Here is a 50,766-nt window from a genome sequence, read left to right on the forward strand (position 1 = left end):
AATGGAGCAGCTAATATGTGTATCCAAGTAAACACACACAAAAATACATATAAATAGATTAGCAAGACAAATAACTTTTCAGAAGCCTTCCCATTTTGCTGGTTTTAAACTCTGAAAACCTAAACAAACAAACAAACAAACAAACAAAAAATATATATGTATATATTTTTTTTTCCTCTTTTTTTTTTTTCTCCCATGTAGTTGGGGAGGAGTGTAGAACAAGAAACTTTGGAGAAAGCAGACCTGCTTACATTTTTTAGGTCTTTCCTTTTTCTTTCCCATTTCTGGCTCCTGAAATGACTCTGCCCTGATGGGCTGTGTGATTAAAATCACATTGGAGAGTATGCTGTACACTAGCATGGGCCAGGACAGATGGAGGGCATATGCATGGATGTTCCCCGCCCCTCTTCTTTTCTGGTTAAACTTCAGAAGCTCATGCTTCACTTTGGAAACTAGATTTGGGTGTGGACTATTCTGTGTGCTGCTTGACCATGGAGAGGACTCAGTGATGAGGCTTAAAGCACCTTGGGTAATACCCTCATGATGCTGTTGGGGGGACTGTTAGAGACGGTGGAGTACCATGGGGAAAAATGAACAGCTGTTAAGAATAAATAAATCTTATCAGGTCACTCTTCAGCTTAAAATCCCTCCGTCTTGTTGGTGTTCCCGGATAAAGTCCAACATCCTTGCCATAGCTCTCAGACTCTCCCATGACCTGACTGCCTACCTCTTTGGCCACATGTGAAATGCCTCTCCTTTACTTTCATCGCCCAGCCATACTGGCCTGTGGTAATTCCTCAGACGTGACTGCTCTCCCACCTGAGGGGCTTTTGTGCAACTGGTTCCTTCCTTGTGAAACGGTTTTCTTCCCCAGCTTTCACCCAGCCAATTCCAACATGTTCTTCACTGACCCCTCAAACATGGTTAGTGCCCCCAGTTTTACAGCCTCTAGCTTCCTTTACTGAGTGAATAAATGATTTAGAAAAGATTGTCCTTTCTCAAAACTCATCACCCTTCCAACAGCTTGCTCATTGTGTCTTCTTCAGACCATAAGCTCCTGGAGGGCAGACACCAAGCCTGTCTCATTCATCCCAGAAACCACCATGCCTATCCCCTTGCCAGATGGTCACTAGACTCAAGAGATATCTGTTCAGTGAATACATGTCTCAAAGCTTTTAAAGATAATTCTCTGAGCCAACTGGGTGGTGCTACCAGAAACACGAGAACCAAATGGGCTCTTCCTGCTTTGTCGCTCCCAAATCCAGCTGGGAAATCAGCAGGTTTGAATGGCAGGCATTATAGATGGGGATTTGGGGTGAGGAATCTCAGCCAGGAAGCCAGGCCAGGACTCTCACTGTGAAATAGGAACATTTTCAAGGGAAGTGACCCTCTGCTGGAACTCCTCAGTTCCACGGTGGTCATTAACTTTGAATTATTATGCAGTGTGAATAATTCGCCTGTGGAAAAAATTTAGCACCAACAGGAGTGCTACTTTTTTTCATTAAAATCCTGAAATCCTGACTAATCTCAGCTGGACTCAGTCCAGACTGCACCATTTCTGAAACATTAAAATAGAACCCGTAGCCACACCAGCAAAGACAGCCCGTAACAAAGAAAGGAAATTAGTTCTTTAAGGAAGGATCAATGGGAACCTGGGGAATCTAGAACCCCCAAAATGATGACTTGAGGAAATAATTTGACTTCAATTAAATTACTAAATAATACTAAGTTATTATTTAATGTAATGAAATATCTATAGATGGGTTTGCTGTCATTCTGGGAATGTACCATTTGGTGAATCTTCTCTAAATCATTTTACTCACTCAGTTGCCATTTGAATACCCACTACATTACTACCAGAGAGGGCCATAATCAAAGTGAAATAACTGTTTCTATCCACAAAGATCTTAATGTCTATTCAGAGACACAGACCTGGGAAAAATAAGTGAAACAAAGTGCTAAGGAACGGCAATATATTTATAACTTCCAAATTCCAAATGATACAACCAGCCCCTATAAGGCATACTCTGAAAACTCAGGTGCAACCTCCAGTTCTATATTGTGTGTGCCTCTGGCCCAGGGGTTCTGTTTCCCACATAACCTCATATTTCAGTGCTGTATACGACTGTCTTCTTCTCCAAATTAGCAAGAAAAAATGCAAAAGAGCCATCACTCAACTAATTATAGCAAACTTAGTGGCTACTGTGTTTCCCCGAAAATAAGACCTAGCCGGACAATCAGCTCTAATGCATCTTTTGGAGCAAAATTAATATAAGATCCAGCCTTACTTTACTATATTTTACTTATATAAGACCAGGTCTTATATTAATTTTTGCTTCAAAAGACGCATTAGAGCTGATTATCCGGCTAGGTCTTATTTTTGGGGAAATGGTATTTTTTTTCTGTCTTACCTTGAAACTCAGTATTCTTAGTACTCTCAGAGCTCTTAGCAAATTATCAAACACTTTAACAAACATTTAAGTTTATGGTTTGCCTGACACCATTTCATGTTGATTTTCTGCTCACAGACGATAATCTTAGTGCATGTGTTTCAATGATTATACATAAAATTTCAATTTGATCTTTGCAACATGAGGCATTTAATTTAGTTTATCTAAAATTAAGTTACAGCTAGATTACTGATAATGGCACTTTAATGGTAAATTTATGAAGTATTCATTTAGTTGCATAATTCTATCCATATGACAAAGACTGGGGCAGGGGTCTGCACATGGTTTAAAGGGAATCATAAGATGGTGTGAGATTAATAGAGAGAAATGCTGTCTCTTTTTTTTTGGCTCAGTGTGAGCCTGGGAAGATGCAGGCCTACCTTTTTCTGTTAGCAGTAATCCTGCCACCAACCATAGCCCAACATCAAAGATAACTTGAAGAAGAGAGCTGAATTCCAATGTCAGTTTGAGCATCTGTATCAACCCCTACCTGAGGCAACTCTACGCCTGGCCTTGCACGTAAGTGAGCCTAAGATTCTTTTTCATGTTCAAGTCCATGAGTTAGATTGGATGTGACCTGGAAACCAAAAAGACCAAATTGATATATTCTCACAAAAGGAACAAGATAGGAAGGAAGCTACAGACAGGACAAGTATGAGCCACTCTGCATTTATTTGGTGTTCAACACACTTTGCTTCCCAGAGAGAAAACAGACAGTCTGAGATATCTCATTTTAATAAATCCCCTGCTTCTGGCTTTATATCCTGAATTTCTATGCCCGTTAATCAAGGTTTGGTACCATCACATAGTGGTTAAAATTTTTCCCTGAGATCATCAAGGCTGTGCCACAAATATCTTGCCCTGCCATAATTCAGAAGAAAACATAGGAAACTTGAAGTCTTTTGGTGGTGCAAGAGGCAGACAACTTAGGTAGAATTCCTGAGAAAAAAGTGTCGAGTCAGCCAGGCCACTGAATAGAATTTCCCTGGCTGTGGACTATTACCTCTTCAACATCTCCAAACATTCTAGAAGGGAAATTAATCTTATTGCATATAAAGAAAGACACTTTGTCACAGTGCTGTGTGCAAAGCATCTCGGCTTCTGCTAACTACCAGAGCCATCCTGATGCCTCAGTTTCCAGTAAAATGCAGAGCAGGTGAGGTATGGACAGCCTTTCCCCAGCAACATACAGAAAAGAGAAAAACCCAGACGTGGATGATGAGGGGAAAAAATGGTTATCACATTATGTACTTAGTCAGCCCTACAGTGTTTTTCAAAATGGTTTGAAATCAAAACAGCTTCTGATCCTCCACGAGTGGGAATGGGCAGAGACTTACTGGATTATCACCTCATATCCCAGCCAAATCAAGTCACAAAGCTTACGTACGGCAAATTGACATCTACACAGTTTTCCAGTCTTGGTGCACTGAGAGTCACCTCTGAAGGGAATGCAAATTCCAACAGCCCTCCAGAGTGCTAGGCCAGATGGTCATTCTTGCGTTTTAATGTTACTCTTCCACCCACCCATCCCCCGCAGAAGGAAACGGGCAAAATGGAATGACTGTGTTCCCCACTGAGGACTTCCCTTTTAAAAAACAAACAAGCAGAAGTTTCCCTAATCTGACCCATATTCAATAGTGGAAGAAGGCAGCTGGTTCTGGGGCAGAGAGAGTGGGAAAGGAAGTGGGGGTCGGGCACACACACACTCAGGGCTGCCATGCTGGATGGAGAGTGTGCCACCTCTGAAGACGGAAAAGTGAAAGGAAGGCTGAGCATTCGTGGGTTGTGGCACTTCCAGAGACATCGTTCCACGGACGCAAGGCTCCCAGTTGCCTTTCTTAGGTTTTCTTGAGGTAGGTCTGACAGGCTTTCTCCATGTCTTTCAAGAAGTTAGGAACTCCATTCTGCAAAACAAAGGAGACTGTCACTTCTGTGTCCTCACAGCAGTCAGTCCTGATTCTTTGGGATGTGACTGTGGTAAACAGATGACTTGTGGGGTAATAAAAAACAATAGGGCCTTGCACTGGATTTCAAAGGAATGATGCCACCGGTAAAGACAAAAGGTAAGATCCAGGGCGTAGGTGAGACTAGATGACAGAGACCACTACTGCAAGACACTGCCTGTACTTTGGCTTTTGCTAGTAAAAAGTTAAGATATTTTTGAGACACCATTTTTTGAAAAGAAAGAAAACAACACAGGAGATGGAATTGGGCTGGGTTGTCCATTTCTTCCAAAGAAATGAGAGCAAGGACTTGCTTTACAGAATGAGAAAATGGGAAGGACTGGGGGGCAAGACATTGGATATATTATTGTTAACCTCAAGTTGAGCATTGTGCAAAACGTTCCCCAATCATTGTCTTATTTACTCCCACTCTATGAAGCAGATAATACCCACCTCCATTTTTAAAAGGGAAAAACTCGGTGGCTTCCATAGATTACATAGTCAAAGCAGAGCCAGGATTCAAATTTGCATGGGTTTGACCCAAAGCCTATGTGCCTTTTCACTCTCCCAGGGAATCCCAGCCAGGAAGTAAAACTTGCACAAAGCAGGCTGAATGGTCCCCCACCCCCACCTCCAAGACAGGCTCTTAAGCAGTCTCTAGTGATTTGGGCTACCACTGTAGTTCCCTTTCCTTACAGAACCACGAAACAAAACCACAGTCACAAGACCAGAGGCTTTCCCCAGGCTTGGAGACGTCTGTCTCCCAGGCCAGGTCAGCCGTCTTACTCCTCCATAAGTAGATACAGGGCCCAAAGGAACCATTGTTCCTACAAGGAGCCGGCTATTGTCCGGAGGTTCCAGAGAATGAGCCTGGCGGGGTTTCAGGGCACTAGCAGGGAGGGGCTGGCATTCCAGAAAAGGAGTCTTTGTCTTTTGTCCCAGACTCTTCCTGGGTATTGGCAACCCCAGTCCTACCATGGTCACTCAACCAAGCTGCTTCATAAAAGAGCCTCATTAGGCGTGAGACAGGGTGTCTCTTCAGCCTGACAGCCCCAAGGGCTAAGTCAACATTTGTCAAACACACTTCCCCCTCCTGCCTCCTGGGATCTCACCTTGGCAGCCCAGTTAATGAGCCAGGACGGAATTTGGCCACCCGGGTTATCGAAGTAATACATGAAAACTAGAGGGGGAAAGAAAGAACAATTCAAAAAGAGAAAGAAAACATGTTAGAAAGATACAGCAACAAGCCCTGCAAACCTTCTACCTTCAGATTCAGACCCAGAAAAGGAGGGAGGTTAACAGGGAATTCAGATGGACTTTCCTTCTCTACCCTGTCTTTCAAGATACGTGTATATAAACATTTTTGAAAACATAGCCACAGTTACGTTTTTCAGCTCTTTATTAAACACCTGGCAAGTGCTAGACACTTGGATATAGTGTCTCATTTAATTATTTATCTCATTCATTATCCTAACAATCCTAAAGAGTTGGTGAAATTAAACCCCCGTTTATAAATGATAAAACGGAGACTCAGAAAAGTTAGGTGACTTGTCAAAGTGACAGATCAGAACTATGGTCCAGATTTTGCCTCAGACACAAGGCCATTCATTCAAGTAGGGCAGGTGGCCGCATGCCTGGCTCTCTGCCCCCGGCCTGTCTTGTGTTTTCGCTGGGCGGGAGCTGTGTCCCTGAGATAGTCCTGCCAGCTCTTCACCCCCCCACCCCAGACCTGGAGGCAAACGAGCCAGCTATGTATCCACAGGACCAGCCTGAAGTCATTTCTAAAGCCTTCTGGTTCGTTTTGATGTTCTGATTTCATCGGGACAATGCATGAGTCAGTCAAAGAAGGGGTGAGATTTAAACATCCACTTTGCACTCCTGCCTACGTGAGACGAATGGAGTCTCTCCCCAGGTGTTCATCCCTAGGTTGTTTTGCACCCCCATCCATTCCCTGACCTCAGGGAACAAGCTTCGTGCATTTACATGCCTCACAATCAGCATGGCCTTCACATGGGCAGCCCTAGCCACTGCACCAACAGGAGCCCTGGCTTTACCTTTGCTCCCCTTCTTGCCATTGCTCTCGATCGCCAGGCTCTGCTTGTACCCCTTCACCCGGATCACGCCTGGCTTCTCGGAAAACTGTGGCAGGGAGATGCTCTGTGCCAGGACCACATAGATCTTCCGTCCTTCCACGTCCAGCTCTCGCCGCTGCCGGATGTAGACATACTGCACCGCCAGTCAAGGCATGACATCAATGCCAGCATTTCAGATGGGCAGAAGGAAAGGCCCACAAGCCTGAAGCAAAGGGAGGGACTGCTGTTCCTGCCACTGGCATTTCTTCCCACGTGTACTGTTACTTCAGTTACCTGCCTTGTCTCTCTACCTGCACTACAAGGTGATGCTTCATACCACCTGATATGAAGACCATTTGAGAGCGGGCATTACCCACCTGTGAATGATGCCTTGCTGCTTCTAATTATGTGGGGAAACCACTCCTCCTTTCTCTAAGAAGATGCTGGGAGACATCAGAGGATTGACCACCTATTAGCTGTGTGATCCTGGGTTAGTTACTCAACATTTCTGAGACTCAGTTTCCCTATGTAGGAAGAGGGAGTAACATAGTCCAGCAGGTAGGCTTGGTGGAGGAATTAGAGAAAGACTGAAGCAGAATAAGGACTCGATAAACAATGGGGTCATTCCACTTTGTCTTGCCCTCCCCCGAAGCTCTAATTACTGACTTCTACACACACAGGACGGTCACGCAATGTTACTTACAACTGGAGACCAAAGGAAGACACATCAATACCTGAATATTTAGTAGACAGAGGTCCTCCCTGGGTTAACCTGGTTCACCAAGAAAAACACAGCCATTGCATCTCAGTAAACACAGAACAACCACCATGTCTATGCCACTATTTGAGGAAGACAATCCTAATAATCAGTCACCCCCTCCCGAGCCCTTACCATGAAATAAGCACTGTGGGCTTTACTTATAGCATCAGTTTTGATCCTGACAAAGTCCCTGTGAGTTCAGTATAAGTATCCCCATCTTCAAGGTGGCAAAACTACATCAGAAAAGTAAAGAAACTTGCCCACAGTCCCATAGCCCAACTGATGTGATGAAACCTGAATTTGAACCCAGATCTGACTTCGAAACCTAGTTGGACTTCCATAGCTGGACAAGGTTCTACTCTTTGTCCATTATACTTTCAAATGACAGAATTTTAGATTTCTTACTAGAAAGGAATTAAAAGCCTAAGACAATAAAAAACATCACTGTAAGTATAACATGATTACACTTACTGTAACAGCAACAACCACAGCCCCATGCCCCCTCAGAGTCTTGATAACACCCATGGTTGTCCCACCCTTCACTCAGGCACCCTGCAGGATGCTCTATTGCCCCCACTCTCTAAGTAATGTGGAGTAAAGTTTTTAAAGTTTTGGGGAAGAAATTATGTTGCTTTGGCTCTGGTTTTCCTCTCCCCCACCTCACAGCAAATACTGTCCCACTTTCTCCCACAACGTACTCAGCTCATGTGATAGACATTACCTGACACTCCACTGAGGAAAAAAAAAAAATCACTTGATATAGTGATTAAAATTTGTCAGAGGTCTTTGAAGGATTAGAAGTCCCAGCATGCCACATAACCTATGACCGGAGAACCACTAGTTCACTGAGACCCAGAGACATGAAACGTTTTTCCCAAGGTCACACAGCAAACCAGAAAATGGGCACACACTCAACCCGGGATCTTTCCTCCAAAACCAATGTTCTTTACCACTGCACTATTCTCGGTTCTCAAATATTTAACCACCCTTATTGGAGAGACATATACACATATATAAAGACGAAGAATCTCATTATGGGATTGCATGGCATTGGAAAGCCAGTGCAATAGAAGTTTAAGGACCCCCAAGTGTCCACTCCTGAGAATACCTCCTAGCAGCGTCGCTGTGAGGTCAGAGAGGTGGCATCATGCCCTGGGCAAGATTCCCATCTCTGGAGACAGCTGGACCTGTGTCCCATACCTGCCTCCTAGCTCTGTGAACCTGAGCCAAGTTGGGAACTTCCTTATCTGAAATGGGCATGATGGTCCCTACCTTCCTCCCTTGTACAGTTGTTGGCAGGATCAGAGAAAACCATATCAAATCTCAGGGATGAAGCAGTTCACAAGTTGTTCAAATACACACTATGTGTGAGGAAACTATCTAGCAGTATGTGGGATTTGTGCCAATAGATAAACCCTATAGAGTTTTGGGTGGGGGGTGGGAGATGAAGTTAAGGGGGATCAAATATATGGTGATGGAAGGAGAACTGACTCTGGGTGATGAACACATAATGGGATTTATAGATGATGTAATACAGAATTGTATACCTGAAATCTATGTAATTTTACTAACAATTGTCACCCCAATAAATTTAATAAAAAAAAAACAAAACAAAAACACAAAAAACCCTATAGAGTTTATAATCTAGTTGGCAGCCAGGGCAGACACATATACTGAGACACATACAATGCACACAAAACACATCCACACGTTTATTCTCTTTCTAGAGAATAATTATTTAGGAACATACAGACTTATAGAATCTTAGAGCTAGAAAAGATCACCTAATTCAGTGGTTTCCGAAATTTATTTTTCAATCCACGAGACCCTTTGCTAAAAGGATCTTACATGGAAATTCAGTGTGTACAACCCACCACTGCTGTGATTGAAGAGAACAGTGAAGGAATCGAAACATCGCCTAACAGACACCCTACCCCCACCCCGCCCTCCCAACCTAGTCCTAAGCAGTCTTCTTAGAACCTTGGAGTGCCAACTAAAATTCCCCACATTCCATTCAACTGCTTCATATCATAAAAGAGGAAATTGAGAAGAAGCATATATCCGGTGTCCAGAGCCAGTAGTCAGTGAGGGGTCTCTGTGGGGCCCACAAAATGGGAGGAGGGGGATGAGCGATCTGGAATTATGGGGGCCTGAGTTCCAGTACTCATTCTGCCACTAACCACCAGGAAGGCTGCCACTGTCATTTTACCTCTCTATAGATTGAGGGAGTGTATTCAACATTCTTTATAAACAGTGTTTTCCAGATCCCCAGTTCTGTGGCCCAATAATTTCAAGCCCTACAGAAACGTCTCAGGAAAGTATGAGCTGCCCTCCAATGACCACAATCACATGCTCCACATGGTCAGGCCCAGAAATCACACCCTGAGAGGTCTCCTTAAGCCCCACAAGAGGCAATAGCTTTAGCAGATGCTTCTGCAAGAATCAAAGACAGTGTTGTCCACACCTGAGGGACATACCACCTTGGGTGATGGTCACGGGGACAGCAACACTTAGAAAGTTGAGCAACGGTGCATCTTGGGAAAGGATACATCCCTGTTGGACATGGGAAAAGGGTATTTCACTTCCCAGTAGACCACGGTCTTGCCGTCGCATTCTTTTTCATAGAGTTCTAAGGAGAACAAAAGAAGTTAATGCATTTGGAAGCCTCTTTTGCTTCAGTTAACAAGAAGCCTAGGTATGATGCCCTGGTAGGGTATGATAAGCCACTAACACGTAGGGCACAGAATTCGGAAAAAAAATCAGGTAGATTCATTACTGCTGAAAGCTTGTCGCCTAGGGGCACAGTCCAGTAGATATAAAAACCCGGTAAAAATAACATAACCCAACAAAATTTGTTCATCTCATACGGTAGCAGAAACAAGATTCTCCGATAGAATGCAATGAAACACAATCAGGCATCCAAAAATAAATTCCCAGGTTTTAAAAATCCGAGTGACCACCAGATGTCGCTAGAGTACCAATAGTTTTGCTCTTGAAACCTTTCTTCCCCTTTTCAAGTTCAGGACATTACAGAGAGCCCTGGACTGCGTCATGCAGCCTCGTGTATTTAGCTGGGACATGAAGGTTCCAGAGAGGGCAGTGTCCTTCCTGTACAGCCAGAAAGTGGCATAACCGCAGTTTCTTGCTTCTCTCCCATGTTTCTTATACTATACCACAGCTACAGTGACCAGATTTCCTTAATATTCCACCATGCTATTGTGTGCACATAGCAGCCATTTCTTGGAGGGAGGCAGCAAAAGAATTTGATGACATGTGCATCCTCTGACCCCATGCTGTACAGTGAGTTTCTACATAACCATTTAGAGAAGAAGGCAAGCCAAGGCTGCTGAAGTAACCAAGAAAGTCCCTTGAGGAGATACTGATGGGGGAAATGTATTATTAATTCAGCTTTCAAAACAAAATTTATTAGAAGTAGACTGTGGATTAAAGAGCTTACCAGCCCAATGGGGCCACAAGAGGCTGACGACAGCACTTGAAAGGGAAGGAGAGGACATGCTCAGCACCGACTCTCCTCTTGGACTAGCATCTGAATTCTTCTTCAGGGCGTCACCCTCCCCCTCCTTCTCGATTGTGTGGTTTAAGCAGAACTGACCCAGCATTGGTTTCAGGACTGGGAAAGTGAACAAGACATGGCCTGGGATGGTGCATCTGGCCAGGGGCTTAGCTTGCCGCTCTAGCAGGGTTAGGCTGAAAAGTGCTTTAGTAAAGGCTCACAAGTAGCTCACAGACTATCCAGGAGGACCAGAGTTAGGGTTAGAACCTCAGGATTGTTCCAGAGAAGCCAGTCTGCTGCTGCCACTGGACCAGACACCACAGCGTGCGCTGCTTATGCCGGGTACCAAATATCAGAAGCTCTGCAACTCTTTCCCCCAAAGCCAGATGCTTAGCTGTGACCGTTATCAGAACATGGATTCTGCATGCTGCCTGTTTCCTCCTGTTGCTCTTTCCCAAACTGAAGCCACATGTGCATCTTATGGGCAACTTCTATATCACATGAGAGAACCATGGCTGCTAGGGAGACTAGGACAGAGAACGTCTGGTTTCACCTTTGGATAAGTGAGCATCATAATTCCCCCCAGATAGGAAAGGTATTTGAAAACACTGGGAGGCCCAAAACTATGACAAATGTCCACAGGAAGTAAGCACATTGTGCATGCTGAGGTGATAAGAGCTAACCCTGGGACTCTGGCTGCTACCAGTAGGAAACTGGAGTTCTTGGTCTGATTCCTCTGGGGCTATTTACGTGGTTAGAATAGAAGCCTGGATCTTCTGGTAGCCATCTTTGCCATGACACAGGAATCTGCCTGAGAACTAGGTCAACACAGAAGAAAACAGAGTCAAGAGATGGAGAAATTATTTAAGGATTGGATGCAGCCATCCTAGAGGCTAGAAACCCATGGCGTTTCCAATACCATGAATCAATAAATGTTTTCCTTTTCTTACACTGGTGTTTGTTAGCTTTTTGTCACTTGCAACCAAGAGTCCTCAGTACAGCAAGGGTCTTTCAGAGTTTATTTGCCCCTTGGCAACTCCACGGTTCTATTCCACTGTGACGGAGATGGCAGAGGCCACTCCCATGATCCTCTACTTAATGCCTTTCAGAACTCTCCACAACTTAACAGAGTAAAATCTAAGAACCGCAGGCTGGTGGCCAGTCTAGGCCCTTGGGGATCTGAACCTTCCACCCACCCTAGCTCCAGATTCTGCTACCAAATGGCTCACAGTTTTGAACATATCATGCTGTTTCATGTTTGCCTGACTTTATTCATGCTGTTCCCTGGGCCTGGCATGCCCTGATTGATACCACTCACCCCTTACCCCCTCACATACATGTTGTATTCTTGTTTATGAATCTTTGATTCAACATCCAAAACAAAGCTCGGGCACCACCTCCTCCAAGAAGCCTTCCATGACACTTAGGTATACAGAATGACAACCAACTTATGTAGCCCTCAGAGCAAAACTGGAGAATGGATCTAAGAGTCTGCAAGGAGCAAATCCTAGGGACAGCAAAGACACATTTCAGCCCAGCACTTAAGACTTTGATGCCAAGATTTAAAAAGAAACATCATATAGAAATTAAAACTGTTGCTTTATACTGGCTAGAATAAATAACAACAGATTCAACTTTCCAACTGATTTGTTTTTAATAGCAGGTGTTAACTCACCTTTAACATGTTGGTCCCACTGTTTTCTGTAGTCTAAGTCCATATAGACGTCTGCGAGTAGAGCTGGCGGGGTGTCCTCCAGAACCCCAAACACTTTATACTCATAAAGTCCAGTCTGCTGTAAAAACAGAACAGGCAGAAACAACCTGTTGATTCTCAAGTTGAGAGACAGCTGGATGACACAGCATAGGAAAAACAGCTGAGGATGTTGTGTATGCAACACCATCTACTGAGCCACCTCCCTGTGGTCTTGGTGACACAATGGTGGAAGAGCCGATGAGGCCCCTGCTGTCATGGGCCGTAAATTCAGCTAGAGACATTGGTAGTAATAGCTATAAACAGCATCCAGTAATTTTAGTGGGCTACAGGAAGGGTTAATGTGATAACAGTGCCTGATTTGGTGGAGGGGGGTTCTACCATGTTTCGCTGAAAATAAGACCTAGCCAATCAGCTCTGAAGAGTCTTTTGGAGCAAAAATTAAGACCGGGTCTTACATAAATTATGTAAGATCCATTCTTATATTATAGTAAAATAAGACTGGGTCTTATATTCATTTTTGCTCCAAAAGACGCATTAGAGACGATTGTCCGGCTAGGTCTTATTTTCGGGGAAACACGGTATATAATGTAGTGATCAGGAAATGCCTCTCTGATGGGGTAACATTTACCAGAACATCTTATTCTAAATATTAGAAGGAACCATTCATGGAAAGATGAGGAAAGTCCATTCCTAGTAGAGGAAGGCCCTCGGGTTGATGGACTGGCATGCTCAAAGAACAAAAAGGCAGGGCATCTGGAGAACTGTCGATGGGGGAGCGTGGTAGGAGCTGAGGTAAGAGAGGTAGCAGGGGCTGGGCCCCAAAGGGATTTGTAGACCAGGGTCAGGGTTAAATATTTTGTTCTAACTGCTATGGAAAACCAATGAATGACTTTAAACAGGGAAGAACTTTAAACAGGGCACGGCTTTAAAAGGATGATTCTTGCTGCTTGGTAGAAAGCAGATCTTAAGGGAGCAAGGAGGGGGTTTAGAAGACCAGTACAGAAGTGCAGGTAAAAGATGACGGTGATTTGAACAGAGAGGTCACGGGAGTGATGGAGAAAAGTCAGTGATTTAGGGATATGTTTTGGAAGTAATGTCCATAAGAATTGCTGACAGATTAGCTGTGGGGAAAGAGAAAGCAAAGAATTGCAGATAACTCTTAGAACCTTTGCTTGAACAACCAGGAAAGTGGGTTAGAAAAAACGTGGGCAGGAGATCATTTGTGGGCTGTGGGGTAATCAAGAGTTTTACTTTTGAGTTTGAGATGCTTATTAAACATCCCAGTGGGAGTGTCATACATAGGCAGCAAGCACTCAGGGTACAGGTTACTAATATTTTAGATACTCACGGGGCATAATGAAACCCAACACGTTGTTTTCTCAATCCCAAGACAGAATTTTTCAGCAATCGATTCTTTTTTAGATAAAGGACTGGAAAGGGGAAGGAACACCATTTTCAGATCATATTAGCCCCTTTTATTCAGAAAAAAAAAAAAAAAAAAAAGGCCATTTCTAGATTCCAAAGTACAAGAGCGTTCCCTTGTTTTCATGTCAAGTCATATCATATCCTCATCTGCGACAGTTCAAGGCTGGATGGAGTTGGCTGCTCTACACATTTTCACTCTCTGTTCAAAGGCAACTTCAAGTTCCTGACCCTCATGTTGCCGAAAGGTTCTATTGTTGAGATTAAACCAATAGCTCTTACATTTAAGTGCAAAAGCAAATGAACAGAGTCTTTGGATGGGCTTGAACTTCCAGGTGCTAACACACTGTTACTGGGTAGTCGTGCGTGGATGAAGACATCCTCTTAATCATCAGGCCAGAAAAGTATGGGAAGGCAAGCCTCACCGTGGTGAATGTTTCTAGAGATCACGAAACTGCAAAGGTCTCCTGGCTCAGGTGGCATAACCCAGGGATAAATACTTGGCAGTTTACAGATCTCAGATACCCGTGAAAGTACCTGGCGAGAAATGGAAGGTAATTATTGAAATGGAATTCACAAGGGTTTTCCAGCTCTGGAAGTATGTGGCTTTATACCAAGGGTCTCCAATCATCACATGACAAACTGGTAGATCTGAACCTCTTAAGTGCTGTGCCATGGATGCCCCAATTGGGGGTGGGGGCAGACCTTGGGAGAAACACCTCCCTCGCCCTCATGTCTCCCCCCTCACGTGCATATATGGAAAACACAGTAAGGGTTTATACCTGCACACACTGACACCCAAACAAGTTTTAATCCACTTTGGGAGACAGACAATGAGCTCTTTGTTCAGGAACGTGGGGGCCCGATTGTCCATACATACTGAGCAAAAAGCGACAATTGTGTCTTGCGATAAGTATCTCCCCAACTTTACATGAGTTCGCTTTGGTTATCTGGATAAAGTAAGACAAACGGTTTCCTTAAACTGGTTCCCTGCCCCCTCCTGAGAGCAGTTACAGGTCTAGTGACCTCAGTCCTATACATATCACAGAAAAGAAAACAGAAGCCCTCTAGGAAGGGAAAAATAGACCGATGTGATTTACGTGAATACAGAAGAATGCACTATTGTGACAACTTCCTTTAAACACTCCCTTTGTGGCAGAACTGAGAAAAGCCAGAACTCCCAAGGAGCAAACTGCTGGGTAACACCTTTCCTAGTCTATCGATAAAATGTTCTTTTCTAGCACTGAACAGCCCCGCCCAAATTCTTGGATCAAAGCACTTGTTCACCCATTACTTCTTTTTTAAAAAAGGACCTTAGCGAAGATGCCCTCATTTTTATTTTGCTTTTTAAAACATACAATGAATTTTTATATTATAGAAATAATTCAGTATAGGAAAACTGGAAAAGGCCAAAAAGAATAAAGAAAATAAAAATGGCATGTAACCCTATAATCCACAAATATCTATTAGTAATAGTTGCCATATTCCTTTTAGGTAAATAAATACTTCCCTATGTTACAAAATGGGAATAACATGGTATAAACAGCTTGTATTCTTATGTTCAACAATATTATATTGAAGCTATGGAGAGATCACACCTAATTTAATCATTCCCGTAAGTTATTTCTGTTTCCAAATATTTTTACAAATATAAATATTGCTGGAATAATCTAGTATTTCATATGGACCACTTTGGTCCATAATTGTAATTTTTTTCATTAGGAAAACTTCCTTAGAGATAAATTGTACGGTAAAGGGTATTAACATTTTAAGGTTCTTTATACTTTTTACAAAGCTTTAAGAAAGTTCATACCAATTTATACTCTCACCAATAGCAAAAGAGCAAGTATCTCATGAGGATTGAGTGCCATTGTTCATACAAACAAACAGTTTGATAGGAAAACTCATAAATCTTAGCTTAATTTGGGCAAAGTTTTATTCTTGATTGAGCTCCTTAAAATTTGAGATATAAACTGTCACATTTGTTGCAGATCTGTTTCTCAGCTTAACAACATTTCAATAAACGACTCAGAAGTCTCTTGGCTTTTCCTAATGTTCCTCTAGAAAACCACAGCTAAGAATGGCTCCATTTCTTGATCACGTGTGAAACATGCTGCATTCTTTTCTAATGTTCCATTTATAGGACATTTAACTTTCTACACTTCAGACAGGAAAAGAATTTATTCAATGATAGAGATTCTGTATCTTGTGTAGTATACAATTACAAGAAGAAACAAAAGATTTGGTAGGGCATAAAATTCCTTCTTTCTTGCTAAGAGAATCCCTCTGGTTCTGTGCACAGTTAATAACTTTCCTGGTCTCCTATGCAGATGAGGTCGCCAAATGACACCTCTTTCCTGTTTTTCATATGGATGTTTGGAGCTGCAGTCAGTGTTTTGTGATGAAAAAGTAACAAACATGCGAAATACTGGCATTCCTGATCAGCTAAACCAATGCCAGCAACTGTTGATCTCTGAAGTACTTGTTAGGTGAGAAAAATAAACCCGTTTGCTTAAGTCATTGTTAACCCAGTATTTGGTTACTTGCAGCTGAAAGCAATCCTAATTGATACAAGTGACCCTTCCTGACAATAAATTTCACTTGAGTCCTGTGATCCCGGAAAACAGTGAAGGTTAAGAAATGCTGCGGCACTCTGTGTTCCAGAAAAAAGCTTATGGTAAAGAACCTCCATTCCCCACTTGACTTAGATAAGATTCACAGATGCCCCCCATGTTTGCCTGTGACAAGGCCAGACACAGACCCTCTAAATTCCTTTTCATTGCCTCATAAATGATTTGCTGAACTGCTTACCCACTGACCAATCAGAACAAAATACTTGTTAACCAAACTGCTTTCGCTTCTCTCCTTTGTCCAGGCCCCTAAACGTTGGCCCACCCTCAGCCTGAGCCAGCATAGAGCCCTCCTGAGAATAGAGTGGCCTTAGGGTAAAACAGTCTCTGATCTACTATCCAAGCATGCCACCTTTCATCCCACTTCCCCACATGTGGTATCTGGTCTTGCTTACTCCTCCCTGTAAAAGAAAATCTCTTTTTGCCTAACTCTTGAGACACTCACAGATCTTATGGTCAGTGTTCTCATTGCAATGATCCCTCCCCCGTCTTTGCAATAATGCTTCGGAATAAAAGTCTCTCCTTACTAAATCCAGTTTTGTTTTTCATTTGACATTGCTCTGAAGTAGAAGAGGAGAGAGAGAGAGAGAGAGAGAGAGAGAGAGAGAGAGAGAGAGAGAGAGAGAGAGAGAGAGAGAGAGAGAGAGAAGTACTCATAAGACTTAGGAATATTTACAGGGAAATATGATTACGTATGTGTAAATTCATTACGACAGTACAGAAGTACATAAACATTACTAAAATGCATTAGCAAGGAAGAGACTAGGTAACGGACACTGTTAATGAACAATAAATAGAAGTCTATTTAATTTTGTGCAGAGATGCCTAAAACTCCACACACTCGGTTATAAGAAGTGCTACCACCTTCCACTGAGGAACTCAGAAAAAAATTATAAACTTGCTGGGACCTGCTACATCCTGGGCCCTGAGAAGAAATTAGGCATGGGCTGGCTTTTTGACTTGGAACGTGCTTCATTTGGTGACCTGTCAGCCGCAGTCACTGCAACAGCCAAGTACTCTTCTATTTGAAGTTTTCCAATCACTTTAACCTACTATAAAGGCTTTCAATAATACCAGTAATTGTCTCTCTCAGCACAGGGTAGTTTCCAGGCTTAGACTCATTCATGATCTCATCTAAACTTGAATACAGCCCTGCGTGATGTAGATAGGGACATGATTGCGACTGTCATCTTTACACGAAGAAATGAAGCTCAGAGAGGCTAAACCCCTGGCCTGAGTCTTAGTTAGTACTGGGACAGCCAGAAAGAGGGGGACACCAGCCCCTTCTACTTCCCACAATGTCTCCTTATTTAGCTCTCCTCTGTCCGCATGTTTTCTCCAAACCATTATTCCGAACCACAAGTTAATGAGTAAGGTAAAGAAGACACATCACATCAGATCTTAGAGCCAGAAAGGGACCCTTTATGTCAAAAGATGTCAGTGACTTGCCAAGAGTCAGCAGATGACACTGTTGGCGGCAAAGCCTGGATGGGAACCTGTTCCTTCAGATTCACAAGACAGCGCTCCTGCCACGACCACCCAGGATGGACCTCCCACTGAGACGTTGCCCTGAAGCCCCAATCTGGTGTATTTGTCCAACAGGCCTCCAACTACAGGATGAGGTATTTTTTAGATGCTGCTTCTGAGAGTTCCACATAAAGGGAGAAAGCATGAATACTCTCACTTTCAAAGGACTAGGGCTGTGCTCTTTCCTTGTGTTGTTCCAAAGAGTTGTCTCAAAAACCTTGTAGCCAGAATATACAGCCTGGGGGTTACAGCAAGGGCTCAGAGTCACAGCCGGGATACAATCTACCCACGAGCCTTGCTTTCCTCCGAGGCAAAGTGGGTCTAATGAGTTTCTACCTACGGGAATGATTGTGAGGATTAAATTAGATAATCCATCTAAAGTTCTTACTGTGGTGCTAGAGCGTGGTAAAGTACTTAGTACATATTAGATACTGTTTTCATCCACGAGGTCGATATGATGATTTCCTTTTTCCAGGTTGAAGGACTCAGGATTCAGAACTGTAACATAATGCACGTTTTCAGGGAAACTAACATCTATGGATTCCTTGCTCTAAGTCAGGCCCTGTGCTTGGCGATTAATACTCTCAATAATTCTGTGATGTGAGCATCATATTATCTCCACTTTTATAAACGAAGAAATGGAGGGGGGTGGAGGTGTGGCTCAGCAACTTGCTACTGAAATTGCTAGTTTTTGAGATGTTCTGTTATTCTGGATACCTTGTTCTACACATCAAGCTATCAGGTTGGTGCAAAAGTAATTGTGGTTTAAAAGGCTAAAAATAATTGCAAAAACCGCAATTACTTTTGCACCAACCTAATATTATACTACTTTTTAGCAATGGCTATTCAAATGTATGAAAGAAAATGGTTCGATTTCTTCAGTTTCATTCACAGAGTTAAAATATTTTGAGAAACATAAGTGCCAGTTATGGTACATTTATTTATCCTAAGCATAATAAATTCTGGAAGAACTAACATGTTTACACGTGAGAAATACCAAAATGTCGTAACGTTTTCATTTGACATTGCAGTTCCCACAGAGCAGCAATCCCTGGTGGACCCCCAAGCCCCCGACCCACCCCACACTTGACCTCACTCATTCTCTTCAATTTACGGTGTTTATGTGCATTTATAGCACTAACTACAAGACAGCCTGGTGAGTCACATTTCTCTCATCCTGTAAATGCCACCCTGAGTGTGCACGGAATTTTCTCTGCCTCTCACAGAGCTGATTTCCATTCCTCAGGGGGACAGGAAGCCTCCCCAATCTATGATGGTAGAAGCCGTCCAACTCCAGCCACTCTGGCAAGTAAGACTTAGATGGTATAAAAAGTAAGCATTTTTCACCAAAGAGAATCAGTGCTAATGGCAGGAGTCAAAGCTGCAGCTGCTACTGGGACGTGTTATGCCAAGACTGTATGAAGTGAGAAACAGTACACCTGATTTAAGGCTTTAGAGCTCTCTAAGGAAACAGGGTAGGTTTAACCCCTTAGGATTGCCGATAGCTAGATAAAATAACAATGATATTCAGTGCTTACTGAATATCAGACACCGGGCAGAGTGATTCCCGTGGATTATCCCGTGCAATCCACAGAATGATAATAATATGAGGTAAAGACCACCGGTAAACCCATTTTTCAGACAAGAGAACTGGGGCTTAAAGAAGTTCTGAGAACTAGCTGGAAAAAGGCAAATCTAGAGAGAAAGAGAGTAGATTGGTGGTTGTCTGGGGTTGGGAATGGGAACAGGGAATGACTACAAATGGGCAAGAGGTCTCTTTTGGGGATAACACGAATGTTCTATTAAAAAATTAGATCGTGGTGAAGGTTACATAACTCCATAAATTTACTAAAAATCATTGAATTGTACTAAAAATGAGTGAATTTTATGGTATATAAATGATACCTCAATAAAACTCATAGAAATGATACCTCAATAAATAAAAAGAGAGGTTATAAAACTTACCCAAGATCACACAACTAATAATGGTAGAACGTGGACGGGAAGCAAGTAATCTGACAGCAGAGTTCATGGTTATGATATTGCCTCCAAATTGTCTCTTACTTCTCCGAACGTATCGCTAGATAAGTAATAAGCAGTCAGAGTATAGCTGTAGTTAGAGTGACCATATAATTTATCATTCCAACAAGCACAGTTTTGAGTGTGAAAGGGGTGTTGTAAAAATTTTCACCCAGACAATAGCTGTAAACCAGGCCTGTGGCGGGTATATTGGGACATATGGTCACCCTAGCTATATAGCTCACAACAAAACACCATTTAATTTACTAGGTGCTTCAAAATGTATCCTTCCACTGGATCCCCGTACAACTTTGGCAGAACAGGAATGATCTCCAGTGTACAGATGAGGAAAATGAGACTTAGACAGGCTCTTAGGCTCATAAATCCTAAAATGACAGAGTAATTAAGCATCAAAACTATACTTTAGACCCGGGGTTGTCAAATCTATCAGGCTGGATATTTCTGAACAGTCCACAAGCTAAGAATGTTTTTACATCTTTAAATGGTTATATAAGTACCTACATAATGTCGTCTTGGTCTGCAAAGCCTAAAATATTTACTATTTGGCCCTTTACAGAAAAGGCTTGGCATTCCCTGTTGGGTCACAAACCTGGCCAGGAGCTTCCCGGATGTAATCTGAAACCAGACCTGGTACAAGGAGGGCAGGGAGAGACTGAAAACAGGGGCAGACCACCCCACGGTGGGAGGTGGCAGGTTTCATAAGCAAGGGAACTTACAGATGAAGCTTGTTTGGGGGAAGCTGCAAGATGAGTAGTTTTCCATACCTGCCCGCCGAAATCTTCAAGGTTTATACAGAAGCCTTAACGGGGCTCAGTCATGCACACAGTCTAGTCTCATCATCATATTTCTATCTCAAGGCTGTGTCCTTGGGCTGCTTCTAGTACAAGAAGGCAAGTGGTGTGCATAGTCCAAGCCCAGGGCAAGGAGCAGAGGCTTCCCCATTGCCCAGGTCCAGCTCACAGGTCAAATGGGCAGTCACATCTTCTAGGTGACCTTCCCCTGCTTTAGACCACTGCCACCACCACTGCCAAAACATACAACCCAGGAAAACTCTGAATTACTAGAGTCATATTGCAATCGCACAGATGACAGGAATCTTTGTGTCCTAAGCCCCAGATATATTTATATTTTATTTTGAATCCCATGGGGGCTCACCATTTAAGCCCAATCAACCATTCAAAGCAAACCTTCCAATCCTGAGTACACCACACAGAATAAATACCAAAACTCTTAAATATATCATGTTCAAATTCAGAAAATAAAAAAGAGAAAAATCATGAAAAGCTGGGGGGACCCATTTTACCTATGTGGATGAGAATTACAGCAGACGTCTCATCAGAAACCATCCAGGGAAAAAGAAAGTGGAGCAAAATACATAATGTATTGAAAGACAAAAGCCACCAACCTAGAATTCTATATCCAATGACAAATAGAAAACTTTTTTTCAGACAAATGAAAACTGAGGGAATTCAGCCAGCAGCAGACCTACTCTGGAAGAAATGTTAAAAGATTTTCAAGGAGGAAAAAATGTGATGCAGGTCAAAAACTCAGTTCTGTGTAACATGAAATTGCCTGTTTTATTGTCGTACAGCTTCTGGAAGATAAGGACTTTGTCTCATTCACCAGGAACCACCAGGGCTTAGCACAATGGCAGGCACACAACAGGTTCTGAAAGACTACTGAAATGAGTACATGAACAAATATTTTGGAATTTTCATTAGTGTATATTCAGATAACCCAAAGGTAGCTAACCCAAAGGTAGCTAAACTAAATGGCAAAAGAAGGCAGTTATGTCTATCTCTAAACTTTTGTATCCTAAAAAACACATTAAAAGTTCCAGAAAATGCAAAGGTTCATATTTGTACGGGTTCTTTCTTACAAGAATATATTTATTTGTGTAATTTCCCTGAAGGGGAAAATAGTCTCCCAACATAATGTCAGAGAATGGTAAGCCTTTGGAGTTACAAACCATGCCTATTGGAAAACCTGCTAGAATACTCCTCCCACCCATAGGTGATGATTCTGACATCAACAGCAGATTGGTAGACCAAGGAAGAACCATCCTCCACCTGGCATTGCCCCTATTCAGCCCCTGGTTCACCCATGTATTGGTACGGTATTACATCCAAGGATCCAGTGTCCAAATCATTCCCAACAAGTCTCTTCTCCTCTCAAAGGGTTCTGAAGGCCCAACAGAACGCAGAGTTTTGCTTTATTATTAGCCACCTCATGTAATCCCCATGCAGAGATCTGGTAAAAGACAGAACCCAAAGCTTGGCTTACACCCAGAGATGGAAATGGGGAATCCTACTCACCCCTCTCCCCTTATCCCCCCAAGTCTAAATCTTAGGACCAGCACTCTCCTCCTGCCTCATACCACAGGCTCACGCTGAGAGAGAAGTGAGGAGGGGGAGAACTGAGGCTCTACCTAGCTATCCAGTTGTGTATTCAAGGAAGATGGAAGAGAGAGCGGAAGAGTGAGCGAACACTTGGTCTGTGGCAGGAAGTAGAATGCCACACATGGGTGCTCAGCTTTAACATGGCGGTCCCAACCACTAGTAAAACATGGCTCAGTAAGTGTCCTGGTTTCCATCAGTGTTCTATCACTCATGCTGCTAACTACTCCTCCCTTAGGAGAGAGGCGGAATGCTGAAAGAAGGGAGCAGAACAGTCCTGTAATCCGGAAATAAAGAAGGTCATTATACAACTCAGATGATAGTCACACTTGGAGAATAGAATGGCAGTGGAAACTTCTCACCCATTGAGGTAAATCTGTTCTCATGGCACTTAAATCTGTGCTTCCCTCTGAAAGGCCAAATTTTCTCTCAGCCCAGCCTGGCTAAAATTTTCCAGTCATGCCAGGCTTTCAGAATTTTAATAAGTCAACAGCATGGAAAGAGCAATTCCTGGGAAAGGACTGTCTGCTTCTCAGCAAACTCGTCGATTAGAAGACCTATTAAAGGACAAAAGCACAACATAGGTAGTTCCTTCTCACAGTGCCAGATACTTAGATTGAAAAACATAACAAGTCATCAGCCAAATCTTTTCAGTCCAACATTTACTTGGTCTAAATTGAAGATGTGCACCTCTGCACGCTGGTTTCACACTGCCCACTGGCATGTCACGTGTCTGTTGGCACGGTAACACAGCCCAGAGCTCCAGCGAGACCTGACTGCACATCACTGGGAAGGCTTTTGTAAGGGACCCGTCTGTTGGCCCTTCTCTGCCAGAACTTCTCAGCATTGCTCAGGGGACCACATTCACTCCCAAGTGGTCACCTAGTTAAAAATCAGGGAGAATGAGTCTTAAATATTGCTTTTGTCTCAATATGCTTTTTTGTCTCACTGTTACCTTTCCGTTTCCATTGCTTCTCATCTCTAGGGCACTCTCCATCCTCTCAATGTCAAAAGCCTCCTGAGTACCAGGCTGGATGCTCCCTAAATATCAGTGGTTCTCAAAGTATGGTCCCTGGACCAGGAGCTTCAGCCTCACATGGCAAGTGGTTGCACCACACCAGACTTACTGAGTCAGAAACTCTGGGAGTGGGGTCTCGGCTCTGAACTTAACAGCCCCTCCAGGTGATTTTGATGTATTGCTCAAGGTTGAGAACTACTCTGCCATATATCATCGCACTCAATGACTATTGAAAGGATAAAAATCCTGAAACACAAATATTATCCTTGTTTTGCAAATGGAGCTGGGATTTCAAAATGAAAAAGGGATTGACCAATATTACCCAGATAGTACGTGGGGCTTGGCCCCTGGCCACTCTCCAACCTCAACTTCACCGCAGTCCCGTGGCCTTCTGGCTCTTCCTGGGAAGCTCAGCCTAGCTCAGGGGCTTAGCCCTCAGGGTTCCCTGTACTGCGTGGTTGAAAACCCAGCATGCTCCTTTGAATCTCCTGCGAAGCTTTCACATCAAAAACAAAAACAACGCCAATAAAAACAAACAAAAACAAACACACCCATTTTTATTAGAATCATTTCAAACACACGCAAATGCAGCGAGAGCAGAATAATCAACCCCTATATGAAAGGGGGACTTTTCAACAGGACCACCCAATCCCCACCCCAAATCAATTAAACCTGAGACTCTAGGGGAGAGCTTGGTGATTGTGATGGGCTGAGCTTTCAGAAACATGCTCCGGTACATTTCTCTTCCAGTATTTGCACTTCACTTCTATTGGAACTCAAATATTACCTCCGTGGAGTTGCTTTCCAAACTCCCTTCTCTAAAACACATCACATCACCCCTGGCTACCCCCCGCCCCCCATACCATCTTCTGTCCCTTCATCCCACTTTACTTTCTTCGTAGCATTTTTCATCCAACATTTCATTATATACTCTGAGTTTATTCTCACCAGTGATTGTAGTTAACTTTTTAAGAAGCTCATTCACTGAAGCAGCAGCTCCATCTTTCTGTTCCCTGCTTATCTATCCCCAGTGCCTGTGAGGAATTTAATGAGTATCTCCTGAATGGATAAATGATAGTGGTGCTGGGGGTGGCTGGTTAGCTCAGTTGGTTAGAGCACGGTGTTGATTATACCAAGGTTGCCAATTCAATCCCCACATGGGCCACTGTGAGCTGCGCCCACCCTTAAAAAAAAACAAACAGTGAGAGATAGTGATGCAGAGCAGAGATTTTAACCCAGGATTATTTGCCTCCAAAACCCAGGCTGGCAGCTCTTGTCTAGTTTTGTTTAACCTCCAGAAAGAGAATATAGCTCTTGTCTTGAAGCAAACTGTATCTTTGGTTCTGAGTTTATCAAAGTAGACAGGTGCATGTCTAGATACCCGTTATGAGGTCTTGTGTGGCTCACTTAACAACTCTGGGTCATACTTCCACCTGTAAAACAGGAAAATAAGCCCTATCTTCCAGATTTGTTTAGAGGGATAATGAAACTTACATGTGACAGCATATGTAAATTAAAAGACTATGTCAAGGTAAGTTATTACCATTACAACCTGTGGAGGAAAAAAGAGAAGAAGAAAGGAAGGAAACAGAGTAGGCAAAGAATTCAGAAAAAGAAACAAACAAACAAAAAAAAACAACAACAACAACAACAACAAAAAACGGTGATGCTGTTGGACAGGATGGCTTCAAAGAAAATAAAAAAGTAACAAAATATTGTATGTCAAAAAATCTTTTCAAGAAGATGATTCAGAAATATTTGTCTACTAAAAAAAACCTACACTCTTTTTTTACTTATAAAATGTAATTTATTTGTTACACTAAAAACTTTTTAAGTGCTTTAGACACTTATTTCAGTCTTTTCAAAACATGTAATAGTAACTTTGACACAGCATCATTTATATCACAATCACAGCTCACTATGGACAAATCATAGATGGCCATACATGAGCCAGACACACAGAAGGTTATCTCCAAAGGAACACCCAGTCTGGTGGACTGGATAAAAGCCACTACAAAGTTTGTTTATACTGAGCAGGGAGGATGTCCAATTCTTCCTATCCTATAAATTGCTGGTGGTACCCCCTGACGAAGCAGCTAATGAAGCCATGTTGGACTGGAGACAAGGTCATGGCAAATACTTTGATGAAGAGGGACCCTTTTGCATGTACACTTCATATAACCTGACTGCTGCAAAATCGAGCAATCCAAGGAGCCTTATCCAATTGATTACCTATCTCGGTTTTCCCTTATGGGTCTTACAGATGCTAAGAAATAAGAGTAATTAACAAGAAAATGGGGAGAATCCGGGACTCACCCCAGCAGAGTGGAAATCTTTAAATAGGGTGTATGAAGCAGATATTGATGGGGTCGCAGTAGTTTTAATGCAGCACTATTCAAAGTTAAGTGGATCAACACCCATCCTGCAACATTAAAGGGTATAGCAAGTCCAATCTATTTACCCCATCAGGAGGAATTTTAAAAGTCAGAAGTCAAAGACTGCAATGAGAAACCTCACCTGGAATCTCCTGGGGCAACGGTCAGGTAGATTAATCAAGACGAAGATTGACAGGCCAGGGTCTTCTGGTCTGACCCCAGTTGTGACCTGGGGAACTAAGTCCATGTGCACAGGTGTGGGCAAAATGGTTTGGGGGTATGTGGAAGAAAAGACAACAACACGCATGGTGGATTAAACAACACTGGCCCACAAGACAGAAAGGGGCTTTAGGGGAGACAGGTCCAGGATTGGGCCTAGTGTAGGACAAGCGGAATTCATTTTTGATGAGGAGTGGTGTTCAGAAGAAAAGATTTACTAACTAGAGCTTAGAAGGAATTCTCTTCCAGGAGAAGGTAAAGAAAGAGAGTCAACCTGGAAAGAAAAAGAGGCTTTAGCAAAGTGGGTCAGGCAACAAATAATGCTGGATAATGCTAGAGGCCAGTAAGGGTTCTAGGAAAGGGCTTGTACCCTGACCCAATAGAGCTTCTTGACATTTTAATACAGATGGAGATCAAAATGGCCACTGGCCCTCCATTCTAGCTCTGAGACTAGAATCTTATGGCCCTTTCAACTTACAGAAGCTCTCTTCCGGAGAGCACCTGTAATTGACATCAATGACCTCATCACCAGAACAGGTTGAAATAAGACGTACAGTAGGATTAGTAGGGATGGGAGCTGTTGTGAATACCACTATCATTCTCCCCAGAGGAGAGAGGTGACCCCTGATCCATAGCAATATGCGATGGAAACAATAAACACTACAAAGCCACTCTCTCTGCCTCAGCTCACAGGCCATGGATATTGTGAGATAAAAGGCACAAAAGCAAAAAAGCACAGGCCCCTGTGGGGGTGAGGGGATGTAGGGAGTGGTCTGGGTTGGCTGGATGGATGAGTCATGGGAGAAAAAGCTGGAAATGTGAGTTCAGACCAAAGTAGTTCAGTATAGCCCCTTCGGCTACATTTGCATTCTTTCAGAGAGGCCATGGAGGAGTGTGTTTATAGCACAGGTCTGGTGTTAGACAGCTGAGTTCTGATCCCAGTTCAAATCTGGAACAATCCACTTAACCTTCCCATTAATTCACTTCCATACAGGTGAAAACACGATAATCATAGTCCCCCACCTTAGGCGTGGACTGAGTAAGTCGATACCGCAGACACTTACACAGTGCCTGGAACATAAGAAAGCATGTAATGTCTCAGCTATTACAATAGTTACTAATGCTGCAATTAACAGTACCACTGAAATTGGAGTGATAAGGTCACAGCCTCTCTTTCAGGTGTTTGATTGGGCTGTAATGTGTAGGATGGAAGGCTGGGAAACTAGTTAAGAGGTCACTGCAATTCTAGGTGAGAGGTGCCATCCAAGGTGGCAAACTTATAGGAAAGTAAAGGGAAGGGAAACGGGCCAGATGTCAGATACGTCTGAGCAACCAAATGGACAAAACTTGGCAAATGCCTGGATCTGGCTGGTATGGAAAATGGAATAGTCAGAAGATAAATGGATTTTGCCTGAAAACACATCCGTTTTTGCACCAAGGTAACTGTTGAAATTACATTAGGAAATTAATTCTGTCTGCTCTAGAGTGTGAACTTCTTGTTCTACCCAATGGCCCTGGTACACACAGACATTCAGAGCCCCTCCTGGCTCTAGTAACACTATAAAACTCTGGTCTCCTGCCAAGAACCCTCAATTTCACTTACCTTGCCCAAGGGTGACTTTTAACCTACTTGTCATGAGCTACTATCATCCAGAGCAAATGATGACAGGCCTCAGGTGCAATGTGACCCTTCCACCTGGATGGCTCCCTGGTTCCAAGGGCCTCAGTGAACCCCTGGAGACTTGCTTAATAACCAACTGCACTCCTACATTTTCAGTTAATCTTCCTCCCTGAAGCTTTAGACTAAAGTTATTAAAAAGTGCAATTTACAAGGAAGGGGCAGCAGCCAAAGGAAGCAAGTCACTAGAGGTGATAATAGGTCCCTTCTCAGCAACACTCCTCTCCACACACACTAGCCACCCTGCACATCCAGTCTCTGGAAAATCCAGTCTCTTTTCCACCTATATTCAACCCCTAGGTTTCCCACAGACACATACCACTGGCACCCAGCCAGGAGGGGGGATCCAAGTCCTTGCAAGCAAATGCATGGCGCTAAAAATCAGCAGACCCACGTTTTAACTTGATCATTAACTTCTAACAGCTCCCCCTCCCCCCATCGCACCTCAGAGGTGAGGCTGAACTCGGACAACCCCCAACTCCCAACTCGGTACAAGGTCCGCTGGAGGCACCGCCCCTGCGCTCGCTCCTCCCAGCTCCAGAAGACCCGCCGGGTACAGACTTCAGCGGCTGGAGCCCCTCACTCCCCGCGGGCAGGTTGGCCCCGGAGCGCTGCACCCCGCTGCCCTCCAGCAGGCCGGCCGCTACCTGGTCCAGCAGCCGGTAGATGCTGATGCCCAAGGTCTCCACCAGCAGCTGCCAGTCGGCCCCGGCCAGCGCGGGCTGCTGGAGCTCCGTGCAGGCCTGCCGGAACTGCTCCTCCGAGAACCCGCCAGCCGCAGGGTCCATCCTTCCGCAGTCCCGGCTCCTCACCCTGCGGGGACGGCTGCCGACAGGCTCCGGGCCGGCTCGGGGGCGGGGCGAGAGGGCGGCCCGGCGTGTTTGGCTGAGAACAGAGAAGTGATAAAGAGGGGAAGGCGGGATTTATGGGGAGTAGAAGTCTAGGGGGTGGCGGAGCCAGGGAGGGGAGGGCCTCGGGAAGTGGGCGGAGCTGAGCTGGAGACTAGAGAGGATGGAAAAAAAGTAAAAGGAGTAATATTGGACTTGATCAGGGGAAGGATGGAAGGGCTAAGGAAGTGGGGAGGGGGGGGGCTTCTTTATAGACGGAAGGAAGGCGGAAGACACTCATGTCATCTCAGACACTAGAAACATTTCAGTAGCCCACATTCCTCCCACCCCATACCCTCCAGACCTGCTTGGGTGTTTCTTCTTTACCTTCTCAGAAGATAAGGAAAGTTTCTGAGCGGTTTGGGAGGTGAGATGGACAACGCAGACATGGTCGAAAATCACAGGGGTCAGATGCTAGAACTATATTTCAATATGATTTCTATTCTTTTTGTTATGGATTTTAAAACACGATTGTGAGAACGTGTCCATGAGATTCACCAGAAGGCCGAAGGGGCCCATGGCACGGAAAGGATTAAGAAACCTAATATATAATGGATCTGCAAGGTAATTTGCCACCCTGAAGGGTGAAAGATGATCTAAAGGTTATTGTGGTATCCATCAAGGATTTCTGCAGCTTGAATAATTTAGATCTTTTGCAACTCAAAGTTGTTTTTGTTCCCTCAGGTCCCTTGGGTATTACTATATTTCTTACCACCAGACTGTACTTGGCCTTAAATAAAGTAGGTAGTTTAAACATCAAAACAATATAACACCACACAAGTGCCAATAAATTCTGGAAATCTGTGTTTCCTAATCTGTAAAATGGGGTAAGGATTGTGCAACTAGTTAGAATGAAGGAGACTACATGAAATAAACATAGAACATGTTTGCACAGTGCCTGTCAAACGTACAATAAAAATTCCTATTTGTTTAATGACTATATTGAAGTGTTTCTCGTTCTGTACTTGAAAGAAAGCTTTGAAGTTGATGGCAAATTCTATGTTTTTGCCAGTTTCCAAGGTGAGAAATAAGGTCCGATTTGGCAGCATCGTTAAATTACTGCTTTATTCAATACAATGCTGGTTCTGTTTTGTTTTATGAGGATGGGAGGAAGGGTGTTGTATTTTCTTGGACTAAATGCACAAGAGATTAGAGACAGACTTCCCTACTATTTTTATAAAGCCTTTGAAGGGAGAAAGGCTTTTAAGTTCTCTCATCTTTATAAAAATTACATTATATTTAAACTAAAATTCAGTTGTTTAAACATGGAATTTCACCAGAAATCACTGGCTCTGAAGTGTTTTCAAGTAACTTGAAGGAATCCCATTATAAAGGTGTGCTTTAATGAAACTACACCTTTATCACAATATAGCAATAGATTAACGAAGACAAGCTTGAGAGTATAAATGGCATTAGGCAAGATATATAAGGCAGGAAACTTAAGGTGTATTAATTGCTTGTGTTTAAAAGTATGTTTACTAAACTCAGAAGGTAGAATACCTGGATATTGGGGTATGTTGAGATTTACACCCATGTTTATTTTATTACGGTTAATAAAAAAAAGAATCATATTAAGAAATAGTTTTTATTTTGTGCAAAGGTGTAGAAAAGTCTTGGAAAGCGGTCTAAAAAATCCTGTTCTCCTTCAGCGTTTGCCTGTGATTAGGCCAGCCTGTTTTCCTTTGTGAAAAACACTCTCTAGAGAAATTTACAGCAATATAACAGCTAAAGCTGAACCTCCTGGCTTCAAACATTGAAATGCTGGATAAAATATACCAAAAATAGTCTTAAATACATAGTTTAAATACATGAAAGTAAAGGAAGGGTAATCTGGTAATCACTCCAGATTTCTGCAATTTACATTCAAATAAAGTAAAAAAAAATGTGTAATTGATATGTAGATAGAAAAGGAAGCAAAAGTGACAAAGTATAAACAACTAATTAATTTAGATGAAGGGTAGTTATATTTTTCTTGTTCTAGTCCTTCAAATTTTCTGTATATTTGAAATTATTCAAAACAAAAATTCCAAGAAAACCCAGATATATGTGTTTATAGGAGACATAACTAAATATAATTACTCACAAAATGTAGAGGTAAATGTATGGAAAATGTACACAAGTACGTAAACCCTAAACAAAAGAAGGCTGGTGTGGCTCTAAAAATATCAGGACAAAATAGACTTTAAATCAAGAAAAGAAATGAACAGAAAGAAGTTCATGAATTAATGATAAAGGACACAATTTTCTGGAATTCTGAAATCTTCAATGTATATTCATTTCACAGCATAATCTAAAATACGTAAGGCAAAAATTGTCATCAGTAAAAGGAAAAATCAGCAAATTCACAATCACAGTAAGAACATTTTAAGGCTCTTTTCCAGGAAATGGATTGATCAAGCAGACAAAAAATTGGTAAAGATACGGAAGACTTCAGCATATGTTTCATATGCTTGATCTAAAGGGCACGTATAGAACCCAAAACCTAATAAATAGAACACACATATTATTTGCAAACTCTCATAAAACATTCATTAGAATTAATGATCCCTTAAGCCACAAAAGATGTTTTCAATAAACATGAAAGAATTTATATTATTTTCTGGTAACAAGGCAAAAACAAAAGAAAGAAAAAGATACAAAAATAGCCAATCTTGCACCCCATATATTTGAAAACTAAAAGACAAAACAAAGCAAATACACATTTACTTCAGGAACCTAGCCAGGAGCTAATTCTTTGCATCAAATTCCTTTCTGTTTAAAATGCCTAGAAGCTTCTTGTTTTCTGCACTTGCTCCTGATGAATGCCATACTCATGGATTAGGATACTTAACATTTATTTGTTACTATTTTTTCATTTTTTTTATTAGTTTCAGGTACATAAAACAATGTACTAGTTAGACATTTATCATTTATATCCCTCACACAGTGACAACCCTCCTCCCTCCATCCACTACCCCTCTGGCATACTTAACACTTTAACGATGACCATTCCTATCAATCCAAACTATAAATCCAATGAGATTTAAATAAAAATCCTTATGGGTGTTCGAGGAACTTGACACACCAATTCTAAAGCTTACAGGAAAGGTGTAGGGATTAAGCAATTTGAAAATGTAGGAAAGGAATTTTTTAAAGTGTGGTGGGTGGGGAGAAGAAACCTGCCCTCTCAGATATTAGGGATTATAATAAAAGAGTGTGATATCGATCCAGGTCTAGGGAAAAAAAAAATAAAACAACAAAACAGCTTTCCATCCAGAAACAAATCCGCATGTATATTGAAACTTGGCATATAAGAAAGCACAACTTAAAAAAATGGTGTTGGAAGGGTATCTTTATACAAAAATGAGATTCCTATATCACACCATACAGAAATATAAATTCCAGGTGTATAAAAGAATTGTCTAAGGAAAAATGCTGAAATTTTAAGATTATATAACAGGAAATTTTATGACCTAAGAGTTAAAAAAAATTTTTTCTTAAAGGGATAAAACAACACAAACTATAAAAGAAATGACTGTTGAGTATATTAGAAAGCAAGAACTTCCATCCCACTACACACTATAGATAAATTAAAGCCCAACACGTAGATTGGTAGAAGATATTTGTTAGTCACACAGCCAACAAAGGATCTATGTTGACAATACACATAGAACTTCTAGAAATCAATAAGAAAAACCCAAATAATGCAATTGAAAATATGAACAGTGAAAAAACCCAAATGGCATATAAACATATGAAAAGCTGTTCAACTTCCACAGTAACTGGGGGAATGCAAAATAAATTACACCATTTCATTTACATAAAACTGACAAAAATTTAAAAATTGGGTGTGGGTGAACATACAGCAAAATAAAAGCTCTGGTATAAAATGTTCTGGTTAAAATGTAAACAATAGTTTGAAAAACAACTTGAAAACTCCAATTAAATTTGAGGATACACATACTGTCTGGCCCAATATAGTTCCACTTCTGTGAGTATACTTGAGAAAACTGCTAATATTGCATAAGGAAACACATTGTTTTAGCTATAAACAATTGGAAACAGTGTAAATACCCACCAACCACAGAATAAACAAATGAATTGTGGTGTATTCATTCTCTAGTTTTTGAAATTAAAAAAAGAATCTACTTGTACATCACGGATAATAAATCTTGAAAACACTGTTAAATGAAGGAAGCCAGTTGCAGAAGGAGGCATAATGACACTCCATAGTGTTGATGGACTATACACTGCCCTGAAAACTGAAAACTGTGAATGGAAACGATTCATGTTAACTTCAATAGTAGCTGTAACATTTTATCTTTTAAAAAAATATGAAGCAAATAAGGCACAATATCAATGTATAGGCTGGGTGGTGGGTTCATGTGTGTTATACTATTCTCTGACTTTTCTGTATATTTGTAATTTAAACAAAATAATTCTAAAAAAGGTATAATACTATAATTGCCATTAAAAAGAGCAGAAGTAAAAGAAAAACACCATTCTGGAATACTACGAAAAATGAATGAATGAATGTTCACAAATGCCTAATTTTGCACAGAGAATATACATAGATTGCCCATTGCGATTGATCAGTGTTTTTTTGTTCGTTTGTTTTTCAACTGGGGTACTAAAAGCACATCTGTTCTTATTTACCAGTAAAAGCTACTAGGCATGAAGCAACAGAGAAGCAAATAAAATACATGGTATCATTGATAAAACATCTGGGTAAAGATCAGAACTTCTCACTTTCCCTAGGGATGTTTTTCATAGTACAGAACTCATTTGGTTTGTGGACTCCCCAAGACAGAGTCATGGTCCCAAAAACTAGCTTTGCAATCTGACTTCTAGTCACTTTAAGAACTGGGCAAATCAGTTTCATCTTTAAAAACTCTTTACTCAGCAGTGGTATAAAAATGATACTATCTATCTCAAGGATTTGCTGAGAGGAATACACAGATAATACAACTAAAAGCACTGTAGAAAGTGAAAGTGAACACTTACGGAATGTATTGTCTCAATAGGCATCTCTAAATTCTGCAGATGAGTTGATTTTAATTTGTTTCTGTGGCCATCCAAATCCATGCAATTCTGTTCAGTTGAATGTCTGCTCCTATTGAAATGCTCAAGTTTTATCTTGCTAGGGCAGTGGAGATGCAAAGAAGGGTGACTTCACTGTCACTGGGCTCCAAAGCTTATAAAATAATAACCTGTGAGTTGGTTAATAGTAGTTTAAGCCTGCGGAATATTCCTTATGAGCTAGAAATTATGCTAAGTGTTTTCTTTTAATCCTCACAATACCACTCTGAAATCAGTTCTATTATAATCTCCAGATTTTACATGAAGAAACTGAATTTGGAGAACTGAAGTCACTAGTCCAAGGTCACATGGGTAGGTCAAAGGCGGAGCTGAGGTTTAGAGCCAGTTCTGTTAATGATTCCAGAGCTTGCTTACTCCGTCCTGGTCACCTGTTAATGATATAGGCTCTATAGACATGAAGCTGTGAATACAGCTTCTAACCCAATTATATCTGTAAAGGTTTTCACTCCTAAAAGACTTTTCATGAACATTATAGCCATAAAACTATACAATTTAGTACTGAAAAAAGATTGATGTCGCATTTAGTTTACTCTCTTAATTATTTATTTATGTACTCATTTGTTTGATAAATATTTATTAACCATTGATTGATATTTACCAAACAAGTGACTACATTAATAGATACAAGAATAAATCAAATAAATACATTACCTGAAACTTCCTTAAGAATGAGACTTTATGCTTTCTGGCCATACCGGCTACTATAGGGTAAAAAGATGCATCAGGTGCAAATTCTCATTCTTAGTGAGCCATCTACATGAACACAATTAATTAGAGAAATAATTTTATGTGTATGTTATATATTATCTAACCCACCATTTTGATGGATGAGAGAATTGAGGCACAAAGAAGTGAGGTCTTGGAAAATTAAGTGGTTATTCAGTTAGTCAAACCATGTGGTTGCAGGTCCATAAAGACCAAGCTTCCGCAGTGTATTTCACCTGCTACTGTAAATGAAATAAATAAAATAGCAATCAGGTGTTAGGAAAGACGAATTTATAGTTTTGCCTGTTGTGACATATTTTTTATGTGAACTTTATTGAATGAAATTGGCAGTTCAGAAAACTAGGTGTGTGTGGATCTTGGAAGGGATCAGAGAATAAAGTCATCATCCACCTTCCTTCCAGCGAGGGGATTCCAGAGAGAGCTGGAAGTATTGTATTACAAGTCCCTTCCGCTGCCCTGACTAATAACCCCAGGGGATCTGAGTTCAGCATTAGGGCGTTTCAGACCAAGAGTCTAAGGTTTCCCTTGGGCGGCTGTGACCCCCAGACGCAGTGCTGCACTCTCATGTTAATCAGCATAAATATCGGTGCCTTTTTTTCTGTACACCTGGAATCCTGTCTTACAGTGGAGGTCTCAAGTTTGGATCCGAAGCCTGGCTGTCTTTCTCTGGGCATGTAGACTACGCTTCTGGTGACTAGTTGACCTAATTTAGACCAGTTCCAGCCTCACTATCTCACTAGGGTGGTGTGTCCATGTGGACTAATCAGATTTCTTTGGAAGTTTGAAAACCTTACAATGATACTCATCTCTTTCCTTCAAACCCTATATATATAATTAGTCAACAATTTTTGCTCTTTCGACTGCCCACATAGCTTGAATTCATTCACTTCTTTCTATCTGCACTGCCCACTCTAGATGAAGCCACCACCACTATTCCCCTGACTGCTCAGGGGCCTTCTAAGTGATTGATCTCCCTGCTGGAGTCCATTCTCCACACAGACAGACAGAGAGAGCTGTAGTAAAATGTAAAATGCTGAGTTGATCCTGTCACTCTTCTCCTTATAATAATAGTTCACAGGCTTCACACTGCATTAAATAACATCCAGTCCTCTCACCCTAGCCTGCAGAATCTTGTGCCATTGCCTGGCCATTCCTGCATCTCCATCCCCATCTTCTCCACCCTCCCCTCACTCACCGGGCTCCAGTCTGTTTCTCTTTAGTTTCTGGGCCATGCTAAGTACCGTGTTTCCCCGAAAATAAGACCTAGCCGAACAATCAGCTCTAATGCGTCTTTTGGAGCAAAAATGAATATAAGACCCAGTCTTATATTGCATTATATTACATCATATCATATCATATCATATCATATCATATCATATCATATCATATCATATCATATCATATCATATCATATCATATGAGACCCGGTCTCATATTATAGTATAATAAGACCGGGTCTTATATTCATTTTTGCTCCAAAAGACGCATTAGAGCTGATTGTCCATCTAGGTCTTATTTTCGGGGAAGCATGGTATTTCCTCACCTCAGAACCATGGCCCTCGCCGTTTTCTCTGCCTCAACGGCCATCCCCACGCTCTTCACTCATTCTCATCCTTCAGATATCAGTCTGAATCTTCTTTCCACAGACTCTCCTCCCCAAGCCTCTTTTATTTGCTATCTCAGGCTTTTGTTTCTTTTATCCTGTATAAAATGTGTTGCCACATGTGACTGGACCAGTGGAAAACTCTACAAAGTAAACAAATAAAGGAGAATTGCTTTCCAGCACTGATCTTGATCTGGAACTCGGGAGGCATCTGTCTCCTCCATCATAGCATAAGTTCAACAGCAAAGGGCTTTCATTCCTCTCACCAGCCTTCCCAGTTACTAACACACGCCCGGCACATAAGTATCTGTTCAGTGAAGCAATATAAGGTTTCTGTTGCTCTTCATTTCATATATATATACATATCAATTGTATGTATACATACATAGATGTACATACACACACACACACACACACACACACACATATATATATATATATGCATATACAAAGTCTGACAACTAAGTTTGCGGACTTATTGCAATGATGTTGCTAACCTTTTTTGATATCAGAGGGATTATTCATTATGAATTTCTACCAACTGGACAAACAGTTCACCAAGTTGACTATTTGGAAGTGCTGAAAAGGCTGCGTGAAAAAGTTAGACCACCTGAACTTTTCGCCAACAATTCCTGGCTCTTGCATCACGACAACGCACCAGCTCACACAGCACTGTCTGTGAGGGAGTTTTTAGCCAGTAAACAAAAACTGTACTGGGACACCTGCCTTATTCACCTGATCTGGCCCCCAAGGACTTCTTTCTTTACCAGAAGATAAAGGAAATATTGGAAGGAAGATATTTTGATACCATTCAGGACATCAAGGGTAATACGACGACAGCTCTGATGGCCAGAAAAAGAGTTCCAAAATTGCTTTGAAGCGTGGACTACGTGCTGGCATCAGTGCATAGCTTCCCAAGGGGAGTTCTTTGAAGGTGACTGTAGTGATATTTAGTAATGAGGTATGTAGCACTGTTTCTAGGGTGAGTTCGCGAACTTAATTTTCTGACCTCATATATATGAATATATATTCATATCAACTGACCACCACCATACTACATTCTTTTAGTTGTTCCATTAGTTTGTAATTTGTCCTCCTCAATTTTCTTTTCCAATAGCTATACCAATTATTTTCCCTTTCCAGGTTACTATATGGGCTGAAATAGTAGTTTTCAACATATCTGAGGAGATGCCTTTGGCGCCGTCGTGGGAAGGAGGGTAAACTAGTAGGTAGAGTTCTAGGACCCCAATCCTTGCTTCACAAACAAGAGCTATGCTTTCACTGGCTTTCTACACTGGGGCTCTGCAAAAGAGTTTATGAGGGGATATGAGTTCTACTGCTAAAAATAAACTTGAAAATCACCAGGCTAGAACTTCTGGTACAATGTAAACAGTGATAACACAGCCATCCTTGTCTTTTTTAAAACTACCATTTATTGACTGTTTAATATGAGTAGGGATAATGCTCAGTACTTAAAAGTACATTTCTCATCACAACCTCTGAGTCGTATATCAATTTTTCCATTTAACAGGTGGTTAAGAAAAAGAAAACCTAAATTACACATCTGTAGATATACAGAAAGTAAATATTACAAACATGATTCAAATCCAGATCTTTTTAAATCCTAGCCATTTCTCATAACTATTAAGGTAAATAAATAAGGCCATGAATGAGTAGATTTTAAGATACTTTGTTCTCCTTCAGTAATTTGAAAGTGGACAAATGGTATTTTCCAAAAAAAAATGGCCGCAACAAGATGTCTTATCTCACATAACCTTTTCTGATGTGACTTTCACACTTGTCCCACCAAGAGGTAGAGTCTAGGCCCCTTCATCCTGAATCAGCATGGGCTCTGACCACATCAGAAGCAATGCTCTGTAACTTCCAAAACCAGATCATCAGGACAGCTTCCTGTCTTCCAGACACCATGACAGGAGGAAGCCCAAGCAGCCTGTGAAGAAAGTCCCTTGGAAAGGCCCCTGGCCCATAGCCCTGGCTGAGCTCCCACTTGGCAGTTAGCACTAATTTGCCAGCTCTATCAGTGTGTCATCTTGAAAGTAGACCCTGTAGTCCATCCCAGCTAACACTGCATGGAGCAGAGATGAACAGGCCCCACTGAGCCCTGTGAATTCACAAGCAAAATAAACAATGGTGGTTGCCTGAAGCCACTAAGATTTGGGATGGTTTGTTATGCAGGAATAGATAACTGCCTTTCTCACAAAAGAAGAAAAAGTAAAAATAAAAAACATTAAAAAGAGAGAGAAGAAAATCCTACTAATGGTTAAGTTTTTGAATGCACATACCATATGTATTAATATCAAGAACAAAATGATTATTTCTGTAAAAATTGTTATTACAATTTTCCCTGTGTAAAATTTAAAATAAAAAATCATGTACTGCCTCTCACTAACCTCTGCTATTTCCTGAGTTTGCTTATATTATTTTGGCATGAAAACCTGAATTACTGTTATTGTGGTTTACAACATTACATCTTCTCTTTCAAGAATAATATTTTTACCTTTGCAAAATGTTTTAAAAGTGTGATTTCTTTCCTCACTTTTAGTACTTATAAACTATGTCTTCAGTATCCTTGAGTTCTTAATTTTGATTTATCTTCAAAGTTCTATAAATGTTCAGGATTGGCATTTAGCTTTACGGAGAAGAGCTTGACTTGCATCCTTCTCTAGAAAAAATACTGGTTTTCTCTTAAAAGCCTCAAACAGAAAGTTTGACTTCTCTTTAATAGTCAACAATTTCACCTGGACCTACTTAGACATGTGTTTCATTTATTGTCAGTTAATCTTTTTAAAACTTCAAACTCAATTATTTCTTGAGCTCAATCATTTCTTCTTCTGTTGCTTTTATTTTTGCTTGTATTCTCTTCATCCCATTTCCTATTCTGGAATTTCTACTTTACATAGACCACACCTGTTGGACTCCTTATTGCTTACCCTGCTCTCTCATTATTTTCAATTATTAATTATTTTCCTATGACTCTTGAGAGAGCTCTCAAGTCTATCTAGAGCTTCACTAATTGGGTTTTTTCATATAATATAGGACAAGCAGTCATTCCTTCATGGGGCATTGTACATGGCAAATGTAATTCTATGCCCTTTGCTTATGATTAGATATATTTTTATGCAAGTTAGTAGAAAAGGATAAGCAGTTCTGGAAATGGAAAGAGGCAGGAGAAATACTTGGCAATATAGTATATTGTGATCTTGAGTACTGGTGTATCTTTTTTAGCCCCCAATATTAATTATGGAGTACTGTCATTGTTGGCTCTAGCTTCTGATATATCTTCATGGAGAATATGGGTCAGAAGAGAAAAAAAAAATTTCAGTTACAGTTGACATTCAATATTATTTTATATAATAGTTTCAGGTGGACAACATAGTGGTTAGACATTTATATAATTTGCAAAGTGATCCCCCCAATTAATCTAGTCCCCACCTGGCACTACACATAGTTATTACAATATTACTGACTATATTCTCTATGCTGTACTTTACATCCCCATTGTAACTGCCAATTTGTATTTCTTAATCCCTTCACCCTTTTCACCCAGCCCCCCAACTCCCCTCCCCTCTGGCAACCATCAGTTTGTTCTCTGTATATATGAGTATATATGAGTCTGTTTCTGTTTTGTTTGTTTATTTTGTTCTTTAGATTCCATGTATAAGTGAGATTACGTGTTATTTGTCTTTCTTAGTCTGACTTTTTTCATTTAACATACTACACTCTAGGTTCATTCACCTTCTCGCAAATGGTAAAATTCATTCTTTTTTACAGCAGAGTGATATTCTATTATCCAATTCTATTATCCACATCTTCTTTATCCAATTGTCTATTGGTGGACACTTAGGTTGCTCAGAAGAGAAAAAGTAAAAAACAAAACAAAATCAGCAATGAGAAAAGCTGAGAGCATATTAAATGTGTACTTTATAAAGATATAAAAGATATTATAGGACATTCTTGCAATGGAACACCATCTAGCCTTTTCTGGTGGTCCATGACATGGAAAGATGTTTGCCATATATGGATAGTGCTAAAAGCAAGTTTGTAAAAATTATATACAGCATGAGAAAATTGAAGATATAGTATAGCAAAGTGTTGACAGTTCTATTGAAAGTGGAGTTAACATTTTTTATTTTCTACTTATATCTATCTATAATATATAATTTTTACATTATGACTAGGGTTCCTTGGAGCCATTAAAAAGGAAGGAGGATACCATAATTCCTTAAAGTGGTACTTTGTGTGTTATAACTTTCAGTCACACAGACTGGGGAAAGTTGTGGTATTTTTGATCAAAACAGTTGTTTGCTAATTTAATACAGACTTGCAGCCGCTAGAGGGCGCAGAGGAGAGATAGGAGGAAGTGGAGTAAAAAAGCTGGTGTACAGCTGAGTTGAAAGCTTTCATAACCTAAAGGTTATTTTGATTTCCTCTTCACTCATGTATCCAAGAAAAGTTCAAAAAGATCATAGATGCAGTTTGCCTATCACGTGTAACTGCAAAATGTTTGGCATTACATTATCTGGAGAGTTAAAACCTACTTTTACTGGGTAAAGGGAATTAAAAATAATTGACTGCCTGTTATGCCAGGTCTGACATATACTTTATGTAGTCTCTTACATAAAATGTATTTTGATAAGGTTAATCAGACATTGTAGACAGATTAATACAGCCTTGATAATGTTTTGACTAAAGAAAAAGTTCACAAACTTTGGAGATACTGACAAAATGTCACAGCTACAGACCACTTTATGGTTTGTGAAGTGCTTTCAAATTTATTATTTCATTTCATAGAATAGCCTGTGAAATAGACCCTTCTTTTAAAGATGAAGAAACAAACAGGCTAAGTGGTTTATGGAGTGTGGCAAAGTTAGAAATTCTCTTGTCCAGGCCTGTGGGTCCGGGCATACTGATTTCACTATATTTTCTCTCTAATAATCTAGAAACTTCCGATATAAATAACACCTTGGCCCCACTAAAGAGCCACACAATATGAGCAATTGTTAATACTAATACAAATCAAAGAATTTGGATTCTCCATTTTCTTTTGTATAGGATTTGACATTATAATTCACATCTTTAATTCTTGGATTAATTAATCTAAATTTGGTAGTTTCCAAATGCCAATTTGGAGACATGCACTCAAATGTCAAAAATAAAAGCATGTGGTGAGATTATATCCTGCCTTTTTTTTTTTTTTTTATCCTAAAGAATTCTCACTTTTAAGAAACAATCATGGTTGTGGATGATGATGGTCTTTTTTTTTTTTTTTAACTTGTTTAGCAAAACAAAGGTTTGAAATCCTATGTCAGTCTCCCCCGGACCCCCCATTCCCCCGAACACACACACACCTATTTTACTTTCTCACTGATCCTAGTCCCCAAGGAAAGACGTTTTTGATCAGCAATGAGCAACCCTAGACTCTCAGGCTACAGCAGGCTGCCAAAAGCTTCTCAACAAAGCCCTCAATGAGTTCTTCAGGTAAACTAATAAACAGGTGCATCCATATTGCAAATTGTCCCAAATTCTCAAATAGAAAAATTTAAGTAGCTAATGAACAGTGTCAATGTCCACACACTGCAGTCCTGTTACAAACAAATCCTGGTAATCCAAGAAGTTTTTAGAAGAAATTATAAGAAAAAAAAATTGGAATCGAATTAAAGCTATTCTCAATTTGCATGAAAAGAAATTGTGTCTTGGGGATAAAACACACACACACACACACACACACACACAAACCTGTTCATCACTCTGAACCACATGCTACCATGAAAATAGATACACAGAATTCACTATTTTAACCATATATCACCTCTTTCAGATGAGACATCCCCAAACCCTGTATTGAAAGGAAATTATCACTTTAAACTTAAAGAGAGGATCGTGAAGTATAAGAAAAGTTGGAAAACAAAGATTAGCTCTGATGCATTAAAAAAGTAACAGAATAATTCAGATTGGCTTTCTGAGGTGGTCGGAAACTGCAAAGAAAATAGTAATGAGTCAGTCACTTAACCTGCTCAGAGTTCAGTGTTCTCAAGTTTAAAATGAAAGAGCTACTGTGTTTCCCCGAAAATAAGACCTAGCCGGACAAACAGCTCTAATGTGTCTTTTGGAGCAAAAATTAAGACTCGTTCTTATTTTACTATAATATAAGACTGGGTCTATAATATAATAAGTATAATATAATACCTGGCCTATTTTACTATAAGACTGGGTCTTATATAATGTAAGACCGGGTCTTATATTAATTTTTGCTCTGAAAGACGCATTAGAGCTGATTGTCCGGCTAGGTCTTATTTTTGGGGAAACACAGTAGACTAGATATTTTTCAAGCCCTCTGGCAGCCCTAAAAGTATATGGGTATAGGAGTTTTTGACTCATTTGTATAGAATTTTACAGTTTGTGAGTGCTTTTGCAGCGGACATGTTCAGAGCAAGAAACAGTTAATGCGATAGCCGTGGCCAGCTGCAGCTGGAGGAGTGATGGTGGCACACATCGAGAATCACAGTACACTTCCACGTGACAGGGGTCCTTGTCAGCTGAACTCAATCTGGAAAAAAGAGGGAGGGAGATATCTAAACCAGCCCACCACAGTGCTAGGAGAACAGAGGCAAAGTGACAGAATGCACAGATTATAAAAGGAAGTCATAAAGTAGGGAAGGAGAGAGAGGAAGAGACAGAAACCCTTCTTGAAGGTAATAAATACCTTCAAGGAGAGGGATTCCATAGGAGGTATTAGAAGAAAAAATCTCCTTTACAAAGAGTGGATGAGACTCCCTACAAACACTGAATTCTGAGCTGTTGCAGATGTAAAAGCTGCTGATTTCCCATCGCTTATATTAAAGGTCAGGAAACAAGGAAGCACCCACCACAGCACAGAGTAGAAAAGAACCAGTCCAGAATAGGATACAAAAAAATGGGCTTGACAGCCCCTTGAGAACACAGAACATCAGACAGGCCTACAGCAGAGAAGGCTCCCTGACGCCTGAGTCTTTCTTGGGTCCATGGAGGCATGATGGAGATCGGGAGTAGTGCATTTGTCCCTTAGAGTATCCTAGGTGTTGTACGGCACTATGCTTAAGATAACTGCCACGTTTCCCCAAAAATAAGACCGAGCCGGACAATCAGCTCTAATGCATCTTTTGGAGCAAAATTAATATAAGACTCGGTATTATATTATATTATATTATATTATATTATATTATATTATATTATATTATATTACATAAGACCCAGTCTTATTTGATAGTAAAATACTATCAAATAAGACTGGGTCTTATTTACTATAAAATAAGACTGGGTCTTATATTAATTTTTGCTCCAAAAGACACATTAGAGCTGATTGTCCGGTTAAGTCTTATTTTCAGGGAAACATGGTGTTTAGTAATTGTGTTGGTCTCATTCCGTATTGCAGGCTCAATCATTTCAACAAGGTTTTCTGTAATTATAATGTTTTGAATTAAAGAAGCCTTCCTGATATGGTTACAGAGAATTATATTGTTTGAGTAGACCTGAACTTTCCATGTCATGCAGACTCTGTGCCCAGAGAATACAAACACGACAGGAGCCTGCCTTAGGACACGTTGTCCTAACCAGGATTCTTTTTGCACTTTGCACGTTCACATACTCACTCTCATTCCATCCACATAAAAATCAGACAAGGCAAGGCTGGTGTTATTATCCCCATTTGCCAAATGAGGGAAACTGAGGCACAAAGATAACTGATTTGTTCACAGTCACAACATTTTAAGCAGTAGAGCCGACCAAGATAAGCGAAAATCTACGTCTTCTGACATCTAGCACCTCAATAAAGTTTTGTGAAGGAAATGCATATGATATACATCTAGTGCTATGCTTTGGCACAGGGATTCATCTTGTATGCCCCTAGTCTTGAGAAGCTCTCAGAAACCTAGAGGAGGTAAACAAGCAAACAGCTACGTTCCAGATTATTTGGTGAGAGCTATAACATATGCATAGAGCAGAGGTCTCAACTGGGTACAATTTTGCTCCCCAGGGGACATTTGGCAATGTCTGAAGACATTTTTGGTTCTGACAATTGAGGAGTTGCTACTGGCAATATGATAGGTAGAAGCCAGAGATGCTGCTAAATATCCTTCAATAAATATGCCAGTCCCCTACAACAAAGAATCATCCATACACAATGGAATATTATTCGGCCATAAAAAAGAAGGAAATTCTGCCATTTGCAACCACGTTGATGGACCTTGAAGGCATTATGCTAGGTGAAATAAGTCAGGGAAAAACAAATGTCATATGATCTCACTTACAGGTGGAATCCAAAACCAAACAAACAAACAAACCACACCTCAGATACAGGGAACAGATTAGCAGTTGCCAGAGGCAGGGGGTGGGGGATGGATGAAATGGGTGAAGGAGGACAAAATGTACAAACTTCTAGTTATAAAATAAGTAAGTCCTAAAAAATTTAAATAAATAAAATAAAATAAGTCCTGGGGATGTAATGCACAGTATGGTGACTCTAAATAATAATATAAATAATAATACTGTATTGTATATTTGAAAGATGCTAAGAGAATAGATCTTAAAAGTTCTCATCACAAGAAAAAAAATTTTGTAATTATATATGGTGATGGATGGTAATTAAACTTATTGTGCTGTTTATTTCACAATAGTCACAAATATTGAATCATCATGTTATGCCCCTAAATCTTATATAATGTGATTTGCCAATTATAGCTCAATAAAAAAATCATCCAGCCCAAAACATTCAAGTGCCCAGGTTGAGAAACCATGGCATAGAGCCGCATGGGGACAGCAGAAGGGGACCCAGGCCTGGCTTTTCTGATGATGGAAAAGGACATATCAGGAAAGCAGGGATGCATGCTGAGGCAGTCAGGAAAGATGACTACGTATCACCTCAAGTCTCCAAGAATAGAAGCCAACAAGACATGAGGAACATGAAATAATGTTTTGTATTTGTAATTTGTAATTTGATCCAAGCTGGAGCTGAGGCTGACAAGGAAGAAAGAGACAAGCTCATATGGAGCTTGGTGTGTAAGGCTGAGGTTCCAGATAGTTGATAAAGGGGAACTACTGATGGGTTTTACCCAGAGGGGTGGCATAATGAGGCTTGTATACTCAATAGCTTGCTGTATTAATGCTAAGCAGAAGATCTCAAACTTCATCTGGGACGCAGATAAAAAAAATTCAGATTCCTGACCTTCCATCACACACACACACACACACACACACACACACACATACACACACCACACTAATTATCCTGATGCAGTAATGCAGTAGGTCTGGGGTGGAGCCCAGAAACCTGCAGTTTTTATAAGTCCCCTGTGCAATTCTGACGCAGGGACTCCACATCCTCACTGATATACAGAATTTGTTTGACGATGGTAAGACTGTGATCCCACCACAAAGAAAATAAAAAGGAATTTTGAAAAGAGAGAAATATAGAGACTTCTCCTTTTCTCTCTCTAAACAATTCAAGGCTGTTTTCATTGCACAACCAGAGTGGAGAGTCAGAAATGTTAATTTTGCTCTAAGCCATCATGTGAGAGTTCAGACCCTTATAAAGGAATCTGCTGCGTTAATACAAGTCACACAGCTGCACAGCTGCTCCTTTTTGGATTACGTGACCTGGGAGCAGAGAAGCACTGAGGAAATGCATACTCCATGTGACAGGAGTACACCCTCTTGGCAGCCTCTAGGGAGCCCAATTGCTTCGACAAAACCTGTCAAAATTCTCCATCCCAAAGCCTTGTTGGTACAGCGGTACCTGCTTCCTGTTCCCAGAGAGACTCACCCTTGGGCTTTCCTATCAGTCTTCCCTAAAGTTGGCTGCTCCTGTGTCCTGTCACATAAAACTGTGAACTGAGGTCTCGGACTGACGTCATGTCATGTCAGACACAGCAGAGTAAGGCTCCACAAGTGGGAATTCTGGCTCCTGCTGCTTGACTTCCAAATTCAATTTGCCATTTATGATTTTATGGATCTCCTTGGACACCTCACCCTCCTTAGTGCATTGGCTTGGATACGCAAGAGCGTACATGAGTGTACAAACACTGCAAAGCTGGATTTTCTGACTGGAAGTGAAGAAAATCTTTGCACTGCAGTCAGTCTCTGAGCCAGATGCTGTGGCTCTCTTCACAGGGAAATAGATAAATGTCCACGGTAAGAGGTCAGTGGCTTTACTGACAGATGCTGCACCCGGGAACATTTTTTTAAAAAAGAGGCTTCCGACAGCTGGTAGCTTGGGTAGTGGGGTTAGTTATTTCTCCAAGTTGTCTTGTTTAAGTTCTCTAATACTATGAACCCACCTAGGATTCTTAAAAATAGAATAAAAGGAAAGAATAGTAAAGGCTCTACACACAGGACCCTGAGAACTGACAGATGGGCACTCTGAGAGGTTGGAAAGGCCACAAAGAGGAAAGAAGATTGAAACCCAAGTTTCCTGACTTTCAGTTCAGGGCTGTTTTCATTGCACAACCAGAGTGGAGAGTCAGAAATGTTAATTTTGTTGTGGAAGCGATCCAAAACCTTATCCTGTGACCCTAGAGGGAAAAAATCAATCACATCATATCAGTGCTGTATAGCAAACTTTCCAAACTAAGTTTAACTTAGAAAATAAATAGCAAGAAAGAAGTCCAGGGAGAGACGTTCCCCTGAGACGATTGAGTCCATCAAATTGGAAGTCATCCAACGTTATTATCGGCAGATTTACTGGCCAGGTGCAAGTGGCTGCTGGAGTTCAAAGTGGGCTTGGTGCCTCTCTATGCGTGATGGAGGAAACATTGTGTTCCCATTCTGTGGCCATGCCCTGTTTGGGGATCATTACTTTCAGTAACTTTACAATTGCTTTTACAAAGACAATAATGCCCAGTTCCTGTAGAGTTTATTTAAGTAAACAAGAAGGAGAAAGCAAAGTGCCATCTCTTTTGTGAGCAAGACTTTAACATTTTTACCACAAAAAAGAAAGCAAGAGATCTGTTCTCTGCATTGCCATGATCAACATAAGTTCATAAGATAAATAGTTCTATTTTGAACTCAGTTCAGCTGGGTATGTGGTTCCATTTCCCACTATCCACCCATACCACGGACATCAAAGACATTTTAAGTAGATAAAAATGCTTCCAGATTCTTGAGCTGGTCCTAGTCTCAATTGGTGGACCGCTACAGAGATTCTGTGGGCGGGTGATTGCATGTTTTTATCTGGCAAAACAATAATTTCAAAACCCAAGAGTTTGTTTTGGGATGAGTAGAAACTCCTTATGAGTAATAGAAAGTATGCACATAATCTGAACACAGAAACAATACTGCGTAAGGATTAGGAGGTAAACTTTGGAGTCAAACACGCTTTGGTTCTACTCTTGGGCTCCACCATTTTCCAAGTGGTGACCTCCCAAGGCAGGTCCCTTAACCTCATTTGTATAATGGGAATTATCTAGCACCTACCTCTTGGATTATTTGTGAGTATTAAATGAAATAATAAATCTGTAAGAGGTGTACAGCACAAAGTAAATGCTCATGAAATATTTATGTTTATTATCAGGTGGAACCTGTGGCTAGATGTACATGGTACCCACCACCCAAAGGATACCAAAAAAAGGAATAATAGAAAGTGTAATAAAATTGAATAATTAACGTACTTAGCACTAAATACCTGAATGCTTTGAAATAATCCATTTGAAAAATGGTCTGAGTTTTCAGGTTCATATCTGATTTCAATATAGAGTCATTCTTTTATTTATATGTTCATTTATTTGGCAAAGACTTTCTATAAACACATATACAACTACTGATATTATCCTTCAGGAATTTGTGGGAGACTTACCAGTCAAAGTGGATTTCTAAAGAAATCCATAGTGGACTTGGACTGTTTTTTTGTTTTTTGTTTTTTTTTTGTTTTTTTTAAAGCATTAACTCATGGGGCAACATAAAATTAGTTCTTGGCAAAGGAGGAAAGGCTATTTCTCCAAATGTGAAGTAGGGAAATTAAAACTTTCTATATGTCCTCTTATACATGAGCAGTACCTTGGAGTAGCAATTAATGAGAAGAGAAAATATTTCATTCCCAGAAAACATCTCTGGGGTGATTTTTTTACTCTAGGCACTGTATCGAAAGAATTGCATAGCCGTGTTCCTGTTTTCAATGAGTTTAAAATTGAACATTAAAATTGGATCAATATATTCTTTGCATATAGTCAGTACAATTAAAGTGCCGTATTGGAAATCTTAAAATATTTATGCTCTTGTCTATGTAAAAAGTTAGCAGTCTCAAATCATGTGTGTATACTGCATGCATGTATGCAGTAGTGTATATATGTATAGAATAAAGTGAATTATAAATTCCTTCATAATTTTAGTGGAAATTTTATCTGTGAGCCTATGACAGCATTATTTGGCAACTTAGACAATGCTTCACGAATTAGCACTCAGGTAGTAATGCCACTTTCTCTAGTATTTGCCTCTCTACTGGAGAAGTGGAGACCTATGCTAACAAAATTAAGTGTATAACCTCTACTTATACCTGCTTCTTGCCCTGGCCTTCTATTTCTGCTGACAGAATCACTAAGCTATTAATCACTTAGGCTTTAAAACCTTACAATTCCCTCTTCCTTCATAATCTCCCCTCCTGATATTCCATGCCACGTTTTGCAGATTCTGACCATTGTAGTGACTTATCGGCTGCACACATTTCCCAATATCAGGCCCCCAGCACTTCTCACCTGGACAATCCCAAATGTTTCCTAAGTGATGTCCAGCATATGTTCCACCTTCCCTGTATTGACTTTCCCCAGTGCAACCCAGCACTCTAAGGCAGGGCTACTTTTGATAATGCACAGACTATGTCATCCCACTCAAAACCCACATTGCTTTCAAAAGAAAGTCCAAACTCGACCTGTGGTGAGACAATCATCTCACCGTAAACTATTTGCGGTCTTATTTTGACTGTTCTGCCTGCCCCATGTTCTCTAAATTCAGCCACATAGTCTGCTCCAAGCTCGCTGCAGAAGACTGGCGCTTTTCTGAGCTAGGTTATCCCTTCCACCTAGAAATCATCTTCTCATCTTCTATACTTATACTGTCAAATGCTGGTCAGACATGAAGCTTTCCCACTTGCCTAGACAAGAACTGATCTAATCTTTCCCTGGCCTTTCAGAACAGTTTGTTATTCCCTCCAGCAAAGAAATTACCTGCATGGGTGGCCCCTTAGCTTTCCTGGACTGCAAGCTCCCTGAGGCAGAGATCTTTCTTGTTTACTGTTTGTCTCTGCTCAGCGGGAGCGCGCAACATGTTTCTGGCACCCAAAAGGAGTCCAGTAAATATCAGTGGAAGTAAAATGTTCCTGAACACTGAGGAATGGCCTGGGTGACTTCTGAAATGTCCCTGCTTCCCGGTACCTTCCATAGACTCTGTTATCAGGACTGTATCTCAATCTTACCCAAATCTGTGTAGTAACAAAGCTCTACTTCAATATCCAGATGTCTCGGAGGCAATACACATGGTTCAATCATCCTAGAAGACAGCTTTTCAGAGAGCTTTTCTAAAACTAAACGTGGTGAGTGCATCATCCTGAATCCAAGAAAATGGGACTGAGGCTAAAGTTAGGATATTCCTAATAATACTTCATCTAATAAACAATAAGGAACAGAGTCCTCTTAGCACAACATAGGAGAAGAAGCAGCTGGACCTGAATCCTGGCATTGCATCTTTTCCTAGCAGTGGGTCCCAGGCAAGTACTGCTAAGTTTCAGTTTCTTCATAAATAAAATAAAAATACAAATATTTGAGATAGGGTCTGTTTTACAGACGCTGCATAGCAGATGCTTGAGAAGCGTTACACTGCTCCTTTCCTCTTCAAACTGAGCATGTCATGTGGGTCAACCAAGAATAAAGAAGCCCAGGCTCTGGAGTTAAACCTAGAAACAGTGACATCATCTTCCACTGTTTCTGTCTCCGAAAAACGGAGACAGCAAAAGCTAATTATGAAAATACACTCGACGTTTCTCTTACCCAAGCACGGAGCTTAAAATCTATGGTTTCAACTGTATTTTTTATTACTGTTTGGGGGAGGGCCAGCACTGATGCAGCCATCCCATGCGAGTCATTTGAAAACCAGGGTACACAACCGGGAGATGGCTGATCAGGTCAGCAGGTATATTCTGCCTTCTGAATACGGAACAAAGAAAAGCTACCTGACTCTTACAGGATGTCATAGATTATTAGGGGTTTTTATTGAAAGAAAATTTTGCAGGTTGCAGGGTGGTTTTAAATCCCCAGAAGCACCAGATTGAGGATGAAGCCTAGAAATGATGTGCTGATTAGGGGTGGATTGGGATCACACAATGTGCATGTCATTTTACGGGCAGGACAAGTGACATTGTCACCAGAGGCAAATGGAAGATTGCGTCTGTAAAAAGGCATAGAAGGGCCCCAAACTATCAGATATCAAAACGTGTGGCAAAGGGGTAAGGCCATGGTTGTCCCTTCTCTTCCTTTCCCTTCCTTTCTCTTCCCTTCCCTTCCCTTCCCTTCCCTTCCCTTCCCTTCCCTTCCCTTCCCTTCCCTTCCCTTCCTTTCCATTCTTTTTGAGGGGGAGGAGGGAGGCAAGTATGGTGAGCTTCCAAAAAGGCCCTGAATACATGACCCATAACCCACGGTGGGAGGCTGACCCTAGTAATATGCACTTGTCTTGGGAA

General features: G+C 41.0%; 1 protein-coding gene across 1 annotated transcript; it reads right to left on the reverse strand.

Annotated features, from left to right (window-relative positions):
• Nucleotides 1-3,103: 3,103 nt before the first annotated feature.
• PCTP (phosphatidylcholine transfer protein) lies at nt 3,104-28,673 on the reverse strand. The gene is made up of 6 exons (XM_088802175.1): nt 28,406-28,673; nt 12,415-12,532; nt 9,775-9,854; nt 6,448-6,619; nt 5,506-5,573; nt 3,104-4,354 (listed from the first exon to the last, which is right to left on the reverse strand). The coding sequence occupies exons 1-6, from the start codon at nt 28,544-28,546 to the stop codon at nt 4,289-4,291; spliced, it is 645 nt and encodes a 214-aa protein (XP_088658301.1). The 5' UTR covers nt 28,547-28,673; the 3' UTR covers nt 3,104-4,288.
• Between the last annotated feature and the right edge of the window lie 22,093 nt (nt 28,674-50,766).

The sequence above is a fragment of the Rhinolophus sinicus genome, chromosome 12 (assembly GCF_057876585.1).
Source record: "Rhinolophus sinicus isolate RSI-liver-muscle chromosome 12, RSI-T2T, whole genome shotgun sequence".
Taxonomy (NCBI): Eukaryota; Metazoa; Chordata; class Mammalia; order Chiroptera; family Rhinolophidae; genus Rhinolophus; species Rhinolophus sinicus.

What these genes read in the sequence shown, in the direction of transcription:
- PCTP (XM_088802175.1), bottom strand. Translation starts at nt 28,546, where the DNA reads ATGGACCCTGCGGCTGGCGGGTTCTCGGAGGAGCAGTTCCGGCAGGCC. An exon ending in TCTACCGGCTGCTGGACCAG is followed by an intron (nt 12,533 to 28,405) that starts GTAGCGGCCGGC and finishes CTGTTTTTACAG; the next exon opens with CAGACTGGACTTTATGAGTA. An exon ending in TCATTAACTGGGCTGCCAAG is followed by an intron (nt 4,355 to 5,505) that starts GTGAGATCCCAG and finishes TTTGTTTTGCAG; the next exon opens with AATGGAGTTCCTAACTTCTT.